The following is a 72,089-nucleotide window of genomic DNA, read 5'->3' on the forward strand; positions in this document are numbered from 1 at the left end:
TTTTAGTCAATTAACCTATATTAAAAAAGGAAATTTTCGGATTTTTAAGGATAATTAATTCCTTTATTTTTTAAAATCTGAATATTTTAAATTAATTCAAATTTAAAAATCCGATTTTATTCTGTCAGAATGTTAAACATTAATTAGTAAAGATATTTTCGATTTTATTCTTGCGGAATATATTTCCAATGCATATATTTTTGATAATTAACCTGATTTAATAATTCAACATATATTCTTCATATACATTAGAATGTGAATACAAAATCATTCATATTCTTACAAACTAATAGTCTTATACAATTTAATATAGTTATACATATTTTAACAGAATATCATAAAAAAATGAATAAAAATATTAAGAAATAACATTCTTAAATATACAATTATTAAGCAAATACACATGATCTTCATCAATGGTACAAATAATGCACTTCATTCAAACTATGATGAAAATGTGATATATCATCGTAAGAATGTAATTTTTCGCAAAATATACTTGTTGAACTTGATTCCAAATCTTTCTCTTGTATGATCAATATTGAATTCCTTCTTCAAGCCATTCTGAAAGAATAAGATGCATTGTTCGTTAGTATTACCAGTGAAGCTAATGTACTTGTTGTTAACAAACATTCTCAAATACATTCTAACAGAATGCATTTATACAAATAAATTCTGACAGAATACAGGCATTACTTATTTAATAGAAACTATATAATAGAGAATGATAGCATATTCTAACAGAATGTATTTAATTTTTCCTATCTTGCAATATTTTTTACTTTTCCTATCTTAACAAATAAGGATATTGAAATCGAATTCTGTCAGAATAATAGACATTCTAAGAGTTTTGACAGAATACATACCACATGACAGATGCTAACAGAATGTATTTCATTTTTCCTATCTTGCAATGTTTTTTTACTTTTCCTATCTTGACAAATAAGGAGAGATTGAAATCGAATTCTGTCAGAATAAGCGGAGCAGAAGATGAAGGCAGGTCGTTCTTCCTCCTTTTATTTTGGTGATTTTAAAATCAAATCCCCCATTTATCTCAATTACCATAAATTTAGAGTCATGATTTACTAATTTACCCTTTTTAATTTATTTAATGATTAAATAATTCCTAAATTCCTATTGGTGCATTCATGCACACAATAGTTGCTAAAAACATTTGAACCTAGCTCTCTCTCTCTCTCTCTCTCTCTCTATATATATATATATATATATATATATATATATATATATATATATATATATATTCACTTTGCAAATGCTCTTTCTCTTTGAAAAAACAAAATTATTTATGTGACCTTGCAAGTGAATCTTGCTCGAGAAATTGGCACCCAATGTGGGTCCTTTAATAGTGACATAATTGATTTCTATGTTATAATGGGCCGATTCTTCTAAATGGTAAAAACATGTCATTAGGTCGGTGGCTGACATAACATACATTAAGGCCTGATAATCATGTAGTGTTTTGGTTGCCGGTTCAAAATATATCAACCCAAATACATTAGGTCGGTGGCTGACATAACATACATTAAGGCCTGATAATCATGTAGTGTTTTGGTTGCCGGTTCAAAATATATCAACCCAAATACGAACCATTTAATTATACATATCATGGGTTGGCGGGTTTAAAACATAAACCCATATATGACCCGTAAACTCATTTATGTATACGGGTTTACAGACTGGTGGGTTCGTTTGTCAGATTTGGGTTCGTGTGTTAGATTCCAAATTAAACATGAATAAATTATTGATGCAAACATATCCGAATTTAGAAACTTAAGTCTTAAACATTCAAATGAAAATTAAAAACATTCATATAAACATGTTTAAACTAAAACATTAATACAAACATAGGTAAATTCAATCGCAGACGTCGACATCGTTCGATAATAATTCAATCGCTCATGCCCCCGTTCGTGTGAGATATGGAGATTATTTAGGCATACGCTAAACGCGTTGCAATGCAAATCAGCAGATTGTTACTCACAGGTCAAATGATCAATGATATTGTGTATCATATCCTAATATAAAATATAAATTGTATAATATATAATACTTAATATATTAAAAATATATATAATTTTTTTTATTAAAAATTCTAAACGGGTTGGGAGGTCAACCTGTATATTTTTTAAGAAACTCATATATGACCTGTTTAATAAACAGGTTGACAGGTTGAAAACTCAATCCAAACTTGTTTATTTCGTGGCGTGGGTCGCGTCGAGAATTGCCAGGGTAACATACGTTACCATAGTTTATTTTTTCTTTACCCCACAAAACAGGTGGGTGTCATATCACATCCACCACAATACACATTGTTATGCACAAAATACTACCTTTAAGGGGTATGCTTCTTTTCCCATGCGGTGAAAATGTCATGTGTGGTATGATTATCACAGTTTCCTTTGGGGGTTGGTGTCGAGTTTACCGTACATCGCAGTGACATGTCACATACTGCGATGTATAGTATATAGCGTACCATGGAGCCTTTATAATAAAGCTGAAACCGTACACCATATGTGGACATCACTAACATGATCTGTTTGACATGGTAATTCATCAAAAGAGTAACATGTTAATTATTAATGACATATCTTTATAATAATATGTAATATTTTTTTGTAAAAATTTTTGGGACATAGAATTATCAATACAATTTTGTTATCTTTTATTTCTACACTACAAAAGAAAGTTTGAGTACACATACTAAGGTAATGTTTGTTATAAGTGGAATTACAAAAAAAAAAAAATCAAGCTTGTTTAAAGCAAATGAAGTTGAAACCGTAGAGTATATACCATAGTTTATGTGGATATCATGTTATTATTCATATCTAGAATCTACATGTGAATCTATTATAATAAATGAAAGTTTTTTTTGTCACATGTCACATTCTCATTTAATTTGCTAAATGTCATTTTATGATTATTTTGAATTAATTTCTTTTTCACATATCATTTTATGGGGTTTTTTCTATTTTAATAAATTCCATATAATATTTTAATGTAATAATTACAATAAATATACTAATAAATGAATATCAGTTTCATTAATGGACTTATCTTCTTATTTTAAAATTTACAAATTAAAGTTCATTAGTTTATTTTGTTTATTTATTTAAATTTAAAAGACAAAAAATCAATTTTAATAATTTATTATTTTTCTTATTTTCTTATAATTCTAAAGTTCTTAAATATTTTGATATTTATATATTTTTTTTTAATTAACCTATGTAATACATGAATCTTACACCTAATATATGATATAACTGACATGATAATTCATTTGAACAATAACATGTTATTATTGAAAGAAAGTTTGAGGGGGTGTTTGACTTAGCTTTTCACAACCAAAAGTCCTTTTTTGAAAAGAAAAAAAAACAAAAGATGTTTGACAAACTAGTTTTAGAAGCTACTTTTGAAGTTTTTACATAAGGAAAATGAACTTTTTGGAAAAGTCAGGAAATCCTAATTTTTTGTAACTTTTTCAAAAAAGACTTTTGGGGTTTGAAAAGTTAAGCCAAACACCCCCTGAGTATATGCACTAAAATAGTGTTTGTTATCTAGTAATACACGAGGAAATAAAATGTAATATTATGTTGGGATAAAAAAATTCATGTTTGATCACAATAAGCGAAGGAAATTAATCATTCTTTCTTTCTCGAATATTTACATTTCATGATGGATGAGTTTTTTCTATTTATTTTAAATAAAATAATATATTATAATTATAAATTAATTTCATTATTATAAACTACAGTTATATTAATTTTTTTTTCTAAAACTAACTAATAATATTTTTAGTAGACCTGACAAACGTATTGTGTCGTGTCGGGACGGGTTGAGAGTGCTTGCCCTAACCCGATCCGTTTAATTATCGTGTCGTGTCAAAACATTAAACGGGTTGAGAGTGCTTGACCATAACCCGATCCATTTAAGTATCGTGTCGTGTCGTGTCAACCTGTCTATTTTCGTGTCAATTTCGTGTCGGGTTTCGGGTTAAGGTTTAAACTTTATAAATATGTTGTGTCATGCCGGGTTGAAACATTTTAAAGGTTGAAAATTAAGAGTCATGGAGGAAGAAAAATGAAAAAGTTAAATGCTGGAGTTGGGAGGCGGAATGGAAAAAAAAAAATTATAGTAGTAAGTTTAGAAAGCAAAATGGAAACAATTAGAGTTAGGAAGCAAATGAGATTTGTAGTGAAGAAGAGTAAAATTAAGTCACTTTGACATTTAAAACACAATTTATTCATATATTTTACATTAAGTGTTATATATCAAAAGATAAATTAAATATCATCCTACTTTTTGTTCCTACATATCATCCTACCCAATGAAATGGTGATATGTGTAACATTTAATGCTTATTATTTAAGTATCGTGTCGTGTCGTGTCAACCTGTCTATTTTCGTGTCAATTTCGTGTCGGGTTTCGGGTTAAGGTTTAAACCTTATAAATATGTTGTGTCATGCCGGGTTGAAACATTTTAAAGGTTGAAAATTAAGAGTCATGGAGGAAGAAAAATGAAAAAGTTAAATGCTGGAGTTGGGAGGCGGAATGGAAAAAAAAAATTATAGTAGTAAGTTTAGAAAGCAAAATGGAAACAATTAGAGTTAGGAAGCAAATGAGATTTGTAGTGAAGAAGAGTAAAATTAAGTCACTTTGACATTTAAAACACAATTTATTCATATATTTTACATTAAGTGTTATATATCAAAAGATAAATTAAATATCATCCTACTTTTTGTTCCTACATATCATCCTACCCAATGAAATGGTGATATGTGTAACATTTAATGCTTATTTAATGAGATTTAATGATATTTTAGGATACTAATATGACACATGTCATCATTTAAATGAGTAGGATGATTAGTAGTATTAAAAGGTAGGAGGATATTTAATTTCTCATATCAAAAACAAAAATATTTAAGGTCAAATTTGAAGAATAAAGACTTCAAAAGTCAAAATTTGACAATAAATATGGGAGGGAGGTAGTAGTAAGTTTAGAAAGCAACACGGAAAGAGTTAGAGTTATGAAGCAAATGAGATAGATAGTAAGAAAGAGTAAAATTAAGTCATTTCGAAATTTTGAAATTTACTTTTAGTTCTTGAATTTTGGCCACTACAAATGTATTATATATATAATTAATTAATTAATTAATCGGGTTATCTTCGAGTTGAAAGTATTGACTATAACCTTACCCGTTTAATTATCGTGTTGTGTCGTGTCAATCCGTGTATATAAACGGGTCGAAATCACTGACCCTAACCTGCTAACTTCGTGTCGGGTTCATACCGAATTGTAGTGTCGTGCCAGATTTTGCCGGATCTAATTTTTAGTATAGAACGGTATTTTAAGATTTTATGGGTTTCAGTTTTCTTTTTCATTTTGTTAACCATATATATACTTATTTCACCAAATCGACCAATATACCCCTTAAGGCCTTTAACCTAAACCTTATACAGCGACACAAAACCTACGCCTCCTGCTTCTCTCGATCGTTGCCTCCTCAAGCAAGCCCTACTCCTGTGAAGACACCGCCGTTAGCCAATCTCCTCCCCTGTGTAGCCACCTGCCGGAGACCGTCGCACCCAACAGCTAAGGTTCGTTTTTGTCCAATTTTTCCTTGCTGTCGAGCCCTCCCTGATGTCGATTTTTTTCCTAGCTTTCACTCTTCCTTCTTTTCACTGGTTTCTGCTAGATTTCTTTGTTGGTTCTATCAATTGATGCATCACAAACTCATAAAAGAGCTGTAAAATAGAAAGTTTTTCTGTTAGATTTTTTTGAATGTGAAATGTGAATAAAATACCGAGGAGTTACATACTCCAATTTTTCTGTTATGTAACAGTTTGCTTGCATATGTGTTTGTGCTTCAATTTTCAATTGAACCTAGATGTTATTCTTAAGATGCTTATATGATAACTGGAACAATTTGAAGGTGTATGTTGCTCTTAACTTATTCCATTCTTTCATGTTTTTACCTTGTCACAGGTATATCATGTTGCGTATAAAAACCCCTAAATCTTTGAGAGCCAAGAGGGAGCTGGAGAAACGGGCTCCAAGACTGGTAATTCTCCAAACTTTTGTTTCTTATCTTTTACTAAAAGAATCAAATAGTTTGTTAATGAAATTTAACACCTAACTATGTATTTATGCAGGTGGAATTTGGGAAAAAGACACTCTTACTACATGGAACAAAAACAAGCAATGTCCTAAATGCTGTATTGACAGAAATCTATCATCTTAAAAAGGACAATGCTGTGAAATACAGCAGAAGAAACGATAACATCAGACCTTTTGAGAGTGGGGGTGAAACTTCACTTGAGTTCTACTCACTCAAAACTGATTGCAGCCTGTTTGTGGTAAGTTTACAATTTAAAATAAAATCTTTTTTTTTTTTTTTCAAACACTTCTTTTATCTTTTATTTTTCCACTTTGCAGTATGGTTCACATTCAAAGAAGAGGCCTGACAATCTTGTGATAGGAAGAACATATGATCACCATATTTATGACCTTGTGGAACTTGGAGTTGAAAATTTCAAAAGCATGGCATCATTTTCATATGACAAAAGAATAGCCCCTTTAATCGGATCAAAACCCTTTTTTGCATTTATTGGAGAAGGATTTGAGAACAATGATGAGCTTAAGCATCTTAAGGAGGTTTTGCTTGACTTGTTCAGAGGACAGGTATGTCTTGTCTTTTTTACTTAATTGCCCTTTCTTTTCTTTATACTCCTATTATGAAACATGTATTTATTTTCATATATTATTGTAGGTTGTGAAGAATCTAAATCTTGCTGGATTAGATCGTGTGTATGTTTGTACAGCAGTTTCTCCTACTAAAGTGTTGTTTACACATTGTGCTTTGAGGCTAAAAAAGTCAGGGAATATTGTTCCTAAGATGGAGTTGGTTGAAGTGGGCCCCTCAATGGATTTGGTAGTTAGAAGACACAGGCGACCTGATGAAAGTTTAAGGAAAGAGGCCATGAAAATTGCTCCTGAGTTAACAAAGAAGAAGGTTGGTTAAATTGTAACCACTTGTGATGAAAACTGCAACAATGTGTGTTTGAAAGTTTATGGTTTGATTTTGTTTGTGTGATAATTTCAGGAGAAGAATGTGAGCAAAGATCCAATCGAGGGCAAAATTGGAAAGATTTATGTTCCAGATCAACAGGTTGGAAGTGCGTCTTTACCCTTTAAGCCAAAGGGGGTGAAAAGGGAGAGGAGGGAAGCTAAGGAGGCCAAAGTGGAAAAGAAGCAAAAAGAGTCTGAAGCAAAAGAAGGGAAAGAAAGCATTAAGCATTCAGAAAAGAAGCGAAAGAAACAGAAAGATGATGATTCAGTTTGATAATGGTTTTTAATTAAGGGTTATGCTTTATATCAACAGTTTTGTGTTTTTTTTTTTTTTGGATGGGATGGTTTTTCATTATATTTAGTCAAAGTTTTGTTGTTGATTATGCATTTATGCTATATCTTTTGGTTTTCACTAGATGAAATGATTTGTCAGTTTTGCTGTTTTGCTAATGGATGGTTAATTTCGTATAAGTTGAATGTTACAAAAATCAGATGAACAAAATGACATCAAAATCATAAACTAACAACACTTGAGTATGAATCATTTCACCAATTTGACAAACTCCGTGGAATCACATGAAACTTGAAGATTTAGGAGATCCTTCTACATTTGCACGCTTCTTTCCAAACTTAACAGAATATTGCAGAAATGTTTCGTCTAAATGTTCCCATATTGGTCCAAGGTGGTTGTGTCATTCTCCTCGTTGTCAATTGTGGTCTGTTTTTGTTTTCTTCTATCTTGCTAGTTTTTGTTAGATTGTTCTTCTGAAGTAGTTTGGGACTCCTTTCGTCTCCTATCCCTTTTATGTGCATTATTGTTGGCAACAATTTCAAATTGTGGTTTTCAGTATACGGTCTTTTTGATAACCTTGTTGTTGGTCGTTTCATTGCGTTTTGTATTGCTCATGAAGATTATTTGTTTTCTTTGTGAATGCATATCTCAATATTGTTAGATGGATGATGTCGATGTTGCTATGTGGTCTTCCGAATACGTGGTAGCACATAGGTGGTTTTCTTGTCTAATGCACAATCTGGAAGGCAAACTGCAAGAGCTAGACAAATAATATGTTAAAAAGCGATACCGAGGGATGGACCCCGATATTGCTCTCCGATGCCTAAGTCAGATGTCGATTAGGAACGTAGTAAAGTTGTTAGTGATGAGAAAGTTCTCCCCTTTTTCTAAGGTGATGCACAGTTTTTATAGGCGTTTGAGGGTGCATCTGTCCATGGTTCTACCGGGTTTCTTGCATGGTCCGGGTAAAGACAGCTATATGGCATGTACATTGTTATACTTGTTTATTATAAAGATTTGTATATTTACACTTTTCTTGGGATATGCTTAAATTTTTTTGTAGGTTTTTACCCGTTGTGTGTTGTAGATCATACATTTCATGTGGGAAGTAGCTCAGTCTCGATATAGTGTGATCATGCTATTGCGATATCATGTCATTCGAACATCCATGAATTAGTTAATATGATTTAGATATATTATTGGGTTGATGTGTTTCAGACCACCTACCAAACACAAACAATGCACCATCTTCCCCCTCTATCTGAATGAGAAATACCAGACCTTTTGATGATTGTTTTGTGCCTATGTAATTGCAATTAATTATGTGAATCCGGAATGATATTCCAAAAAACAAACAAACATTACATATTACATAGATTAACTAATAAGTGTTACATAAACTTAGTTGATAAACATAAAGCTTACAACATGTACACAACAATACCAAAAAAGAAAATCCAACTACAAATTAACACTATTTTCAAGTGCAAATTTTTGGTTTCAAGCTTCTTCTTCGATCGACTAAGTTACAAATTATCAATGAATTATTGCCTTTTGCTTTGTCAACCCAACAAATAAACCCAAACTATGGTCCCTAAAAATTTAATATCAAACACACGACGTATATTGTTTAAATTATTATTAATTCAAAGTAAAAATAATGAAATGAGAACCCATATACCTCTTTAGGACAAACGTAAAATAGCCATCCAGGGCTATTGCTAGTCATTGATGTCCTTATAATACTTTGAGCGCCACAATTGTATATTTGATTTATGAAAAATGAATTTTTAGTAATAGATTTAACAAGGTATCGAGTTTGGACACTTGAATTCAATTATATAATGGCATTTGTAGAGGGTACTATGGTCTCGTAGGTTGTATTATGTGTAGTCGTTCCGAACAGTAAACTTGTAATAGATTCCTAACACACGGAGTCAATTATACATATTTCGGAGCACATCCCGGACGTACATTTTGGACCCTCATTCCGGACATTACATTTCACCTTTAATATGCAGCTAATTATATTTATAATCGATTTTTGGAGTGATTAATGATAGATATTATTATTGCCCTAATATTTGTTAGATGTTACAAAGATAGAAAAAACATAATTTTTAACTACCATAACCTTATTAAACATAAAAATAACAAAATACATAATTTAAAAATACAAGACATCTTTTAAAATATCTCAAGCATGCCCGTATGGAAAATCAACCCTGTTATTTTTGTATCTGTATTCCACCCTTGCCAGCTGTAAAATTACTTGTTCATCTTCATCCATTTATTCGTTGTTAAGCTTGTGATAAAATTTTATAAAATTCTTCATCTTTGACAATATGTCTACAAACTTAGCATTCACTTCTTCTTCAGTTCGATATTGTGGAACATCTAACTCAAAGTGAAACAATTTTTTCAAACGTTCCCATCACGATCCGTACATTAGATGTAGTAGCATGAGGAAAACCATATTATCCTCAATTATTACCCATTACAGAACGAGCGTGATCTCTTCCTGTATAGTCCACGACTGGGGTTGATTTACTATCATTCCAGACTTCTAAAAGTTTTATAATTATGGAGTTCTAAAGGTTTTACAATTCTAGTCTCTTATTTATAATGGTTGATGTTGGATTCCGAACTGACATTCTGAAAGTCATATCAATCATTCATCTATAGTCAAATCAGTTATATATGTCATATATTCCTGACGAATATGAGTCACGGACGCTTATTCCGGACACGCATTTCAAACATCTCATTTCGGAGACATAGATTCCAGACACTTATTCCAGACATGGCATTTCGGACTATTAATATGTACCTACCTTGCATCGTAAACATATAAATAATTTGAGAATGAGTTCATTGAGTTTGATGTTTGGCATTGTTCAGATATTAACCCGTTTTCGGAAGGCCTAGATTTCTCACCACAGGATAAAATGTCTGATGACATTTTCCAAGCTATGAAGGCTGCTGAACAAGCAAGCGAAAGGGATTCTAAAACAAGCCAGACACTAGATCAATGTGCAAACGATCTAGTGGAACTCATAAACGAAAAAATGGGTTGCTGAAGTTATGAAAAAGGTTATAGAAACTAAGAAGTGGATTCAACATGCAAATGCAAAGATTGATAAGCTTCATGCAGAACGAGACCGTCTAACATATGTTGTTAGAATTAGATGAGATTTTATTGACGCATAACGCGGTAATGGGATTTCCAGTATCACCATTTGTTGTTTCGCACGTTGATAGTCATGAATGAACTTTAATGCAGTCGTATCAACAAGACATCGTTGTCCTTCTTCAAGACGAAGTATATCATATTCTATTGGCAACTCATCCTCATTGATCGAGTCACTGAATGTTGGAGACTGAATATATTTAAATATATTAACATACACATTAAAAACATGGACTTACATAAACATATCCAACAATAAAACCAACATGCTGAAACCTAACCATAAAAATATAATGGTATTGCAACTAGTTTATAATAATTGGTTTGTCTGAACTTGCTCCGGTTCCATCTTTTAGAATTTTATCTGCTTTCAATTTAAGCTTTAAAAACATTTCTGATTTCTTTCTTAATTTTATAGGTGTCTTTGCTAGTTTATTTATTTATTTTATAATTTCTAAATCGGCATCCTGGTTTGTTATCTGCAAAAACAAAATTTCAATAACATTTTAATGCATATTACCATAAAAACCAACCATTTTAACAAAATTATAATCATTTTTGCCTTTATTGAATGTAATTTTGAAAGCTCCTGTAAATGGAATAAATCTTTTTCGTCTGCAAAACCTATTTTTTTAACATCCATGAAAACTCGTCTTTGGACTAATAGAGGTTATTAAACAATGTCAGCCACAAAAAAAACAATAATCAATTATCATTACGACTTCTCATCCCAGAACATCATTCTAGGCCAAGTTCTTCGTATTCCAGAACATCATTTCAGATCAAGATCTTTGTATTCCGGACCTAAAGAACCTTTCCAGATTTTCTAGAAACATAGTTCCGGACTAAAAAGACGGTTCTAAACACACTATAAGATACTTACATGCACCACATGCATGTACAACAAAAAAACATACAAATATTGGATATTTCAGACTCCTTCTGCGTATTCCGGAGTGTTCATCGCATTTCAGAATAGGTATATTTGTTACAAAAAAAAAATTATTATCATTAAAATAACATTAAAAAGAGGTTAGTTTCCTTAATTATTAAAAAAAAAAAACTCAGGAATTATCTATAACAAATAATCACGTGGATCGCGGCACCTCGTAACAACATGATGCGATCACTATACTTCACCGTACAACTCTTCCTTCGTTACCCTCCTCCGTCTCTACCAACGCCAACGACTTCCCCCAAACGAACGCTCTACTTCCGGTCCCTCCGCAGATCGATTTCAGCCGTCACCGCCACCGCCACCGCCACCATGGACCAAAACTTAATAAAAAAGTCTTCATCGCCGGCGGAACACATCGCGGGACCATGGTACTCCGTCCCGGAACTCCGTCTTCGCGACCATCACTTCACTGTCCCACTCGATTATTCTCTATCTCAATCCCCTAAAATCTCGGTTTTTGCTCGGGAGGCCGTTTCCGGTAAATCATTAACTTCCACTTTCATTCCGGAATTATTTTGTACAAATTATGAGTCCTGGTTACCACTGAATCATTATACTCATCACTTCAATGCCAAGACTTTTTCGGTCAAAGGCAATTCATTGCAATGCAAAGTGATGTGGACTCTTCTGACTAATTTAATATCAACATTGCTGGATATCGAGTTTGTTATATCAAATTATTTAGATTCACTGTCATCTAGACTATTATGTTGAAAATTAACCCGTTTGATCGCAAGATGGATGGGCCGATTTTCTATTTTGAAATTAAGAAAGTACTTCTTCTTTCGTATTATCATACTTCTGTTCCCATGATTTGGATCAAGATCTGATGAAAACTACACAGATAAAGGGACTTATTAAGGTACAATCATTGAAGAAATTGAAGAGGCTTATTAAGATACAAAATAAAATTGAACTAATTTACGAGTGACAATAAACTCAAAAGTTTATACATAAAAAACTTGTTGAATATGGAGTTTGATTTTCATGTTGTGCAGTTGGAAAGGAAGATCAAGCTCTGCCATACCTGTTATACCTACAAGGTGGACCTGGTTTTGAGTCACCAAGGCCAACTGAGTCAAGTGGGTGGTTGAATAAAGCATGCGAAGAACATCGCGTTATTCTTTTGGATCAGGCATATTTCCATTTTTACCCTTTCCCTGTTCTTTTATTAACCATTACTATATTTTTGCATCTATCACTTTTTCATCTTTTGATTTTCTAAAATTGCAGAGAGGAACAGGGTTGTCAACTCCTCTAACAACATCATCAATGCTACAATTCAAATCTCCACAAGAATTGGTTGATTACTTGAAGTATTTTCGAGCAGATAATATTGTGAATGATGCTGAATTTATTAGAAAACATCTTGTTCCTGATGCTGCTCCTTGGAAGCTCTTGGGCCAGGTATGAAAAAGACGAAAATACCCTTTTTATTAACAGGTTATATTAGCAAATGACACCTCACCTCTTTTGTTTTGTTAATAGAGTTTTGGTGGTTTTTGTGGAGTGACATATCTAAGTTTTGCACCACAAGGGCTAAAACAAGTCTTTTTGACTGGTGGGATTCCACCAATTAAAGATGGATGCACAGCTGAAACTGTGTATAGAGCTTGTATTGACCCTATTGTCCTCCAAAATGAAAAATATTACAAAAGATACCCTCAGGATATTCAGATCATTCGTGATGTTGTAATCCATTTGGCAGAGTCCGAAGGAGGCGGGGTAAGGGTATTTTCGTAAATAAATAAAAAAAAAACTTCGAATCTTGATTATCTAAAAAATATAACTAATCTCTTTTCACCTTCACTGTGTGTTATTATAATAGGTTCCTCTTCCATCTGGTGGTGTATTAACCCCGCGGGGCCTACAACTCCTTGGCCTTACTGGCTTAGGTGCTAGCACAGGCTTCGAGCGTTTGCACTACTTGTATGTTTGACTATTAATCAAATATCTAAAAGACTAAAATACCCCTGTCATATTATTGTTTTTGTTTTATTTATAGGTTTGAAAGAGTGTGGGATCCGGTAATAGTTCCAGGGTCAAAGAAGCAAATAAGCTATTACTTCTTAAATTCTGTAAGAATTTTTTTTCCTCTTTTACATATTATATGTATAATGACAGAATTGCCCCTGCGAAAACCTTAACATCACTTTATACAATACAGTTTGAAAGGTGGCTATCTTTCGATACAAATCCACTATACGCCCTTTTGCATGAATCCATATATTGTCAGGTAATCTACTCTTTTCAATTTCATCATAAAATAAACTCAAAAAATAAATAAAATTTAATCTTATTTATTGTAACTAACTTAAAAGGGAGCTGCATCACAATGGGCTGCTCACAGAGTAAGACTTGAACATGAAAGTAAACTTGATGCAGTAAAAGCCGCTAAAGAAAACCGCCCTGTTTTGCTCACAGGAGAGGTAAATTTTCCGATTAAATTTTTATATTAAAAAAAATGAAAATGTTTTATTTATATTTAAAAAAAAATGCAGATGGTGTTCCATGGATGTTTGATGAAATTCATGCATTGAGGCCATTTAAGGAAGCAGCAAATTTGTTGGCTGAGAAAAAAGATTGGCCTCCTTTATATAACAAAACAGCATTGAATAATAACAAGGTGTGTTTTAATTGTATAATAATGTTTACTTAAAAAAATATAATGAACATATTTTTAATCGTTTAATTTAAAAAAAAAAAAAAAAAAAAAATAGGTGCCAGTTGCTGCTGCGGTTTATTATGAAGATATGTTTGTTAATTTTAATGTGGCAATGGAAACGAGTAAAGAGATAGGGGGAATAAGGTTATGGGTAACTAATGAATACATGCACTCTGGTCTTCGTGATGGAGCAACTCATGTTTTGGATCATTTGATGGGTTTGTTAAATGGCAAGAAGCCACTTTTTTGACATTGTGACTATATTTAAAAGTTAAATAGTTTGTTTTTTTTTTTATTTTATTTTTTATGTTTGAAGATTTATATTGTTATAGTTTTATGTTTGATAGTTCTGGTGGTGTTTTGTTAATGCTACGTGAGTTAGTTTTTGGATTTGGAGCATTTTATTTAGTTTTTGGGTTTATATTAACTTTTTGGATATACTAATTTAAATATTAAACAACTTTATGTTTACAATATTTTAAACTTTAATATATTTTTATTCTCATATCCAAAAATCTTCGTGATAGAGCAAATTTAATATTAGTTTCTAGATTCATTTTATATAAATTTTCAAGTGTTTACTAGTAAATCTGGATTGTGTTGGTTTATCGTATGAAATTTATGGAAAATAAATTTAAAAAATACATAAAAATGTTGTCAATTTAAATAAATTTAGAAATTACTTTCGACATGTCGAAAAAGTTACTAGTCTTTCTAAAATAAAAATCAATTACTTTTTGTCAAAGACATGGCGTCACCAAAAGTAATAATCAATTTTTTATTTTATGTCAATGACAAAATAGTGTCGTATGGCTTGCAACACTGTGTCTACGTGTGTTATTCTATTAGTTTTTTTTAATTATTTTTTTTATCATGTGTTATTTATTCTATTTGGTCCAACTTACTACATAAGTTTCAATTTAATTGATTTTGGGTTGTGTGATTCGATTAACAAAATAAACTAGTAAAGTTTCGATTCAAGATTTTTTTCATGGATAAAACGGATATGTGATAAACCAAAATACCCATAATTTGTACCATTATTTTAAGAGATGTTAAATATCCTCCTACAAAATCTTTATATTTTTCTTCATATTCACTAATGAGAAAAAAGAATTAATGGATTATACTTGATATTGATTAGTGTGACATCCCCATTTTTACGGCAAGAAAAGACCGGTTTTGTTTATGCTTTATAAAAATCAAAGTACATCTTTTAATAAAAATGTTGCGGAATTTGTTCCCAGTAAAACATGATAAATACGTTTTCAAATCATATCCGAAGAAAAGTATTTTTATTCATTTTAAAACATTTGGGATGTCATCGTCAATACAGAAACATAAGCATAAACAGAACTTACAATCATTATCACTAGTGATTTATATCTCCTTAATCTCTCAGTATAATATGATTTCATATCAACACCTGTGATATAAATAAATTGAGTGGGTCAGGTTGGGAAACCTGGTGAGTACATAGGGTTTTCAACCCACAATAAATAAGTTTATTAACTTTATCAAACCAAACAAACTCGATTACCCGTTCCCGTTATCCTCACTTTACGTCCCTACAACATCTAACACAAGGGACATAGTCTAAGGACTTTCATTGGGATGGACACTACTGCTAAGGGGATTCCTCAGCAATAAATGTCCTTAAGGCAACCATGTGGGGGATGGAGTACACCTGGTGAGCACACAGTTCAAATAAACACCTACATGTTGCGAACCTGCTAGCGTTCCACTGGACTGTCTAGAATAGTCCGTGGTTGTCATCTATACTCCGCTAGATGACTGGATCATCAATAACATCTATAACGAGGCATCTCATTATTTTATTTTGTCACACGACAACTATTACATCTACCCATGTTTTACCCAACACATTTTGTAGATATAAAATACACATACAGTTTATATCATTTTTAAAAAAATGTATAAAATCGTTCATCCAGCATAGATAGCAAATATACAAATAATATGCACACATAACACATAATTTATATAAAATATTTCATATCTATGTGTAAGCTGAAAATAACGATGCATTCACTTGAAAAGGTGGTGATTCCGAACTCAGACAGCGCTTCACTTCTTGAAAAAAAAAAATTTCCTTCGACGAAACCTAGTATTATTACCACTAGAGTTTAGTCTATTATTCGCCAAGACTAATTAATAGTCTAGTTATTATTACTATTATATAAGCGTTAAATAATACTTATATAACCCATAATAATAGCCCAATTACTTATTATATGTTTTTAATAACGTTACTATAATTAAATAAAAGTTATATTAAAAATAGCGTAGGCGTAGCTTGGAGCAGCGTTCCCGAGCCGAAAAGCTCGTCTTCTCGGAGCCTTCGAGCACTCCGGGGCTTCAGCCTCGTGCTAGGAAGGTTCCCTAGGCTTTTCGGGAGGTTTCGGGGCTAGAGAGAGGTTCTAGAGAAAGAGTAAAAAGAAGAAAGAATGAGAAATGTGTGAAGAAAATGAGGGTGAGAGAGGTTCTATTTATAGGGTGAAAATGGCTGAACTTGGTGCCACATGTCACCATCTAGTGGCAAGACTTGGGGAGAAACAATGACCAAGATTGTGCCACATCACTCATTTTCACACAACCCACTTCCGACTTCTAAAATCCGTAACTTTCACATACGGCCTCCGTTTTTTACGTTCTTTATATCCACGCGTAGGTAAAAATAATATCTACAACTTTCATTTTGACTCCGTCGGCTAATTCTCGACCAATCTTAAACTTAACAGTACGAGGAGATTATACTGTTAAATGTCCGCGTAAAATTCATAACTTCTACATACGAACTCTGTTTTCGTCCGTCTTTTTACCGTTGAGTTCCTATTAATGAGATCTTCAATTCTCATTTAGGTCGCGTAGGCCAAACACCGCTCGATCTAAAATTCGAGTTTCGAGCCGTGTACTACTAAGCCAAATCTTAGAAAATTCATAACTTCCTCATACGAAGTCAGATTTGGGCGTTCTTTTTATGGACGCTCCCAGGTTAACATATTCTACGACTTTTGTTTAGATTACTAAGGCCAAAAAATCCTCTATCGTAAATTTACTATTTATGTCTCCCGGTGTCGTGTTGGTTTTGTCGTAAAACTTCGACGAGCCATAACTTCTTCGTTATAACTCGGATTTTAGCGTTCTTTATATGTACGAAATCCATGAGAAATATTCTACATCTTGGTTAAGATTATTTATTATAAATAATATTTTTTCGAAAAGTCATTTTCAACCCCTATTATCTCTAAATTGATTATCCATGATCTACAGACGTTACAATTAGGTAGGAGGATGAAATAGAGGATAAAATATGAATCAATTTAATTTTCTTTATTTTAATATTAGAAACAGTGAATCACATCTCTCTAATGTTAGAAAATTCGCAATGTAAAACTCGACACCTACATTTAGAACTTACGTAATCTTTTAACATCAAATAACTTAGATAGTAAATTCTATACTCCATAGGTCCTTTGACACTAATGACTTGCAAAATAAATTCCATAAATATAAAAATATTAATTTAACTGCTTTAAACAATCTATTCTAGACCAAACTTATTTAATTATTTTGGTGGGACCTATATATACATTTATTATTTCTAGCATATTAAAAAAACTTAATCAAAAGCTATGGGAGATCATTTGTACACAATAATTTTTTTCCATACATAACAATTGATACTTTAAAATGTTATACTATACAACTCTATAATGCCTAAATTGTTGTGTATAACAAAAAACTATTATGTACGAATCATTTCCCTTTTATTTTGTTGAGGTGACATTAAAAAGTTTTGCTTTTATGGATGTTCTAAAGTCATTATTAATCATTTAAGAGATTCGAATTATCTATAAACCAAATAATCCGAACAAAATAACCCATATTTTATGTGGTTTGGATGGGTCTCTTGTTTTTGTTTTTTTGTTTTTTGTTTTTTGTTTTGTTTGTTTGTTTTTTTCCTAGACACTCTTATTTGTTATTACTATCTGGTGAATACACATCCGTTGTAGCCACAAGTACCATAATGACAACCCTCCTCGTCGCGGCCGTTTGTTTGTTCGAAGTGAAAATGATTGAAGTTTGTGGACCACTTCTGCAACCCTCTATAGCAGAAGATGGGGACCAAACAGCTGCAACATGTAATGAAAAGTCTGTTTGTTTTTTAACCTCTGCAGACTGCTGCAATAAGTTAAAGTAAGACGTGAAGATGTTTGAAGCAGATGGTCAAGTGTTGCGCCACGCAGCACACGCACAACAGTTTTTAATTCAGAAGTCTTCAGAAAAACAAATAGTTACGAATGATCAAGTGATGCGCGTGTGTTACGTGACGCAACAATAAGTGGTTAAACGTGGTTTTTTAGAAAAAAACAAACAGGACCTTAGAGAGTATTAATTTTCTTTTAGAGATAGACTTGTCCTTTCTAAAAGTTTATGTTTCTTTTAATGTGTGCATTCATGATATGAAATGAAGCGGTTACCATTTGGTAGTGAATATTTTCTTTCACCAAAAGGTTTTTAAGATCAAACATCAAAATCAAATACGTACGCATCATTAATTAGTTCCAGTCAAACCTTCTTGCTGCTAACCACATGTTATTAGTAGAAAACAACTTTCTAAATAACATCAATGCTCACCTTAACATAAATATGTTATTTTGTTTACAATGAAAATGAGCTTTATTTATAAACAACAACAGCGATGAGTTTCAAAACTCCGACCCATACACACACCTCCTCCGGCGAATCCTTGAGCCTTGCACGTGGTTTCACATACTTCATCTGTATGGCAACGTACGGATACACAAACAAGTCCACCGTTTTCCAGCAAGGACACTGCCCAAGTCATGATAAAAAAAAATGTATATATAATCAAAATCATGTTCTTATTTGGATAAAAAAAAAATTCCAAAATTATTTTTGAACTATTTCACAAAATGTGATTTTTAAACAATTTAAATATATCAAGCTTTGAATTTAGATGCTTTTTTTTTTTTTAAATTTGGTTTTGAACTTATGACTACAATGAAAATTATAAAAGAATATAGGTTTTACAATATGAATGCATATCTTAAAATAAATTTTATTTAGCGCCCTTGTGTTTTAGCTAGAAATGGATGGGAAATATATTTTACCGGATGCTTTGGTATGCATGATGTTGATTGCAACAAGAAGACCGAAAACAAACATGAATTTGGTGTTCATGTCTTTGTATTTTAAATCTTTTGTTGAAGAATTGTGTTTGAGCTACCTACAATAGGAGATCATTTATATACATGAGCATTTTTTTTCTTTTCTTTAAATAACCATTAAATACCGTTTACTTTACCATTCTATTTGGTAGTAGTTGTATTGCTATTTTTGGTTTTACCATTAATTTCATTTTACTCCCTTCATCTAGTTCAAAAAGGGTGGCGAAATAAAGAAGAAGACGATGTTCACCACACAACACCACAAGCCAAGTCAACTCAATGCAGAACTAAGTGAGACCAAACCTCATAGTCTAAGAGAGCTAATTAAGGTTTAAATCTTTCAACCACTTCTTAGATTAAGATCTACTTATATTATTATTTTCTACTTGTTTATTGTTTGAAAGATTTTGATTATAGTATATGATTAAATTGTAACATTTGCGGAAAACATAAATTAACATGTGTAAATAGAGCATTTACATATGTTTTATCAAGTGCCAACGTGTGATATTAATTTTCAAATCTACATTTTCTTTCTATAAAAGAAGGAAGGATTACAAGATGCTTAATGATTCTAGTGATGACTGATGAATGTTTTTTGCTTCATATACAAGCAAAGTTGGTTGTTATAATTATTATAGGATGAATGTATAATTAAGATGTAAGTTCAGATAGGAATTTCAAAATTTTAGTGGCCAAGGTAGAAAAAGAAAAGTTAAAAGGTAGAAATTGATATTTATATGATTATGCAGGGTGCATTTGGAACTTAGCCACTGCACAACAAGAGTATTTAAGTATTTGGCAACAAATAATTAAATGTACAACCGTATAGTGCCAACTTCATCATGCACTAAAAAATACGCGACATATAATATAGAGCTATTGATATTGATTTTTAGTTAAACGGTAAGAAGTGACTTTTTCAAATAAAAGATAATGGTTTCAAGTAGGGTCGGTCCAAACGTATATGGGGCCTGGGGCGAAAAGAAAAAAAAGGGCCCCTCAAAGATAAATATAATAAAGATTAAAAAAAAATATCATTTATTCTTCGGTATAGACGGGTTCAATTAGCAATAACAAGCAAACAAAATTGTTTATATTTTGAGTTAATTTGAGTTTGAACCAACTTTACGCCTAAAATGTAATCATATATAAACTAAATTTTAATATTAAAATAATATCTTTACTTTCATTTATAAAGTTATGTCTTTAACTTTTAACATATTATACTTTATTTAATAATTTTAAAATATTGTTGTATGTAAATAATTATCATTTAATGCTATAACTTTTGAACAATTTGTATAAAATACCTAAATTGTTAATTTAAATATAACATTGCATGATCAACTTAAATATAAATTTTAATTCAACTTAAACAACGCAAAAAATATTTTATAAATAGTTAAAAGTGACAAATTGTAGTGTCTTTCTAATAATGATTATAAGTTGGTTAATAAAGTTAAATAAATACCAAACCTAAATCATAATCATAAATAAAATAAATTTTAATATTAAAGTAATATCTTTACTTCTACTTATAAAGTTATATCTTTAATTTTTAACATATTATACTTAATTTATTAGATTTATTATGTTGTTATATGTAAACCATTATTAGTTTAAAACTACAACTTTTGAACAGTTTGGATAAAATACTTAAATTGTTAATTTAAATATAACATTACATAGTCAACTTAAATATAAATTTCAATTTCACTTAAAAAACTCAAATAATATTTTGTGAATAGTTAAAAGTGATAAAATATAGTGTTAAATACAAAAACTAAATTGTAATCTCAATTTAACTAAAATATTTCCTAAATATATTTTTATAATCATTTAAAATTTCAAATTAGTAGCTTAAAATAACTTACAATAACAATAGTTAAAACTAACTTTATATAAACGATTATATTGTTACCTTTGAAAACAAATTTTTTTTGATACTTTAAATAATTACAATGATAGAAATTAAAACATTAAACAAATACATTTTAAATAATTAATTAACAATAACAAATAACATTAAACCATATATTATTTTTATTTTCATTTATGAGTAACCCGCAGGTAGTGATCATTCAAACGATTGAAATTATGTAGTTTTAATAGATGTGTATATTATAATATACTTCAAAATAATCAATATATTATATCAATTTCGTATACGAATTATTATATCAAATTTAACAACATTATTGTTTTTTAAGAAAACATATGTTTATAAAAATTTCAACTATATAGGTGTTACTGCGCAATGCACGGACATTCGCCTAGTTAATTGTAATAACAAGTATTATTTTTGTACACTATAAGCATCATCTTGTGGCACTCGGACCCCATCAAATTTTAGTTGTATGCTACGAAAGGCTATACATACAACAAGAACCTTCTCTTTAACAACTACAAACTCATCTTCAGAATTTGATGGTCAATTTGAAAACACCAAAATACTTATTAGCTACAAAAAAATGGTCAAAATCGATATACCAAAGAATTATGGAAGACTTTTTTTTTTTTTTTTTTTTTTTCAGGGTGTTAGTTTGTTTGGAAGTGCAAATTTGAGTTGGAAGAAAGAAATCACAAAGAATCTCGTTGTCTACTATTAAGATAGATCTTAATAAAATTAAATGCTCACACATCTTCTTCTTGGAGAAAACTAAGGTACCAACATTCTTTGACCGATTTGTGAATTAGATTATTAATGTAAGTGAGGTACGAGTCACGTATGCGAACACCTCAATAATGATTGTCTAATGTAGAATGCCACATGAGCAAAACCTAAAGAAAACCAATCTTAAATACTGAATATGTACAAAAACAACAAAAACCTATTTATAATAAAAAAACATTAAAAACTAAATGTATATAAACTGAGAACTTAATTTGGAATAATCAGTCATAACTTGGAGTATTTGGTCATAAAAACTGAATATGTACAAAACAACAAATCCTAATAATGACTGCATATTATACATATCCTAATAAACGAAACCTAAAAATGTCACATGTCCTTTATTTAGCTTTGCCTCTTTGATACTTAATTTTTTCTATGATTTCTATCATTTTTCATTTTTTTTGTAACAAATCAACTTCATTTCAACTTTTAAAAATAAAAAATCATATCCTAATAATATTTTTGAAATATATGGTATCTATCTTTTGAAAATTATATTAAATCTCTCAGATTTTAATGAATCATAAGAAATTAAGAATACATTCTCTTAATTACCTTATTATTATTATTATTATTATTATTGTCTATAAAATAATTTTAATCATATGAGGGTCAGCAAAAATTGACCTAACTCGCTAACCCAACCCAAAATTAACGGTCTTGTTTGAAATTTTGAACTAATTTAAGTTAAATATGTCAACCCACTTAACCCATTTAGTAAAATAGGTTGGGTTGAGTAAAAATTATAAACCAGTTTTCAATCCGTCAACCAACTCTAAAACATAAACAAGTAAAAATACATATAAACACGTAAAAATTTGTTTATATATATATATATATATATATATATATATATATATATATATATATATATATATATATATATATATATATTGTAACACCCTGGTTTTCAGGTATTTTCAAATCCCTCATTTGGTTTTAATTTATGTCATTTTGGTCCTTGGATTCAAAGGAAGTAGCCTTGGAAAGCCTTAGAGGCAAGATTATAATTTTAGGGCAGGAGGTGTAGGTTGGGCGTACACATATGTACATTGGGCGTACTCATGTCCAAAGGAAAACCTTACTTTTAGGGTTTGTGGAGTATTTAAGCATCTTTATAGACCATTTACCCCCATATTTTCAGCCTCCAAGTCCTTGAGTCGTTTTTGGTAAACCCTAACCCCATAAGAGTGCATTTTGAGCTAAAAGTGTGTCCTTTGTGTGATTAAGGAAGAAGGAGTTGCATCACGGAGCTTAGAAGTTGAAGCAAGCTTGTGGATCTTGGATCATCATCTTATTGGGAAGCTCTATAAGGTAAAAAATCTTCACCTTGATGCTTTGTTTGCTTGTATCTCATTTTGCTAGCTTTTTGTGCTTCTTCTTGTCTCAAAATCCCCATTTCTATGCATGTTTGGTTTTAAACGATTTGGATTGGCCTTTAAGACCCTAGGAAGGGTGCCAAGCTATAAAAATGATGTTGCTTTAGCTAGTTTGGCTCCATGTTTCTTATAGAAGGTCCTAATGGATTAAGACCTTGCATTAAGGACTTTATGGACGTGCAAAGTCATAAAGTTGGAGACTTTATGACTTTAGAGTACATTTGGACCGTGGATCTGAAATATGGGCATAAGTGTTTAAGCCATTAAGCAGTTAATGAAGATTTAGGGGCTGCAAAGTTACACCCAGTGTAGGTGGGTGTATGCCCTGCGTACTCGGTCAGCCACCCCGTAAGCTGGTCAATGCGAGGTTCCTTGTACACTCAGCGTACCTCCGGAGTACGTCCTACGTACTCGCATGGGTCAGCCCATGTTGAGTTAACTCGGTCGGGTTGACACGGTTGGGTTGACTCAGTGGGTTTATGGACTTTGACCAGCTGACTTTTGAGTTTGACCAAGTTTGACTTTTGAGGGTATTTTGGGTATTATTAGGATTTTGATGGAATGAGTCACTTGGTGGATGTAGGCATTGAGTTCAGAGTTGATATTCGGAGTCGGGCCTTATTAGTTTTATTAAACTTGTGAGGTGAGTTTTCCTCACTGTACTTTCGGGTCGAAGGCACCAAGGTCGACGCATTGATTTGATAACCTGATATTGTTGATATGTTGAGTATGGAATAGATATGCATGCTAGTTTTTATATGCTAGTATGTTAAACCTATAGGATTACCTATGATACTATTTGTTTAACTATTTATGATATTATCTGTTATATGTCGACATATTGTGTGAGATGGATTGAGGTTGTACTGCTCCATGTTGTAGCCAACAAACCATGTAGCATACCAGATATGAGTTGAGGGTCGGGAAGGGCATGTCACACTCATACTGAGGGCTCATGAGCATTACAGATACGAGTTGAGGGTCGGGAAGGGAATGCCAGACTCGTATTGAGGGCGTAATGGTATTTAGTCCGAGGACTGATCAGGATGGGGAGCAAGCCAGACATAAGATGTGGGCTAAGGGCAAGCCAGACTTATGTTGTGGGCTCAGGGGTAATCCAGTCTATTCGTTGTGGACACATTGCATGTTGTTATTATATTTGTGCTATTTGTTTGTGTATTGGTATTTTAGGGGAACTCACTAAACTTTGGACTTACAGTTTTGGATTATGTTTCAGATACATCAGATGATCGTGGGAAGGTAAAGGCTTGATCGTGCACCTCCTCATGTTGTGTTTTGTGATTTTGGAAAAACTCCGATGTTAAAAATGTTTTGAAAACTACAATGTAAACAATTATGCTTTTTGTTTGGTTTGAAAAAGTTTAAATTTTTATGAAATTTTATGGATGTTATATATATTTAATATATTTTTTTTTCGAAATATTAAAATTATTTACTTTTTAAATATAATTGTTGTAATAATAATAATAATAATAATAATAATAATAAATGTATTGAAGGCATGCATATAAGACATTATATACCATCTCGGGGGAATAAATGCTTGAAAAGTCTTCTAGCTTAGACCATGCGGTATGGGCCAAACGAGAAGCAACGGTGATGACGTGGCACGCCTCAACGGCGTCGTGACGGGGGGAACACCGCCCCCCCTATTCGTTTTTGCTCGTCGAGGTTGAATCTCGTGGCCATCGCGACTGGATGTAATGAAAGCAATTTAAACGTTTTCAAACGTTTAAATAATAATAAATGTATTGAAGGCATGCATATAAGACATTATATACCATTTCGGGGGAATAAATGCTTGAAAAGTCTTCTAGCTTAGACCATGCAGTATTGGCCAAACGAGAAGCAACAGTGATGACGTGGCACGCCTCAATGACGTCGTGACGGGGGGAACACCGCCCACTCCCTATTCGTTTTTACTCGTCAAGGTTGAATCTTGTGGCCATCGCGACTGGATGTAATGAATGAAATTTAAACGTTTTCAAACGGTTAAAAAAACTAACTATTAAAAAAACCATTTACCCTATAAATACTACCATTTTATAAAAAATTTCACACACTTTCTCTTCTCCTCTCTACATAGTTTCAATTATCCAAAAAAAATATGGACCCTTTCGACTCGTCCGATGATTCAGATGACGATATTTTCTTTAGGATGATGTATCATTATTACAATACTGACCTGCTACAACCAGACTCAGCCTTGCTACTAACAAGACATGCGATGTTAAACAGAAATCGCGAGGAAGGACACGAACATCTATATCGCGATTACTTTACGGATAATTGTGTATACGAGGTGAAGGACTTCAAAAGAAGATTTTGTTTGAGTAGATATGTGTTCTTACGAATCGCCAACGCCTTGGAAAGCCGGTGTCGCTTCTTTACTATACTTTTATACAAAAGAAATAAAAATGTACTACATGTTTCTTTAATTTTACAACATATGCAATATATTTTTAAACTGTAGTTAATTTATGTTTAGGTACGAATTTTTTCAATTAAGATATGATGCTAGAGGTAGACGAGGGTTTACAACGTTGTAGAAATGTGCTGCGGCCATTCGTTTGATGGCTATAGAGGAGTCACCCGACACCATGGACGACTATATGAGAATGTTCGAAAGAACCGCAAGAGAGAGTTTGTATACATTGTCAAGGGGTGTTGTTGAAACATTTGGAGACGTGTATTTGCGGAAACCTTCGTTGCATGATTTGCAAGAATTGTATGAGGCGCATGAAGAACGCCATGGGTTTCCCGGAATGATCGGAAGCATTGATTGCACATAATGGAAATGGAAAAATTGTCCAATAGCATGGAAAGGGCAATACACAAGTGGTCATCACAGATCACCTTCGTTGGTTTTAGAGCCTGTTGCTTCTCAAGATTTATGGATTTGGCATGCATTTTTTGGGGTTGCAGGTTCTAACAACAACGTCAACGTTCTTGATCAGTCGCCAATATTTGACGATCTTTTGAATGGAAAAGCCCCAGATGCTCCTTTCACAGTGAATGGAAACAAATACAAATATGGGTATTACCTTACAGATGGAATATATCCTTAGTATTCCACATTCGTGAAGGCATTCCGCCACCCGGTTGAAGAACGAGACAATTTTTTTAAGAGAAGACAAGAAGGAGCACGTAAGGATGTGGAACGTGCTTTTGGAGTGCTGAAGGTGAAGTGGCATATAGTCGAACATGCAGCACGACTATTGGATTTAGAAACTCTACGATATATCATGTATGCATGTATCATAATGCATAACATGGTAGTAGAAGATAAAGAGCGAAATATTGCACATTATATCCCAACGGAGCCCAGACACGTTCAGTTTGAACCAGGAACATCAAATTATTTGCATCGCGTTGTTGACATTCATGATACAAATAAACACAAACAACTTCGAGAGAACTTGACAGATTATATCTTCTATGGTAACAATAACGATAACGAATAACGTTGTATTTTTTTTTTGAATTTGGATGTTATTTTTTTTTGGATGTTATGTGTAATTTAATCTCTATGTTAATTTTAATCTTTACAAATTATTATATGGTATTTATATTTTTTAAACATTATGTTTTATTTATTATGTTATATTTAAAAAATATTTGTCTAAATTAAAAAAAGAATTCGAAAAAAATAAAAAATAAATTGTAAAATGGAAAAAAAAAGTTGGTGTCTTAACAAGATACAATATGGTGAATATTTCCCCACTTGATGTTATAACATCATTGATGATGTGGTATGTGATATGACACCTAAATCGTGTTAAATCTAGTTGCCCACATCTAGTGCTCTTAGTGAAAAAGTGTTTGGTATGTGTTGGAGGTTGTGAGGTCTCAAAAAATTCGATTTTTTATTCTCAAGAGCAGCTTGTTATCAACACATGTCCAGTTGGCATGCCGTGTGGCATATATGACCTTCTGAAAAAGTCAAAAAGGACTAAAGTGAATAAATTATTTAGTTTTCTGAGTTTCTCTATTCAAAAATAAAAATTAAGGCTTTAATAAATTTTTTTCCAAAATATTAAGATTTTACTTTAAATTTCCTCCTGATACATATAATATAATTATGTTACTTTGTCGTCCCCTTATTTGTAACAGAAATGCCGTGGATAGAAAACCCACAGTTTTCCCATTCTTATTTTGTTCTTTTTATGATTTCTATAATCTCAAACAATTATTAAGTTAAAATTATGACAAAAAAATAAAAATAAAAATGGCATTAATTTAAAAAGGAAAAAGAGAAAAAGAAAGGAAAACGTCTACACTACAAAAAGTGGCAACACGTGTCATCCGGGTCACGCGGCCCACCCGTGGATATACATGCATATATTACAACCATATTCGTCGTCTCGTCGAAACCAAACGCAATTTTACTTTGTTGTTTTTGAACGTGATAAACATCGTCGGAGAGATGGCTGGATTAATGGATAAAGCGAAGGAATTCGTGGCGGAGAAGGTGGCAAACATGGATAAGCCGGAGGCGACGGTGAAGAACGTCGATCTGAAAGAAGTCAGCTGTCAATGCATAACCTACAAGGCCGACGTCAATGTCTCCAATCCTTACAGCACTTCTATTCCGATCTGCCAGATCTCTTATACCTTCAAAAGCGCCGACAGGTTCCTTACATGATCAATTGATGTATTTCAATTACATAAAATCAAAAAACATTTCAGTTTTCAAATTAATAGGAATATGCATGAAATAACATTGAATTAATCAGGGTGATCGCTGAAGGTTCGATCCCAGACCCTGGGTCGCTAAAAGCCAAAGCGGATACGATGCTAGACGTTGGGGTGAAGGTGCCACATAGCGTGTTAATGAGCTTGATGAGGGACATTGGTGCAGATTGGGACATAGATTATGAACTCAATATTATTCTCACAGTTGATCTTCCGGTCGTCGGTAACCTCAACATTCCGGTGAACAGTAAGGGTGAGATCAAGCTTCCTACGCTGTCCAGTTTAATGGGTGCAGGTGCTACTTCTTAAAATCAACAATGGTAAAATCCATATGATATGATACTTGTATATATGCAAAGGATGATATGTTAAAATAATAATCCTGTTATGATCAAACTGGTTATTGGTTTTGTTTGTAAAGAGGGGTGTTTTAAGGATATATTAAATATATTTTAGAATATTATGATTTTGTTTCTTTAATTTCTTATCCGCTTGCTTTTCTATATAAATGTTGTAAACTCAGCTTGCTATTAGTTGTATTTAGAACCAATGCCGATACGTTGTGAAGAGACATAGTTAAAATTTACGTATTGCTTATTTTTTTAAGATATATAAAGTATGCACGATTACATGCCGTGATCATATCTGCATATTTCCGTAGAAGAAAAGAGATACCAAAACGTTTGTAGGAAAAAGAATGTTTGTTTTTTAATAACTGTACCTAGATAAAATAAATTTAATGTAAATAAAATGGTTTTTTAAATTTATATTTTTTTCTATATAGAAATATAAATAATTCTAGTTTTATAAGTGAAATATAATATACACCAAATAACATTTTCTTAAAAAACTATCCATTCCATATAATTTGAAACCATGTATTGGGTTGCTCGTATTAAGAAAACAAATTATCGTTCAAACATTCTTTCTTTAAGACCATTCAGTATACTCTCTACGACAACGGTCGTGGAGAGCTTCCAAGTCAGCCACCTCAGGCCACCATGAACCACCGGTATACTCACCACTACCGGAAAGAAGAGAGAGAAGAGAGAGAAGAGGAAGTTGGGAGAGAAGAAGACGACCATTGGTTGTTTACACTCGTGATGCCCACCACGAAACACCACGAAAACCTCAACCACAAACGGTCGGGCTGGTGTGCACGGCCGTTGTTCGTTGCCACCTCAACTACGGATCCGTATGTGGAGAGTATACCGGTAGGCCTAATAAATTATGAAGCGTGAAACATGTAATTGTAATTTTCCTTTGGGTAACTAATGGAATTAGTGTCATTATCATCAATATAGAGATAGCATTGAATTAAAAATAACAACATTTTACACTCCAATAAAGTCCTAAAATTTTGGTCCGGTTTACGTTTTAGTCCAAAACTAATTTTTGTTTACGAAAAAGTCCTAAAAACCGGCAAAAATATGCATTTTGACCATTTTTGACCGGTTGGAACCGACAACAAATTAATTTGTGACTATTTCATAAACTGACACAAAATATTGGGACTATTTCACAAAATGATCCAAAATATTGGGACTTTTCTGCAAACAAAAACCTTATTATTATTATTATTATTATTATTATTATTATTATTATTATTATTATTATTATTATTATAAACAAGTATACTAATTTTTAAATTCATTATTATTAATATTTTTAATAATACATATAAATACACTTAAATAAAAAAAAATATTAAAGAAATTATTTAAAGGTGATGGTGATGGTGGTGGTTATGGTAATGTTTTAATCATTGAAATCATGAATATGCTTGTATGTCCTCACTTTGTATATGATCATTTCACATTTCTTAGAGAAAATTACACGGATGGTCCCTATGGTTTGTGGTCACTTGCACGCTTGGTCCCTAGAAAGTTTTTTTAACTCGGACCATCCCCAAAACTATAATTTGTTACCCGCCCAATCCCTCTCATAACATTTCCGTTTGTTTAGATGTTAGTAACCCACATAATGGGGGTATTTTTGTCATTTCACCATTTCAAGCCTCTAAAACCCACCTCGTTCATTGTTTTTCTCGATTTCTTCTTCTCACTTCTTCCCTTCCACATCAATGGCTGATGGTTTGACTCCGTCACCATCCTCCCCGGAAACAAGCCTATTATGCTATACATCGGAATCGACTCAGAAAACCGCTAAGTCCAGAATTTGGCCGTCCTAAAGGACTTATCCGATCTATATCTCAAAAAATGGAGTAAACATGATTGGAGTAAACATGTCGGCAATCCATATCTCAACCGGGTGACTTCAGAGACCCGACGATCTTGTTAATTGGAGTAAACATGATTCCCCACTTCATCAATTTCTAAGAACAGGAATATGGGAATGCCCTGATTTCTTTCCGGTGTGGGTTGATAGCACGAATGGGGTCGATACATCTGTCATAAACCCTAGCACGAAGGGGAAACGGAGATTACTAACACTCGGCAGTTTAAGGCTTGATTACGGGAGGTACTACGCTTCCAAATCGTTCTTCGATCTTGTGAAAAAGTGAAGGATAATTATGGGTTGGGTGCACGACACTGATTCTGAAGCTGATGTCATCGCTAAAGGATGGGTCGGAGTTCAAGTAATCAAAGATTCAATAATTTCACTTATCTCCTTAATTATATATAAGATCATTAACTCACCTATACATGCAGTCATTTCTGAGGAGTATTTGGCTAGACAAAAACCAGAAGCAGCTCCTACAATGGCCTATCGAGGAAATCGAGATGTTACATGAAAACGAAGTTATTGAAGGTGGTTCATTACATGAAACTCAGGGTATCACTGCTTCTCAGGTAAGCTGTAACTTGTAAGCCATCAAATCTTGATAAATCTAGTTTAATAATCCTTTTCGGCTAATAATTGGTTAATTATTTGAAAGGCTGATGTGAAGATGGTGACGAGATTGGGGATAGGGCGGTAGGAAGGGGGTTTTGGTGGTGATGATATGGCCAGTTACGGAGAGTCTCTGGCAGTCGGTAACAGTAGGTGGAAGGGAGGTGCTGAGAGGAGGATACGACGCCGATCAATTTTAGGTTATGGAGTGTGGGTCTGTGGTATATTTTGGGGTGGAATATTTTTCATTTTCAAGAATAATTATAAACATATAAAAGTAAGGGTAAATATGTCTTTTCATCATGGTTTAACAGCAAAATAGACGGCTAGTTAGTTTAGGGACTGGGCGGGTAACAAATCTAAGTTTTAGGGACGGTCCGAGTTAAAAATACTTTCTAGGGACCAAGCGTGCAAGTAACCCCTAACCACAGGGACCATCCGTGTAATTTTCTCCATTTCTTATTATTGTTTTCAATTCAAAATATTAACACTTAACAATTTAAAAGAAGTTGCATATTTGTAAAATTGTGGATACATAGTTTAAGATAAAAGGATTTCTCACTTTGTATATATAAAATTTCTTAAGGTAGAATGATTTCTTTTCAAATCCAACAGATCTACAATAAATATTTACATTGGTGGCCCATATCAAAATTAGAAAATATTAACTACAATATCTTGTTTAATAGAAAGTAATATGACTTGTTTTGCTTTATCACACTATATTTGCTATGTTTCCAAAAAAACCACAAGGATAAAGTAATGAAAAAGAGTTGGTAATTCAAATACTTACACACAAGATATACACGCATATCACACGCTCACTATTTGTAAACAATTTGGAAAATCAGTAGCTTCTTTTAAGTTGTTAAATTTTAATATTCTGAATTAAAAACGATAATAACAAATGTGAAATGACCATATACAAAGTTAGAATATACCAACAGACATTCATGATTTCAATTTTTAAAACATTATCATCTGCTCAACCAATGTCTTTAATATTTTTATAATTTAAATTTATTTATATGTATTATTAACAATATTAATAATAACAAATTTAAAAATAATATACTTATTTATATAATAATAATAATAATAATAATAATAATAATAATAATAATAATAATAATAATAATAATACTACTACTACTAATAATAATAATAATAATAAGGTTTTTGTTTGCAGAAAAGCCCTAATATACTATTTTTTTTTGCAGAAAAGTCTCAATATTTTAGGTCAATTTATGAAATACTCATAAATTAATTTGTTACCGGTTACAACCAGTCAAAAAGGATCAAAATGCAAACTTTTATCGGTTTTTAGGACTTTTTCGTACACAAAAACTAGTTTATGACTAAAACATAAACCGGGTCAAAATTTTAGGACTTTATTGGAGATTTCCCATACAAATAACAAAAAAAAGCACTAAATTAATTTGTGTCTATTATAATCCTCACGATTTGTGTCTATTATAATTTTCACATAATTTTTTACACATATAAAACCTCCTGTATTAAACACAAGAAACATATAAAAAATAATATATAAATCTTATTTAAAAAAAGTAAAAATAATTTAGTGATTTTAGAAAAGAGAGTTTTAATTTGCACAAAATTAATATAAAAAATAAAAGATCATATATTATATTATGTATAAAATTATTTAATAATTATTACTGTCTAGAAGATGTCAGAAAGAAATGACTTTCCGTTGGCAGATTTTGGTTCATTTATTTATGGAGAATAGGTCGTGCAGACATTTTAACATTTGTGGTCTTCCAAAAAAAATTTGTGAGAATGCGCACACATAAACATCTTCTCACCTGTAGACATAAATGTTCAAAAAAAAGTTTTTCCAGGGTCATTAACTTTATGAAAAACAAAATCGCTATTAAAAATGGAAAAAATAAAGTTTGAAAAAAAAAATAATACAAACAAATATGAAAAACAAAATCGCTATTAAAAATGGGGAAAATGACTTATCAGGGTCATTAACTTTTCGTTTTATTCACATTTAGACAACTTTCTTTTTTTTGTACACAATAAACCATTTAACTTGTTATATGTGTTAACATATTACCATTGTCACAATGGTAATATGTGAACACATATAACAAGTTAAATGTTTAAATGTGTCGAAAAATAAAGAAATTACCTAAATGTGAACAAAACGACAAAAATGATTACCCTAGTAAATTATTTTCCCTTAAAATAATTGTGGGATAGTTATTCCTTTCTCTCTCTCTCTCTCTCATTATTATATATATATATATATATATATATATATATATATATATATATATATATATATATATATATATATATATATATATATATATATATATATATATATATATATATTATGCAAATTGTTTCTTATGAATAGTGAACTTCCATAATTTTTGTCTATTTTAATCCCTGGACTTTATGTTGTTTTTTTGGCAGAATTGGTCCCTGTACTTCGGCAACTTTGGTCCTCATTTTTTTATCCATTTTGACACTTTTGGTCCTTGTAATCGATATTTTTATATTTTTTAGAAACCTTTTAATATTTAAAGTTTGGCCACAAAACTTTAACGGTTTGACAACTTTGATCCCTTTTCTATTTAGGAACCTTTTAATATTTAAAGTCTGACCACAAAAATTTAACGGTTTGACAACTTTGGTCCTCATTTTTTAGCCATTTTGACACTTTTGGTCATTGTAATCGATATTTTTACATTTTTTAGGAACCTTTTAATATTTAAAGTTAGGCCGCAAAACTTTAACGGTTTGACAACTTTGATCCCTTTTCTATTTAGGAACCTTTTAATATTTAAAGTTTGGCCACAAAACTTTAACGGTTTGACAGCTTTGGTCCTCATTTTTTAGTCATTTTCACACTTTTGGTCCTTATAATCGATATTTTTACATTTTTTAGAAACCTTTTAATATTTAAAGTTTGGCCACAAACTTTAACGGTTTGACAACTTTGATCCCTTTTCTATTTATGAACCTTTTAATATTTAAATTTTGGCCACAAAACTTTAACGGTTCGACAACTTTGATCCATTTTCTAAAAACTTGCTAATTCCTACTGTTTTAATTCTTTATCCATTTTCACACTTCTGGTCCTTGCAGTCAAAACTTTTATATTTTTTCATAAAAACATGAACAAAACGGTCCGGGGAAAAGCTCGGGCTTGTCATCCTTGCATTTTCTACGTCTGTCATATTTATCGATTCGGAAACAACATTTAAAGCTTCTGGCCCCGCGTAGCGGGTGTAACCTTTCTAGTTATTATTATTATTATTATTATTATTATATATTTGTTTGTACACGTATCATTCTCTTAAAGCTCCGTATTTAATGTTTGTCATGTGTTAATATATCAATGTTCTTCTAAGAGTTTGTCATGTGTTAATATATTTAATGCAATACTTTAATATGAAATCCTTTAATTTAATAAGACATTAAACTACCATTATTCCTTTCATTCATACCATAATTACCTTAAATACTATTTTACTTAGGATTTATACAACCCATGCATAGTAGACATATAATTAGTTGACATATAATATCAAATTAAAAAATTAAACATATTTACGACATTAATATAAGCTTATCTTCATTTTTTAAATCACCGTTCATATTTTCTTCGTAACTATATCATGTAAACAAGGAGATTTTGATTTTCATTCAATTTTTTTTATTTCGTTAAATATGGAGTTTTTTATTTCTACGATAATATAGACCATCACACATTGATTTTTCTTTGTCATTCTTCATCTTAAGTTGTATTCTTTTCAATCGACGATAACTCTGCAAGTGATTCATAAATACAGGTACATGCCTTAGCATATTCTTTTATTCTTATAAATCAACGATTTACAAATTTGCATAACTAAGAAATCATAAATATCTTAAATATATAATTTATTTAAAATATTGATTAATAAATATGATTTTACTATAAAAATTTAATTAATTTTGTAACCATGATTCACACAGATTAAAACTTTGTGTGTGTGTGTGTGTCTATATATATATATATATATATATATATATATATATATATATATATATATATATATATGGAAAAGATCAAATGATAACACCTAAAAGGTTTAGAACGCGAGAACAGTTCTGAACCAATCAATATATAAGGGCATATAAGTAATTGTATATTTTAATTAAATTAAAATTCAATCAAATTCCCTTAAATTTAGGAGCAGTTACCAAAAAGAAAGAAATATTCGATTTTTTATTTTTCTTATTAATGAAATATAAAAAACATTTTTACCAAAATTTATTTAAAAAATGAAAAAAAAATCAAATTTTTTTCTCCTATTTCACGTTATTTTTCTTCAAAAAAAATAAATAGAAATCCAATCCCAAATCAATACATTTATATTCACAAATGATTTTTTTTTCAAAAAACTTGAAACTACTTCAATCACAAATGAATACATATCAATTTACAAGTAATCAAATTCCTTTTTTTAATCAACTGAAAATAAAAAGAATACCTCTAATCATAAATAAGTACACTCATTAACACATGATTACATTACTATTCACAAATGAATACATTGTTATTAACAAATTAGTACCATGCTATTCACAAATGAATAAATGAATACCTCTAATCATAAATAAATACATTCATTCACACAACTGTTATTAATAAATGAATACAATGTTATTCATAAATAAATACACATTCTAAATGTATTCATAAAGAGAGATCAGGAGACTTAAAGATAAGAAAGATGTAGTAGACTGCAGAAGCTATGGTTCGCACTTTCGCACCCATCATCTCTGTCCAAGAATCCACACCAGCTTCACCGATCGAATTCGATCCTCCAAGCCCTAATCTAGGACTTGGGGAACGACTACGAGTGAGATAATAGACTTCGATGAGTATGATTACTTGGAGAAGACAGTCGACGAATCCGACACCAAGAATGGTTCGTCTTCGAAGACCAAAGACAGTCTGTCTCTCTCGCCATCTCCCTTTCCATCCCTACACAACTTCTGTGACATTCTGACCGAGAAGATCTTTCCTCACGGCTACAGCTACAGCCATGGTCACGTTCTCTGTGTATGTCCCTCCTGCTCCCGTCGTTCTCTTCATCCCCTTTGTATTTCTTGCTCCTTCTTCGTTCTTCTTCAATGCGGTCATCTTTAACATCTTCGCCATCATCTTTAACATCTTCTCTTCCCTTCCGCTTCCGTTTCATCGGATTCAAGGATGCAGGTCTAGAGTCTCCAATGAATACCGATGAAATAAAATCGAGTTGTAGGAGAATGATTGGAGATCGAGTTACAGGAGGCTGATTTGCCGTTGAAGCCTTGGAGGGTGTGACAACCGTCAATTTTCGGTCAAGTCAAAGTCAACTAAAGTCAACAAGTCAAACCGGTCAACTCAACTAACCCTTGTGTACGAGGGCTTACGTTATGTATTTACTAAACAACTCGCTATTCTAACGAGAGATCATAAATCGAAAAGTGCGTAAATCTAGATCTCCTTAACTTAAAACTGTGGTATGTGGCGAGCCAAACCGATAAAACAATGTTGCATACTCATCGGGAGTATGCAAGATCCTTAAACAAGGCTTAACGGGGTTTACGGACCTTGCATTGCAAAGCCAGACACTCAAAAAGGTCACAAATGAAACCTCTCTCAATCGTTTTCACTCTATCACTCTCTATGTGAAATCTCTCCCAAATCTCTCTAAGTATGTGAAATCTCTCCCAAATATCTCTTTGTATGAGAAATCTCTCCAAGAATGTCAAATCTCTCCCAAATCTCTCCAAGAATGTGAAATCTCTCCCAAATCTCTCTTTGTATGTGAAATCTCTCCAAGAATGTCAAATCTCTCCCAAATCTCTCCATGAATGTGAAATCTCTCCCAAATATCTCTTTGTATGTGAAATCTCTCAAAGAATGTCAAATCTCTCCTAAATCTCTCAAAGTATGTGAAATCTCTCCCAAATCTCTCTCAAAAGTTTCCGTAACTTTTTGAAGTCATTCGGGTCATTCCGACCCTTGACCGGGTCAAAAACGACTTGAAACGGGGTAAAAACAAGTAAAATAGGCTTGAGGACCCGAAACCCCTCTTAGGGCCGAAAGTCCTCTTAGGGACCGAACCCTCCTGAGCCGAACCCGAACCTGTTGAGAACCGAACCCGAAGGGTCCTCTCGGGCCCGAACCTCGCATGCCCACCCGAACCCGAAGGTACTGTACACTTCAGTCTATTTCGCTTCTTACTGGTTCACTTCCTAATGCCTCGCCTTCGCTTCGGACCCAACATCAGAAGGGACCAAACCTTCGACCCCCTTCCGAGAAGCTTCGTTGTTAGCTATTTTCTTTCCGGTTTTCGACTACGACTTCATTTTAGCTCCGTTTTTAATTATTTTAACGCGGGATTTTCACCCAAAATCATATTTTAACATAATGAACCCTAAATATTCATAATTTAATCATATTTTCATTAAAATCTTTATTTAAATAATAAAATCTAGTGGGTAAAGTACAAAGAGGTGGAGTGTTGACTTAGCTTTACCTTATGACACAAGCAACCACTCCCATACCCACTCTATGACCAGCCACACCTCCCCACCTTACCTAGGTCACTTCAATGTCCTTTCCACTCAATTATCACCCTTTCCCACGTTTTAGAGCTGGAACAAACCATTCTCTCTCCTCACTTCTCTCATTTTCTCTCCTTTCACCAAAAAGATCAAATTCTTTTCTCTCTCACTTCCTCTCTCTAGAATTCGAGATTCAAGGGCTGATCTTGGGTTTTTCCTCCACATGTGGTAAGCAAAATCCATTCTCCTTATGATTATTTCACTTCTTTCTACTCAAATCATGGATATCTTACACAAACTCCGTCATAATTGTGTTAGATTTTCGAATCTTCAAGTGATTCTTCAAGTGTTCTTGGGTTGAACACTTCTCTACTTCAACACTTCTCTACTGAAATCACTCAAGGTGAGTTCATACCCCTACATTTTCATGTTTTCTCAAGTTTTTTTTTTTTTTTTTTTTTTTTTTGGGGGGGGGGGGGGGGGGAATACAAGTTAAAACACCAAGAACATAACTAAACTTTTCTAATAGCTTTCATCAGAAAAGTTGGACTCCATTCACGGACTGTTTTGGACAACTTAAACATTTTTGTTTGAAAAACTGTTTTAGGTGTGAGTAGTTCCAGTTATTTTTTTTAAAATGACTACTTTCACATCTCTATACGATTTTTGTACAATTTATAATGATTTTTACAAAACTGTCTATCATTTCAAACACCAATCCGGACCAGTTTGTGATTATGGACTATTTCACCCAAGTTGGAGGTTATTAAAAATCATGATAAAAATTATGAGTAAACTAGACACATTTTGGGAACTCTCAGAATTTACGGATTTAGTTTTCGACTTCGTATGATTTTTCTATGACTTTTCTAAAACAACGCAGGAAAGTTAAATTAGTTAACAGCATATAAATTTCATTACACTTTGTATTATGTTCAGCAAAGTGTATAACAATAAGTTCTAAATATTGAATGTGTTTCCTTGATAGTTTATCATCATAAACTGAAACTTAGTCATTCATGATAAGATTATTCATTCATTTAGAACACGTATATTAAGCTATAATAAGCATAGTTTATGGATTCATAACACAAATGCGTTTTCATAAAAGAGTTTTTATACATTACAAACGTTTTGGGGTAAACTATAATAGGTATGGTTTATGTTTTCATTAACACAATAAACACGTTTCGGAAGGTTTTATTCCCACAGAAAAAGGTTTTACACTCATGCACACCACACGTAAACTTGTTAACCTAAATTGTGAGACAATCTCTTCCGTACGTCCGAGTGCGGAATCTAAATTCCTGGTAGTTATAATCAGAGTCTCCTGGAGGGAGAACGTGATAGTTGTGTATAGATCTATATTGGGTTAGACACCCCACACCAGAGCTGCTTGCAACAGCTAGACCGGCAGGTCTGAGGTGACAAGTGTCATTTCAGTTTCGCGACGCCTGAGAAACGTCGTGGCAGGTTTATTCAGTTATTAGTATGATTATAGCGGCTCACATAGGGATTTAACAACCTAAAGTTTACAGGGATTTTCATAAATCAAAAGGGGTTTTATGTCGATTTAAAATCACTTTTTATATCAATAATTACAGATATTATGGTATATTTTCAGTCTTGGTATTTAAGACTACATATCATTCATTTCGGGATTTTTCTCAAATCAAAAAGGGTTTTACGCCAATTTAAAACCACATTTATATCCTTAAGTATGACAAATATTTGTTCATTTTCGGACCTGGCATTTAGGACCACATAGCTTTTATAAGGAAAATATTGGATTTTTCTTGGTAACATACATCTCTTTACAAAGATCAATTTTCAAACTCTTACTGTCAAAAGCTTATGAACTCACCAACCTTTGTGTTGACACTTTTCAAAACTACTTGTATTCTCAGGAATTCAGTGAAAACAGGAAATCAACAACGTTTTGAGGATGGGACGATAAATCGTCAAACAGTTCATTTTGTATCATAATGTAATTGATTCGAATCATGTAAACATACACTTTGGTGTAACTTTTTTAATTATATTTATGATGGTTGTATTTACTTTGAGCACTATTATACTCGTTGTTGTGATACTCTACATGAAGTCCTCCACCCCCGGACGTTTCCGCTATCCTTGGTTTGGGGGTGTGACAGAGGGTTTTGGTGATGGCGAGGTCTGATGACGATCAAGTTGAAGGAGGTTGCTTTTGTTTCATCGTTTAATGCTCTATGAAATTAGGTCAAGATATAGAGAGGCAGAGAGTAATTATAGGAGTTTACAAAATTAGGGTAATGCTTATTTACTTTAATAGCCTTTATAATTTTATTTAATTTAAAAATTAAATTTAAATGCATTAATAATTAGAAAATAACAATTAATTATAGCCATACATCTTAAAATTAGATGGTCCAGATCCGTTCTCGCGTTCTCAACCTTTTAGGTGTTCTCATTTGATCCTACTCCTATATATATATATATATATATATATATATATATATATATATATATATATATATATATATTAAATTTAGGTGGCCTTAGCTACATTAATGTTTTTGATTTGGCAAAAATTGTCTTGTAGTTTTATAAAGTTGAGAAATATGGTATGTATTTTTTTTAAATTTTTTTTCCTTTCAAGCTGAGTGGTCAATGCCTGGTTGCTTGACTCATAGAATTTTTTTGCTACGTGTCATTCTAATGGTTTCTTTTCCACAACCTTCTCTCCCATAATATTCTCCCTTCTACATTTTTCTCTCTAATCCCTTTTTTCTCCTTCAGCCACAAAGCAACTGAAGTCTTTGAGCTTATAAACAGAAAGATGCATCGACCTTCTTATTCGATTGATTGAATCCATCTCCATTAAACAACATGGTGGTGTTTCCCTCAAATCTACTTGCCATTTGTGCCGATGAAATGTGCCTCTTCACCTATGCTTATTAACAGCTCTAGTCTCCACCTCTTGTTTTGTTTTTTAAGGTAATTTTTTTATATTGATTTGAATATATATACAAACTTTCTTCTTCTTCTTCTCTTTCTCTTCAATTTTTTTGCTACATCTCTCGACAAAACTTTGGGCGAGTGACTTTGACCTCAAATCGAAGTTATAAGATTAGGGCTATCATCAGGGCAGCTAACATCTTTAATTTCCGCATCTCATAACAACTCTTTGCCATCGACTTCTATACCAAAACTCAAATCCAACTTCGGTTTCTTCTTATATACATATACCGACTATTTTATTTGGCGAACCCTAAGTTCTAGTATATCAACCTCTAAGTATTTGAAGTTTCCCTTTTCTTTTGAGGTAATTTGAAGATAGTCATTCTTACATACTTATCTTGAACTCTTTTGTGCTTTTAATTAAGTATAATATTGTATTTACTTTTTTAATCTTTCAGAAAACATGGGTTGTTTTATAGGTATGCATTCTTTATCACTATTAAGGCGAGTTTACTTAAGGGGGTAATTTTAGACCTTTGATTCAGAAAGGTTGGCCAGATATATGTTAGATAGGAGTTGTAGATAAGATATTTGATGAAAAGTCTGAGAGAGAAACTAGCTAATTGGCTCGTTGATAACAGGTTACATCCATAATGGATACCTAGAACAAGCATTAGAATATTTTAAACGAATGATGGTAATGATCCCTTTTTCCCGATGGTTCTTCTGTCATGTGCTTAATAATTATGTAATTTATTTTACAACTAGCATGGCCTAGACTGCTCCAGCGCGCCAGCCTGGCCTGGCACGCTACTGTCAGCCCTGCCTGGCGTTCCCTTGCCAGCCTTGCTGGGGACTCTCCCGCCTGCCCGACCTGACTCTCCCTTTCCAGCCATGCTGGGGACTCTCCCGTCGGCCCGACCTGGCGTTCCCTCAACAACCTTTCCTGGTGCGCGCCCGCTAGCCCCGACCGGTGCCTCCGGGCGGCCTTGCCCAGCTTCTTGCTAGTTGGGCCTGAATTGGGCTGGCCTAAGGCCTGACCTAATTCCCCTTGACCTAATTGTCCCCTATATAATGAATAGTACCTCCTTCATGGAGAGGAACCTTTCCCCGAGGGATGTTCCCCCATGGCTCAGTCGCCACTATACTCCGGCCGGGTGGCTTAGCCGCCACCTGCCGCTGTTAGCCACCATACACCACCACCAGCACCAAGATGGTTCTCTCCAGCTATGGAGGACCATCTCAGATCTTCTAGCTGATCTAACTTAATCGTTGGAGTCCGCTCCCGGGGCACAGTCCCTGGGATGGCTCTAACGCGTCTCTCTGATTGTGATGTCCAGATCTCCGCCGCAGTAGAAGACCAAAAGACTCACCGGAGGTCGATGTCGCATCAGATACCTAGAACAAGCATTAGAATCGTTTAAACGAATGATGGTAATGATCCCTTTTTCCTGATGGTTCTTCTGTCATGTGCTTAATAATTATGTAATTTATTTTACAAATTAACATTCTGAGAGCACCCACAGATTCGAACTAGTCAATTAAGATATAACAAGCGTTAAAATGATTTTTTATAGAAGATTACCTAGGATAAATAATCTTAACCAAAGTAATAGTTAAGGTCAACAATTGTTACCTATTGGACATAATAAATAAGGATTATATGAATATTATGTGTTTCATGATTATTATAGTATAATAAAATAGGAAAAATCAGCCGAATCGTCTGTAAATTGTAAAAATAAGTACACAAAAACACAAACACACACACACACAAAATAAGTACATGTGTTCCCGATCCCAAAAATATAAATTTCGTAGAAATCCGACTCCGTATGAATTAGATTTGATTTTTATAAGATATAAAAGTCAGTCACGCACAACGAATGTATGACGTAAAAAGCTACGAACAGAATGGTTGACTTTTAGCTAAAGCCACTAAAAAAATCGTAGTACTCTTTAAAATAAGAATTTTGAGAAAAAGAATGTCAAAAACGGAGTCCGTACGAGAGAGTTATAATTTTAGCAAAAAACATTTAATTTATAAAATATGGACAAAAAATAAAGTCAAAATTAACCGACGGAGTCTAAACGAATGTTGTAGATCTCGTCCAAAGCTACGCGTGGATATAAAGAACGTCAAAAACGAAGTTTTTATGAAAAAGTTATAATTTATAATAGCATATATACGTATTAAAATAAAGTGTGTGTGTCTGTGTCTGTGTGTGTGTGTGTATATATATATATATATATATATATATATATATATATATAAGTTTAGGTTGTATGGAAAACAAAAAACCCTAAAAAAAACCATAAAAATCATAAAAATGCATATAAAAATATTTAGAGATGACAAATCTTTTTTTTTTTTTTTACTTTATATTCTTTAAAACCGCACATTTTTGTATAAATTTGCTGAATATTTTTTTGAAAAAAAAAATCAAAAAAACAATAAATAAATAAATAATAATAAATCAATTTTAATTTTTTTCAACGAATTTATAAAAAAAACTGTCATTTTTAAGAATATAAAGTCAAAAAAAAAAAAAAAGATTGAAGATCTCTAAGTATTTTATGCGGTCGTTAGTCTAGTACAAATATCGTTAAATCTATTTAAAATAGTATTCTAAAGGGGTGTTTAGTCGTTTAAATAATTAAAATGTCATTAAGTAACTGTAGATGGTAGTTTTTGAAAATCCAGTTACTATAAATAAGAGTCTCTAGGCTCTCATATTTCTTGCACCATTCTCTTGATTCAAAAGTCTTTCTCTTCTTATCCCCCGAGCATTTCGGTCCCTCGTGACCCGACTTCTCTTGTGGTAGTTTTAGTATAGTAAGGTGAGCACTGAAGCGCTACAAGAATCTCTTTTAGAAAGATTCAACGATGAAGTTCTGCCCCTGCAGAGTCCGACTCCTAGCTAAAACCCCCTTGTAAGTAAGTTATGCTTACCCAACTTTAAGTATAACTTACGTTTAAGTTCATTGTCATTATTACGAACTTATAAACAATATATGTGCTAAGTATTATAAATTATACAAAGTGCTGTTATAATACCTTTTAACTGCTCACAGTACAAAGAATCTGGTTTGAAGGGCTGCATAAGGTTGTTGGATTTCAGAACAGCTTAAATGCTAAAATGGTCCTACTCTCCGGTGTTTCATGTTTGGCTCGTGTCTGTACATAGTAGTTGAAAAGTATTGTTTAATACTTATAATCCAATATCGCTCGTAAATCTAGACTAATAATTAGTAGCAATAAATATTAGACTAAAATTTAGTGATAATGATACTAGGTTTTGTTGAAGGAAAATAAAATTGTTAGAAGCGAAGCGCTGCCCAAGTTTGGAGTCATCACTTTTACAAGTGAGTGCATAGTCCCTTTCATGAACATGATTTTAATACAAGTATTGATTAAAGTATTAAATATATGTTTGTGTGTGAAATATTTGTTATTGCTTGAAATACGTGTTAAAAGCATATATGATAATATATGATAATTTAGGGTACAGAATAAACCTAAATTAATTGAGATGAATATCAGATAGTGTCTCCTTATGAGTACAGGTGAGATATACATGAAGGGTCGAACTTTAAAATTGTCATTGATCCGAGAGCATAGATTAGACATAGTCATTCGTCCCTAGTCCGAGAGTATGGAGTAGGCATAGTCATTTGTCATTAATCCGAGAGCATGGATTAGACAAACCTGATCCGGGAGTATGGATTAGATAAAGAAGTTAATCTTAGATCCCGAGAGTATGGATCGTGTCGTTGTGAGGATCGATGACGTGGGGTAAAATTGCTTAGATGAGGTGAAATTGTATATATTTTTAGTTCTAACGTGTGTGTGTGTGTGTGTGTGTATATATATATATATATATATATATATATATATATATATATATATATATATATAGAGAGAGAGAGAGAGAGAGAGAGAGCTAGGTTCAAATGTTTTTAGCAACTATTGTGTGCATGAATGCACCAATAGGAATTTAGGAATTATTTAATCATTAAATAAATTAAAAAGGGTAAATTAGTAAATCATGACTCTAAATTTATGGTAATTGAGATAAATGGGGGATTTGATTTTAAAATCACCAAAATAAAAGGAGGAAGAACGACCTGCCTTCATCTTCTGCTCCGCTTCTTCACAACCCAACCCTAAATCATGAAAGTCATCAGACACCACGACCACCACAACCACAATAAACCCTAAAATCACCATCTGATTATGAAGATTCTAAATTCAAACGATTCTGAAGATTGGCTGCTAATCAGAATGAAGGAGATGATGAAGCATAAGATGATGAATAGGTTTCACAAGCGCAATTCCTCTTCAGCATCGTATGTTGATTTTAAATCAGGCGAAAAACTCGATTTGAAGTTCTCTACCCTTCAAGCTCTTTAGGTCTATCTCTTTCATTTTTCATACACACAATTGTTATCTGTTCCTCTTTGTCACTTTAGATGGATTGTCAAACGATTCTTCATTTGGTGTTGTTTAATTTAGATTCTGTTCTTTTCTTTATTTGTGATTGAAAGCCAAGTCACACTGACAGTACATAGAAATCTTCACTTGGTGGATGTTTGTTTTTTTATACTTGGAGCTTTGATTCTCTATTATCTATATATGTTGCACGAAAGGTGTTTGTGGAAATGCCTAAAAGAGAATGTATTCTGACAAAACTCTTAGAATGTCTATTATTTTGACAGAATTCGATTTCAATCTCTCCTTATTTGTCAAGATAGGAAAAGTAAAAAAAAAACATTGCAAGATAGGAAAAATGAAATACATTCTGTTAGCATCTGTCATGTGGTATGTATTCTGTCAAAACTCTTAGAATGTCTATTATTCTGACAGAATTCGATTTCAATATCCTTATTTGATAAGATAGGAAAAGTAAAAAATATTGCAAGATAGGAAAAATGAAATACATTCTGTTAAATATGCTATCATTCTCTATTATATAGTTTCTATTAAAGAAGTAATGCATGTATTCTGTCAGAATTTATTTGTATAAATGCGTTGTGTTAGAATGTCTTTGAGAATGTTTGTTAACAACAAGTACATTAGCTTCACTGGTAATACTAACGAACAATGCATCTTATTCTTTCAGAATGGCTTGAAGAAGGATTCAATATTGATCATACAAGAGAAAGATTTGGAATCGAGTTCAACAACAAGTATATTTTGCGAAGAATTACATTCTTACGATGATATATCACATTTTCATCATAGTTTGAATCAAGTGCATTATTTGTACCATTGATGAAGATCATGTGTATTTGCTTAATAATTGTATATTTAAGAATGTTATTTCTTAATATTTTTATTCATTTTTTATGATATTCTGTTAAAATATGTATAACTATATTAAATTGTATAAGACTATTAGTTTGTAAGAATACGTATGATTTTGTATTCACATTCTAATGTATATGAAGAATATATGTTTAATTATTAAATCAGGTTAATTATCAAAAATATATGCATTGGAAAGATATTCCGCAAGAATAAAATCGAAAATATCTTTACTAATTAATGTTTAACATTCTAACAGAATAAAATCGGATTTTTAAATTTGAATTAATTTAAAATATTCAGATTTTAAAAAAATAAAGGAATTAATTATCCCTAAAAATCCGAAAATTTCCTTTTTTAATATAGGTTAATTGACTAAAATGCCCTTATGTTGGAATTTGTGTGATTATATGGTACATGTTACCCTATTGTGATATCATAGACCCTCAAATCATGATCTTTGATTGTATTCCATCCGGTGGTCCAGATTTATGCATTCTGGCACACAATAGTTAGTAAAAACAAAATAACCTAAGCCTATATATATACTAGCCGTTTACCCGCGCTAAGTGCCGGGCGGCAAAAAGTTTCTTTCGAAAAATAGTTTTAATGTGATGATTTGTTGTGGAAAAACTGCTAACAATTTCTCTCTCTAATAGAAAATGTAATATTTTTATAAACAAAATATGATAAATTATGAAATAAATAATGATACTTTTGATGAGTTCCAAGATCCAACTTTTTAGTCAAAGTAAATGTAATATAAGTTGAAAACATAGTAAATCAGAAAATTTTACAGTATTCTGCAACCAATACAATTTTTTTTTTATTTTTTTTTTAAATTTAAATAGAAATAATAATGCTATTACCCTATAATAGAAAAAAGATAGTAGTACCCTGCTTCTTCCAGCAGCAAATGTGGCTCCAGTTTCCTCATTTTTTGGTCTCTTGGCTATTGGCAAAGCAGGAGGTACCCATCTAGACAATCAAAAAGTATACAATTTAGTCTCATTTCAATTTAGTTATATTATATATGTAGATTAGGCTTTAGGGTGAATAATAATATTTTCATTTTTTACCTTTTCAACCAACGAATCTTTATACTCCACAATAAAGGGATTTCGCATTTTCGATATAAGCTCCATCTACAAATAGAGATTGTAGATTAGTTTGGACATTTTGAAAGTAAAAGACTTTTCCAGATAGCTCATTTTTTAAGCTTGCAAGATCATCATCAACTGATGAGCTCTCTAGCATTGCAAACTGCAAAAGGGTAAATCCGTAAATTCAGAAAGAACGACTTAATCCAATAAGCTATATTATAGAGAAAAAGAAAACATACCTTCCTTCAAGATCATCAGTAGTTAGCTGATTAAGAGCTTCTGCCTGAGACTCCATGGTCATAACTAACATCAAAGAAAAAAAAATTAAAAGGGCATTCATGTCTTTTGTTTTGTTTTAAGATAGAAAGAAATGGAACCTTTTTCTTCCATCTTCTCAAATGCTGAAAGAGCACTGCTTGTATTTACATTCCCCAACATTTCACTTACTTTTGTTGCAGTTCTATACAAAAAAAATACATTAACTGCAACAAGTTATAGCAAAATCTCAATGTTATTTAAAAAAAAACAAACAAACTAACTTTGCAGATTGTGCACGTGCTTTGAGAGTATCTTTCTTTGACTTAGCCTCTTGTATCTTGCTTTCTAGAATCTGTTAAGAGAAATGTATTATTACACATTTGGAAATAAGCAAAAATTTCAGATGTTGGAAACAATATTTAAAAAGAGGTGAAAAATATACCCGAGTGTTATTCACAAGATTATCCATAACACCTTTCTGTTGATCAAGTTGAGTCCTCAAAGAAGCTGCATTCTCCTGTAAAACAATACAATACAATCATATATTTTTATATAAAAGTATCAAAAATCATTATGAGTGATTTATAGATCTAAAAAAAAAATGAAGTCTTACAGCATAAGATTTACGCCTCTTTAAAGCTTCACGTGCAAGATCTTCATCTCCCTTACTAAGAGCAAGTTGTGGCTCATCTTTTGGTCTCTTGGCTATTGGCAAAGCAGGAGGTACCCATTTAGACAATCAAAAACAATTCGAATTCAGATTTAAGAAGATTAAACTAACCCACTGATCTTTTTCTTCATTTACAGGCTTAATCAAGTTTTTCCAATCAGGGAAGACTTTTTTCTTTCAGTTGGTTATTCAGAGATTGATACTTCTTCCATATCCTTGAGCTGAATTGATGAAAGAGGAAGAACCATGAATATGCAAAAAGAATAATAATATGAAAATCCACATATGGAAAACAACAATTGTAATTTATGCATACCGAGATGCTTGGCGAAGTGTAACTGAATCACAGAAACCCTGTAGGACTGTGGCTAGAGCTAGTTCATTTTCATCATCACCTCTAGTCCTAGCATTGGTCTTCTGAGTTTTAGTGAATACAAGCTTTTCAAATGATTTGAAGCTGGTCCCAAATTAACTCCAGTCTCCTGAAACAACATAAAAATGCAACTGCATATTAGCTGCCAACTCTAGTATAATTATATAATTTTATCAATTGTTACTTTACCACCTTCACGTGCATTATATACAAGATTTCCAGATTCGGTGAGTTTTGAAGCAAACAAAGAGCAACATGAAGCTGTTCTAAAGTGAAATCCCATCCTTATCCAAAACCCTAACAATAGACAATCTAGAGTTGAGAAGATAATAAAAAATTTGTGTTAAAATTAGATTCAAAATCGATTTTATTTTATAGAAGAAACAGCTTAACAAATCAATTTAAAATAACAAATCAATTTAGAGAAGAAAGAAAAGGTGTTCAACGATGGATAAGAGAAGCTTACATGTTGAGGAAGGCAATGAATTGGTGGATCTAACAGAGGAATTCCATGGAGTAGTGGAGGAAATGACTGAAGTAGCTAACCTAGATAACCTTTATGATTTGTGGGTGTCGAATGGTATTAGGGCACAAGGGGTAAGGACGTCAAAAAGAATCATTCATATTTCAGTTACCTGCAAAAGAGACAAATATAGATGGAGGAGTCAAAATTAGAATGAAAAAAGAAACCTGAAACATCCAGATGAGGTGCGGAGAATGAGTAAAGAAACCTGAACATTTGTGATGTGTGGGTCTCTTTTGCTATGTTCTTCGTCGGGATGGCAGAGATGCAGACAACAAAGGACGATCAATTTCAGGTTGAGCTTCAAACCAAACCCTTAAACTGCCAAATCCGATCGATTACCACAAATGAAAATGTAACTTGTAGGCGTTAGAGATACACACAAGCAGGTGATGGTTAGGGTCGAAGTAGAAACGGCAGGAGTGACGACTTGGCCAACAAGACGGGTTGAGATAGCGATTTCCAGAACTGCTCAGCATCTGGTCAAGAAACAAAAAGACTCCTCAACACCGTTTAGGGTTTTTATGTGTGTGTGTGTGAGAGAGAGAGAGAGGCGATGGAGAAGTGACGAAAGAGATTGGGAGAAACGACGGCAACCGTGGACCGTCGGTGGGAGACTGGAGATCACCGCATCTTTGGTGGAGACGATGACAATAGTTTTGATGGCGGCTGTGTTTAGGAAATTAGGGTAAGGTCTAGTGTAGTGTATGCGGTGTATGTAATACGTATACGATAATAGATCCGTGTAGTGTAATAGGTATAAGATTGGTTATATGTTTATGCTTAAAATCATTGTATATGAGGTAATATATGTTGTACCTCTTAATTTTCAAGAAGTGGGCAATATCTTTAATAATATAGTAAAGATATATATATATATATATATATATATATATATATATATATATATATATATATATATATATATATATATATATATATAATAGATGCATTTATGCTTAGACCAAAATTACTTGAAATCTGCTCTTTTTACTAATGTCACTCAAATATCTTAATAATAATGTAACGTCCTAAATTTCAAACCAACTACTAAGTAAAAATTTCAATTTTAATTAACTAAAATCATTCATTCCATTTCATCAAAGTTCATCATAGTATCAAAAGTACTTTCAACCCAAGTGAATGTCATTAGCCAAATCATAGTCTTACAATCGCCTATGCAACGACCTATTTCAGCCAACGAGTCTGTTTCAACCCAAGTGAATGCTACGTGTCAAATTGTATTTTGCAACACCCCTGCAAATGCCATGGGCCAAACCATGGTCTTTCATACATGCATACCAACAAAAGTCACAAAGAAAAAAAAACATAAATGACACCTATTGTCCTATATAGTATAGTGAGAAGAATCCATTAACTACTCAATAGAAGCTCAACAGCTACCTCAACAACAAAACAGCTAACCCAAGCTACCTAATGTCAAACCGAGACATTCCTTAGTCAAATACTCAGTTATACTAAAGTTTGACCACAATTTAAACCAATCAAAAGTCATCAGTCAAAGTCAACGGTTGACCTACCACACCTTGGCTAACCTCCTGACCGCACCGTGGCAACAAGGCAAAAAAATAAACGCGTCTGAAACCCATCACCACGTTGTGGTGAACGTCCAAAAAGAGCTTAAAGGATTAAGTACTTACCCTTTAATCTTTAAAGATCAAAAGCTCATATTTGATTCGTCTAAAGGTCATAATGGGTAAAGTTTCAAACTTTATCCATTAGGACATTACAATAAGCCAAGATCTAAAACCCTAAGTCCAAAAATGTCCCAAAACTCACTTCTCTTCAAGTATGGAGTAAAGAGAGCTCACGCATGCTCTCTAAACTCAACCATAAGGTCAGATCTAAAGTCCATTATGAATCTAAGATCATGGAGCTCTCCAAAATCCCTTGATAAAACCATTAAAGGGACCAAAACACCAAAACATGGACTAAAACACCATTAACTCATAGATCCATAGATGAAATGTAATCAATCAAGGATCTTTGCAAATTACAAAGGTCCATAAAGTAGATGAAGGTTGAGATCTCCTGATGCAAAGCTCGAAAACCAAGTCTTTCAAGAACACGTCACCCAAAAGCCATAAAAACTCAAGAACATAGATGAAAGGAAAGATGATTAGCTCAAACTATGAAGAGGGATGCTAGGGTTGCTCATAAGGATCTATGGATGTGATTGAGGTTGAGAAAATTCCATAAAACATGAAACCATTCCTTTAAATATGATGAAACCCCTAAATTCTTGGGCTTGAGCTGCACATCCACCACTCTATGGTCATATGCTTACCACACCGTGGTTACGGGCTTTTGCCTATTCCTTTCTAACTTTAAACAACCATAATTTCCTTGTTTCAAATCCGTTTTTGGTGATCTTTATATGCATGTGAAGGTATTAACAAGCCTCACAATCATATCCAATTGATTTTGACTTAAAACATACTAAGCTAAACGAGACGTGTATTTTATGCACCTATTTTGCATGTCTATTTCTATGCATTTTACTTCACAATTCTTGCATTTAGTTAATTATGTGGGCAACTTTCATGTTTTATTTGAAATGCTTGGTATTTCACTATTTTTGATTAATTTTTTAGACATTATGGAGCTTGGAGCATTGGAACTATGGATTAGCGCTTGGAGCTTAGAGCATGAAGGAAAGGTGGATCGGTCATGTCATGGAAGAAAGAATGAAAACAAAACCCCCTTTGTGACCAAAGTACGTTGCACAAAGAGGTATAAACTTTTACCCGTGTCTCTGTGGCTCGACCCTACTTCCTTTGTATTACTTTTTAGTGCATTAAAGCAGTGTATTTAGAGTATATTGTACCCATATTATTGATTGGGTTTGACACACTTAACAAATTGGTTCCGTTGTCTGGGACATGGTGTTACTAATTATGTATGACAAGATCTTTTCACACAGGTACCCTATTACTAGGTGATACTGAGATAGAGAAGACTGCAAAGAGGTTACGGAAGCAAGCAACGCTTTGTAAGAGGCAACTAGGTTTCGGGACTTCTTCATCATCCACCCCTCTGGTCATCAACATTTGGGAGGACATACCCCTATCAAGTGTGTCCAAAACCAAAGCAGAAATCCTATCACTCTCACCACAACCATCATCATCCAAAAACACCACTCCACCTTCCTTACCTACTTATAGCATCCCTGACTTCACATCCACAGAAACCTCAATTCCCTACTTCTACCATGGGAGACCAAGGAGGAAACGGAGGTAATAACAAAACAACAACCATGATCCACAAAACCCATCCGAGCAAACCCTTTGCCAATGGGGCAAGAGGTTACTCAACAACCTCTTTGCATCACCTACTCATCAGCCACAAACCTTGAACTAAAATTCAGCCTCATCCACTTACTCCCAACATTTAGAAGCCTAGAAAATGAAGATCCCCATAAGTTCCTCACCGAATTCCATGTTGTGTGTGTTGGAATGAAACCACACAATGTCACGCAGGATCAAATCAATCTTAGGGCATTCCCCTTTGTTGTGCAAGATGGAGCTAAAGACTGGCTTTATTATCTCCCACCGGGGACATTCAACACATAGGTATACGTTGCATGCCTCTTCTTAGACAAATACTTCCTAGAAATGAAATCCTTAGCCCTAAGAAGATACATAATTTAGATCAAACAACACAAGAGAGAAGGCTTGTATACATATTGGGAGAGATTCAAAAAGCTTTGTACTCGTTACCCAAAGCATGGTATTATTGAGTATCAAATCCTTCAATACTTCATTGAAGGCATGAATCCATGGGAAAGAATACTTCTTAATGCTTCAAGTAGAGGATCTTTGACCGATAAGACCCTCACCGAGATTCACGATCTTATCAAGAACATGGCAGAAGATTCAAAACATACAATCCAAGATCAAGATTGGTACATGGATGCACTCCGAGGTGTCAAATAGGTTCACACTCCTCAAACTGAAGCCCGATTATCCGAGCTTATGAAGATGGTAATGATGCTTGCTAAAGAAAAAGGTGTGCAACCCACATCATGCCCTTGCAGAATATGCACCCAAGTTGGGCAACCAACCGACATGTGCCCTCAATTACAAGAAGAAGCAAATGTTATGGGTGGCTATTCTGGGAACAATCAAAGAGCTTATGATCAGCCCCGAGGCAATCAAGGATGATAATTGTCTTCGTAATAATTTCCTGTATTGCCTGTATACACTTGTTGTATCTATGACTCTTGTTGTTATGATTATGTGTTAGTTGTAGGGGTGAAATAGACTCGATACTGGTTGAAAGAGACCGAAGGGGTTGAAATATACCCAATACCGATTGAAAGAGACCTAAGGGGTTGAAATAGACCCAATACCGGTTGAAAGAGACTGAAGGGGTTGAATAGACCCAATTATGCTTGATTGTTATGTATATATGATATGAGGTATTTTGGGGAACTTATTAAGCTTTGTGCTTACGGTTTTCAATTTGTGTTTCAGGTACTTCCAGCTCGAAAGGGAAGGGCCCGACTTGATCGCACCGTATCCGCCCGTGTTTTTCCGTATTATGTGATTTTGGGATTTGTACACTGATATTATTTTCATTATAATACACTTTTGGTTGTTTTGACATGACTATTGGATGTTTGAAATGAAAATTTTTATTTGGAAATTTTGGGATGTTACAGTTTAGGAAAATGTATTTGTGGAATCATAGTCTTGAATACATAAATGAGAAAATGCAATACCAAATATCCAATTGGATCGAATTTTGTATGTCATTTGACCTCGAGTCTTATGATACATGTAAATCTTGTTTATCAAGATAGATGATGAATACGTCACTAGGTGATGAGAATATATGTTGGAATTAGTTTGCACTAATGGACCATTTAGATTAACCATGATACAATGGTAAGACCAACTTCTATGAACATGAATCTGGAACCTTTCAGCTGTTCAAATCTCTCATAAAGCAAAGATAAGAATAAACTGGGTAATGAGGATGAGATAGGATAGTGAGCATCTGAGTTCAAACTTTATCGATCATCTAAGTAATTGTGAAATAGTTTCACGACCCATCTCCACTCAGAACACTGCCGCTACGAGTGTTAGATGGATAGAGCAACAAATCATTCATTGATTTTGTACTAAATGAGTCACATTATGCTTGCTAACAATTCGTGGATTATACCATGAATAATGTTACGAGAAGCCCTTTGGTCTTGTACTAACTAAGTGGGTTCATGAAACAATCTATGATATGTGAAGTGGGATTCACTCCTCTCTACCACATATGGAAGTCTACGATTATGAGGCTTACACTCGTCTTGAAGCGCTTTACAATTTAGAACTTAGAATATAGATGTGTTATCTCGTTGGAGAACCCATCAAGCATTTTGGATATTTGTTTAACAAACCTTCTAAGAACAAAGTGTATGTTACTTGAAGGGTAGTCTTCCAAGAAAAGGGAGTTGATATTCAAAAGGGCTTGTGAAATCCATACTGATCTTGATAAGATTCAAGAGTCAACTAACAAAGAACGGACCTAGCATTCAATTCGGGATTGAAATAGCTATTGAGGAAACTGACATATTTCTGCTTTTCTCTTATAGGTCCGATAGAGGACATCATACACCTAGTTATATAAGTGTTTATATAAGTGAGTTATATGAGTCAATGGTAGATAACAATCAGAGTTACCAGCTATTAGAAGCTATTGTAGGCCCTAAAGGATACAAAATTAAAGGAAGACATGGAAAGCGAGATTCAGTCCACATATGTTGAAACTTGGAAGATCAAGCACTTGGCCTTAACCATTAGGAATAAGTGGATCTTCAAGAAGAGACACTCATTGTCACACCCCGAAACCGATGGCGGAAACGTTCCGGGGCGGAGGACGTCATGTATAACATCACAACCAATGAATAACAGCAATCATAGCAACACAACCATTACAGTGAATACTTTAGTGAAAACGTTTACATTTGTTTGAAATTTAGTTTGAATTACATCCAATAGTTTTGCATAGTAAAAACTTAAAAACTCTTAATGCTTCAGTTCCTTGAAAATCCAGCAAGTACCTGTCTACTGATTTCCTGAGAATACAAGCAGTTTGAAAAATATCAACATGAAGCTGGTGAGTTCATAAGCAGTAATTTGTAATGAAAACTTGTTGATGAACGAGCCAAAATGTTTGTGTAATCTCCAGAAAATCCGATATTTACTTTAGTGAAAAACGTAGCGTTATTGATTTCATATACAACCATGAATGTTCGTTTCTGAAAAACCGTAGTGATATGCGAAAATACTACCTCATGTGACTAGCTAAACCTAATCATGAAGCATAAGTATTTAATATGTAAAACCGTAGCATAAATGATTCGGTTTTGAAGACCCTGGCTTGGCCAGTATGCATAGTGTGTTTAGTTCTATTTGGTATAAATAAAACTACTGAAGAAAGTCGGGTTGGTAAACTAAAGGTGATTTATACATAATGTGAGTCGTATAACCATGCTTGATATGACTAGTGACCTTTCCAACGTTCTTCAGGCGTTGAGTGAAATGACATTTGTACATCTCAGGCGTGCCTGCTTAATTGTAGCTAGCAGTCCAGATATAGGATTGTCAGTCCCGAATAGATCTATTCACAAATCTCACGCTCTCCCTCCAGGAGACTCTGGTTATACAGTGGTAGGATTTATCCCTGTACACCTAAGGGTACAGTAGTGAAGTAGCGCCTCACAGTATTGTACAATCTAGTTTACATGTAATGTAGTAGCGTTCTACCGTAATGAAAAATTCGTATGTATAACGTATATAGTGATAATTACAGTTATGAAAATCATGATGAAGCAGTGATGTAAACTGTAAACGTTTTCTGTTCCAGTGCATATCTTTAGTAGTGAAAGTTTCTATGCTTGATAAGTTTTAGAGAAATCCCAAACTATACCGATTATAGTTTGCAAGTATAACGCAGCGAAAAGCGTGTCCGGAAAAACTATGCAATTTTAGTGAAAACGTCCCTTATGTTCAGCATAGTACAAAAGGGATTTAAAGTATGAGATTTGCATAAGTTTTATGTATATTCAAGAAAATGTTTATGTTTAGCTTGTATTCCCCCCTGAAAAATGCGGAAAAATGTAAGGGTATGAACTCACAGTTGTTGCGTGGAGTTGTTGACTGAAAAGAAGATTCCTGAGTTGTTGCACGCGACACTTAATGAAATCCTATTATCAAATAAATACGTATGTGTATCTAAATTAGCGATTTCGATAAATAAGGTGTCAAAAAAACACTTGAATTCGGTTGAGGAATGTTACCGAGACTTGCTTGAATCTAATAAATGAGTTTTCAGCCAAAAGTACCACCAAAAAGGGGTGTTAACGGTTTCTGAAGGCTTGATGAGTTTACGACCGTAAACTCAAGAACAGAGTTTACGGTCTTTGAAGGTTGGACCGTAAACTCAAGAATAGGGTTTACGGTTCTTGAAGGTTGGACCGTAAACTCGGAAAAATGGTGTTTGGATGCTGATTTCGACGAGCTGAGTGTTTCCAGACGTTCCAAAGGGCTCCAAACGGTGTTTTTCGACGTTTCCCGGAGTTTAAATGCGTTTTTGAGCGTTTACGGTTTGAGTTTCTTAGAGAGAGGAGGAGAGAATGTGTCCAGAAACGTCCTAATGAAGTCGGAGGCATCGTTTTTATAGGGGTGAGGTGGGGTCCACTCGTCACTGATCGTAAACGTGTTTACGGTCGCAATCTCATTTTAGACCAAAAATGTAGTTTTCTCGATATTTTTGGGTTTCCGCGCGATTTTTGGTTCCGAATCGCAAATAATTAAATTAAATATAACTAGATTATTTTATTATACCAAATTTTTGACGGAAAAGTTAACGGATCTGAAATTTCATTAACGGAAAACACGTAACAGAAAACGGAAAAAGTTTCGGGTTGTCACATCATCCTCCCATTAGAGGGAATTTTGTCCCGAAATTCGAACCTAGAATACAAATCATGGATTAGGAAAGAGATGCGAACACTTCTGTTTCATCTGGTCTTTGCGCTCCCAAGTGAATTCAGGTCCCCGCTTGGTATTCCAGCGAACCTTCACTATCGGGATGCGACTTTGTTTCGTTCGTTTGATCTCTCTATCCATGATTTCGACTGGTTCTTCCACAAAGTTGAGGTTCTCGTTGATTTCAATCTCATCGAGAGGAATCAAAAGTGTCTCATCGGACAGACACTTCTTTAGGTTCGATACGTGGAAAACAAGATGAATGTTGCTAAGTTCTCGCGGTAGCAGGAGTTTGTATGCTACGGGACCGATCCAAGCAAGGATCTCGAATGCTCCAATGTACTTTGGGTTTAGCTTTCCTCGCTTTCCGAAGCGTATCATGCCTTTCTAGGGTGAGACCTTCAGAAGGATGCGGTCGCCAATCTGGAACTTCAAGGGTTTACGTCTCTTATCGGCGTAACTCTTTTGTCTATCTCGTGAGGCTTTCAGTCGTTCTCGGATTTGTACAATCTTCTCAGTTGTCTCTCGGATGATTTCAGGGCCAGTGAGAGTACTTTCGGGGACTTGACCCATGGCTAGCTGCGTGTCGCCCACCTCAGCCTAGCAAAGAGGGGATCTGCACTTGCGGCCATAGAGGGCTTCAAACGGCGCAGCCTTGATGCTGGTATGGTAGCTGTTGTTGTAGGAAAATTCAACCAAAGGAAGATGAGTGTCTCATGACGCGCCGAAGTCAATGACGCAGGTTCTCAACATGTCTTCCAATGTATGAATTGTCCTCTCACTCTGTCCATCAGTCTGCGGATGATAAGCCGTGCTCATATCCAATTTAGTTCCAAGAGCCTTCTGTAAAGACTGCCAGAGCCTCGATGTAAACCTGCTATCTCGATCGGATATAATGGATGCAGGTACACCATGAAGGCGAAATATCTCTTACATGTAGATCCGTGTGAGTCTCTCCATCTTGAAGCTTTCTTTGATTGACCGGAAGTGGGTGGACTTCGTCAACCGATCAACAATTACCTAGATGGCATCGTGCCCACTCGGAGACCTGGGTAACTTTGTGATAAAATCCATGGTTATCCCTTCCCACTTCCACTCAGGTATTTCTGGCTGTTGAAGTAAGCTTGAGGGTTTCTGATATTCAACCTTCACCTTGGCGCAAGTCGGGCACTTGCCCACGAAGGTAGCAATCTCTGCTTTCATGTTTGGCCACCAATAGAGTTCTTTGAGATCCAGATACATCTTATCTGAACCTGGGTGAACGGAGTATTTAGTCTTGTGCGCCTCATTCATGACAACTTCTCTGTAACTACCGAACTTTGGGGTCCAGATTCGATTCATGAAATAGTACACTCCGTCTCCTTTGATCTCCAAGTTCTTTTCCATTCCCCGCAAGGCTTCCCTTGTCACGTTCTCGGGTTTTAAAGCTTCCAGCCGAGCCTCCTTAATTTTTGCAGATAGATGGGAATGGATGGTCATTGTTAGGGCCTTCACCTTACGCCCTAAATACTCCTTTCGACTGAGGGCATCTGCTACCACGTTGGCCTTGTTGGGATGGTAGCGAATTTCGCACTCGTAGTCACTGAGTAGCTCGACCCATCGTCGTTGTCTCCTGTTCAACTCCTTCTGATTAAAGATGTGGTGCAAGCTCTTATGGTCGGTGAAGATAGTGCACTTGGTTCCGTAAAGATAATGTCTCCAGATCTTTAACGCAAAAACCACTGCTCCCAACTCAAAATCATGAGTTGTGTAATTGACTTCATGTGTTTTCAATTGTCTTGAGGCATAGGCGATAACCTTTCCTCTTTGCATGAGAATACATCCTAGGCCCTGATTGGATGCATCACAGTAGACAACGAAGTCTTCTGTCCCCTCGGGCAGGGACAAGATAGGTGCGCTGCATAGGGCCTGGTTCAGTGTTTGAAACACAGTGTCTTGCTTGGATCCCCAACTAAAGGTTACCCCTTTTTGCATCAGGGTAGTTAAAGCCTTAGCGATTCTGGAGAAGTTCTAAATGAATCTGCGATAGTAGCCCGCGAGACCCAAGAATTGTCGGATTTCTGTGGGTGTCTTCGGTGTAGACCAATTCTCAATCGCTTTGATCTTGGATGGGTCAACGTGTATTCTTTCCTTGCTAACCACGTGCCCAAGGAAATTCACCTTCCTGATCCAGAATTCGCATTTCGAAAATTTCGCGTACAACTTTTATGTCCTTAACGTTTCCAACACCTGCCTTAAGTGCTGTTTATGATCGTCCTCACTCTGTGAATAGACAAGTATGTCGTCGATGAACACAATCACGAACTTTTCTAAGAAAGGGCGGCACACCCGATTCATCAGGTCCATGAATGCTGCCGGTGCGTTAGTTAGACCAAAGGGCATTACTACAAACTCGTAGTGTCCATTGTGAGTTCGGATCACTGTTTTGGGCACATCATTCTCATGAACTCGCAACTGATGGTACCCTGATCTTAGATCGATCTTTGAGAAATAACTGGCTCCCTGAAGTTGGTCAAAGAGATCGTCGATTCTGGGTAAGGGATATCGGTTCTTGATGGTCAACTTATTCAGCTCCCGGTAGTCAAAGCGCTTTCGAAAGGATCCATCTTTCTTTTTCACGAATAAGATCGGAGCTTACCAGGGTGAGGAACTCGACCTTATGAATCCTTTTCTGATCAACTCATTTAGCTGACTGGATAATTCTTGCATTTCCGCTGCCGCTAAATGGTATGGTGATTTAGCTACAAGAGTAGCTCCGGGGATCAAGTCGATACAGAACTCCACTTGACGCTCGGGAGGGATTCCTGGGAGATCTTCAGGGAAGACATCAGGAAAGTTATAGACTTCGGGGATGCTCTCGAGGTCTCTAACTTTTCGCGTTTCGTCGACAACATGAGCTAGGAATGCATGACACTCCCTCCGCAGATACTTCTGAGCTTTGATGCACGAAATGATACGGAGGTTCGAACTGAGCTTATCACCATAAATCACCAGGGTTTCTCCAGAAGGAAAATTGATACGGATAGCCTTTTCGAAACAAAGAATATCAGCATGATTGGAGCTTAACCAGTCCATGCCGATAATGACGTCGAAGCTCTTGATGGACACAAGCATCAGGTCAATGGGAAAAGAATAATTGTCTAGAGTAAGAGTGCAACCTATGAATATGTCGTTAGTGCTCTCCTTCTTTCCGTTAGCCATCTCGACGATAAATATTTCGGTTAGAGGTTGGGATTTACAATTGATTAGATGTTTGAATGAATGACTAACAAAACTCCTTTCCACACCAGAATCGAAGAGAATGCATGCATAAGATTTGTCAAGGAGGAACATACCCGTAACAACGGTAGGATCAGCAACTGCTTCTTCCTGACCCACCACCAGAACTCTCCCTGTGTTGCCACAAGTTGTTGCCTTGGGACAGTTTCTCGTAAAGTGCCCAGCTTCTCCACATCCATAACAAGTTTGACCAGCGCCCGCTCCCGGAGCCTGGTTGGTTGGTTGGGCCGGTGTCTTGCAGTATCGAACTGTGTGTCCCTATTTCCCACTGTTATTGCAGATCAACTCATGACTGGGCCTGTGATGATGAAAGTTACACTTGTTGCACATGGGTAGCTTTCCAGCATAACCACCCGTAGGAGATTGGGTGGTTAGAGCAGCAGCAGGAGCAGTGACAGCATGAACTGCCATTATTTGTGTTTCTTGGATGGCTCCTGCGGAGACTGACCCTTTCGTTTGTTGCCAACCTTCTTCTTCTTCCCACCGCTTTCCTTGGGTGGTTCAGTGACAACTACCACTTCATCTAGATTGATTCCATGATCAATCAGAGTCTGTGCCAGATCCTTGGCGCTTTCAAATGTAGTCAGCCTAGCAGCCAAGACATTTCCTTTGGTGGGTTGCGTCAGTCCCCAAATGTACCTCTCGATTTTCTTACTTTCCGGGGTGACCATTCCCGGACAGAGAAGAGCCAGATCACAAAATCTTGCGGTGTAGGCAGCGATGTTGCAACCCTTCATCTTCAAGTTCCAGAGTTCGCGTTCCAACTTTTGCACTTCGCCCCTCGGACAGTACTCCGTGAGCATGAGCTCCTTCAGTCTTTCCCAACCCATGACATTAGCCACTGGCAGGGTTAGGGTTTTGACTCGACCATTCCACCAGGTCAAGGCTCTATCGGTGAAGGTGCAGGCGGCGAACTTCACCTTGTTGGCTTCAGAACAGACGCAAATTTCGAAGATGGATTCGATCTTCTCGAACCACCGCGTCAGGGCGATGACACCTCCATTTCCATCGAAGGACTTGGGTTTCACAGTCATGAAGTCCTTTTAGGAACACTCTTTTTGATGTCCCTGACTTCCATCTTGTCTCTGTGGGTCGGTTCCACCTCCAGCCCCACCAGCGTTCACTTGTGCCATTACTGCTGTCACAGCGGCGGTAACTGCTGCCTGGAACATGACAGGGTCGAACTGAGGAGGTGGTGGTGGTGGCGGAGTGTCGTTGTTCCTTCTGATGGGTCTTGGTCGGGGATGCATCTTGTTCTAGAAACAATCAGGAAAAATAGGATGGTAAGTCCTCGAGATATATAAGAGAACAAAATATATCTCATCCTGATAATGAAAGTATTCTAGCGAGCGATAATCATAGAAAGCTTACTAACACAGGTAAGTTATCGCTTAGGGAAGGAAATGTAGCAATACTTAGAGTGAACCTGTATACTGAGTTTGGCTCTAGCGAAAATATCCCTATAGTATTTTATGTGAGATGATTTTGGTAAGTTTTAGGCTTGCTGTAGCACCACAGTCACCCCCAAACACATGTTGGTCATGTCTCGACTGAATATAGTTGATCAGACTATATTCACCCTAGACATGAGTACATAACTACCCAGGTTTAACCGCAGCATTCCAGCATCCAAAAATACTTTTGTTCAGTTCTACTAGCGACACGAATCCTATTATGTATGCATGCTCGTATACTTTTATTAAAATACTTTATATTTTGAAGGTATACCTTTAGTGTAGAGCGTTTAGGCCCCTTAGTGTTTATAGTTGTATACCATGTAAGGTTCGGTGTACTAGTTCGCTATAAACATGGGCTCTGATACCAATCTGTCACACCCCGAAACCGATGGCGAAAACGTTTCGGGGCGGAGGACGTCATGTATAGCATCACAACCAATGAATAACAGCAATCATAGCAACACAACCATTATAGTGAATACTTTAGTAAAAACGTTTACATTTGTTTGAAATTTAGTTTGAATTACATCCAATAGTTTTGCAAAGTAAAAACTTAAAAACTCTTAATGCTTCAGTTCCTCGAAATTCCAGCAAGTACGTGTCTACTGATTTCCTGAGAATACAAGAAGTTTGAAAAATATCAGCATAAAGCTGGTGAGTTCATAAGCAGTAATTTGTAATGAAAACTTGTTGATGAACGAGCCGAAATGTTTGTGTAATCTCCAGAAAATCCGATATTTTCTTTAGTGAAAACGTAGTGTTATCGATTTCATATACAACCATGAATGTTCGTTTCTGAAAAACCGTAGTGATATGCGAAAATACTACCTCATGTGACTAGCTAAACCTAATCATGAAACATAAGTATTTAATATGTAAAACCGTAGCATAAATGATAGTGTGTTTAGTTCTATTTGGTATAAATAAAACTGCTGAAGAAAGCCGGGTTGGTAAACTAAAGGTGATTTATACATAATGTGAGTCGTATAACCATGCTTGATATGACTAGTGACCTTTCCAGCGTTCTTCAGGTGTTGAGTGAAATGACATTTGTACATCTCAGGCGTGCCCGCCTAACTGTAGCTAGCAGTCCAGATGTGGGATTTTCAGTCCCGAATAGATCTATTCACAAATCTCACGCTCTCCCTCCAGGAGACTCTGGTTATACAGTGGTAGGATTTATCCCTGTGCACCTAAGGGTACAGTAGTGAAGTAGCACCTCACAGTATCGTACAATCTAGTTTACATGTAATGTAGTAACGTTCTACCGTAATGAAAAATCCGTATGTTTAACGTATATAGTGATAATTACAATTATGAAAATCATGATGAAGCAGTGATGTAAACTGTAAACGTTTTCTGTTCCAGTGCATATCTTTAGTAGTGAAAGTTTCTATGTTTGATAAGTTTTAGAGAAATCCCAAACTATACCGATTATAGTTTGCAACTATAACGTAGCGAATAGCGTGTCCGGAAAAACTATGCAATTTTAGTGAAAACATCCCTTATGTTCAGCATAGTACAAAAGGGATTTAATGTATTCCCCCCCTGAAAACATTAAAAATGCGGAACTCACAGTTGTTGCGTGGAGTTGTTGACTGAAAAGAAGATTCATGAGTTGTTGAACGCGACACTTAACAAAATCCTGTTATCAAATAAATACGTATGCGTATCTAAATTAGCGCTTTCGATAAACAAAGTGTCAGAAAAACACTTGAATTCGGTTGAGGGATGTTACCGAGACTTACTTGAATCGAAGAAATGAGTTTTCAGCCAAAAGTACCACCAAAAGGGTGTTTACGGTTTCTAAAGGCTTGATGAGTTTACGGTCGTAAACTCAAGAATAGAGTTTACGGTCTTTGAAGGTTGGACTGTAAACTCAAGAACAGGGGTTACGGTTCTTGAAGGTTGGACCGTAAACTCGGAAAAATGGTGTTTGGATGTTGATTTCGACGAGCTGAGTGTTTCCAGATGTTCCAAAGGACTCCAAACGGTGTTTTTCGACGTTTCCGGGAGTTTAAATGTGCTTTTGAGCGTTTACATTTTGAGTTTCTTAGAGAGAGGAGGAGAGAATGTGTCCAGAAACGTCCTAATGAAGTCGGAGGCATCGTTTTTATAGGGGTGAGGTAGGGTCCATTCGTCACTGACCATAAACGTGTTTACGATCATAAACCTGTTTACGGTCATAAACGAGTTTACAGTCGTAAACTACTTTACGGTCGTAATCCCATTTTAGACAAAAAAAAAATGTAGTTTTCTCGAGATTTTCGGGTTTCCGCGCGGTTTTTGGTTCCGACTCGAAAATAATTAAATTAAATATAACTAGATTATTTTATTAAACCAAAATTTTGACGGAAAAGTTAACGGATCTGAAATTTCATTAACGAAAAACACGTAACAGAAACGGAAAAAGTTTCGGGTTGTCACACTCATGGATAGGAACAAACACATAATCAAACCAAGATAGGTTGTCAAGGATGTGTAAGCTTAATAAGTTCGATCATGGACCAAATATGCATCTCACAAGCGGGATCTTTGTTTTAATGAGAAAGTTCAAGGAGTTTGAATTCCAATATATAAAGACGAGTCATATATATATATATATATATATATATATATATATATATATATATATATATATATATATATATATATATATATATATATTTCAAAGCTAATGGGAGTAATTGGAATCTTTGTTTCAATGAGAAAGTTCAAGGAGTTTGAATTTCGAAAAACATAGATAAATCATATATGTCAGTGCTAGTGGGAGCACTATAGTCACCTTTTTATTGTACATAGATAATGTACGATTCATAGGAAAGTATGTTCTAACTTTGCAAGTGTAAAAGCTTGGCTTGGTATTGGAATTGTTTCACTATGATATACATGGGAGATACAAAACACGTATATATTATACAGATCTACAGATATAAATCAAAGTGATTCATTGGATTAAGCCAAAGTACATGGAATCTTGAGGAAACTCAACATGCAGGATTCAGAAAGGTTCGTGCTTACTAAATATGACATGACATTGAGCGATGTGAATGTCCTAGTTCTACTATTGAGGTAAAGGAAATAAGTCATGTCTCACATGATTTTTCTATGGGATCGATCATATATGCCATGACATGTACCAAATTTGATGACTCACATGCCTTGAGCATGACAAGTTGGATTAGATAAATTTGGAAATAATCAAAAAATAAAGATCAAGAACATTTTTAAGTGAACTAGGAGGTCAAAGGAAATGATCTTGACAGTATGGAAAAGTTCATTGTAAAAGTTACATTGATTCTAAGTTCCACACTAATAAAGACAATTTCGTTCATAGTCAGAATTCATGCTTTTATTGAATGGTGATGTATTAGCTTGGAAAAGTACCAAGTAATACACCATAGTGGATTTAACAAACTTAGAGTATATTGTAGTTGGTTAAATGGCAAAGAAAACAATATGGATAAAAGAGATTTATTAGTGACATCTTTGATGGTCCTTTTAGAGGCTCTTGTGATTATGAGGGTGAACTTACCTCGAGTCTGGATCCCAAGTCATATAAGCTCACACGATACATACTCAGTAAGTACCATTACATTTGATAGTTGTTCGAATGTAAAGACATTGTAGTCAATAAGTCATATCGGAAGATAATTTTATCGATCCATTCCCTAAGCCAATGTCACTGAACAAGTTTTAGAGTCAGGCAAAGTCTAAAGGCATTATATTTACAAATGAATTGACTTGAACAGTTTTAGTTTAATTTTTTTAAAACTTGAGAACTTAAGCAATATAAGTTTTAATCGTTTTGGCAGTTATTAGGTGGGGATCTTAATATATGATGGAGATCAGTCATTTCAATTAGATTATCATTGTGTTCTCTTTTTTCATGTTTGGAACCCACTTCCAAAGTATTAGTTTACTAAAACGTCCATAGTCAGTCATACTCATGAAAGTAAGTAGTGATTCAAGACTGTCATGAGTGTTAATGGATTTTCCATAGTTATTGGACATAACATAGCGATTACGCTAACAGTCGTGAGTACTTAATATAGATTTAAGTATTGGACCAACCCGTGCTTAGAGATTACTTCATGGATATAGTCATGAGTAAATATAAGACGATAATATCTTCTATTCTTCAAACCTAGATACATGTGGGATTTCACTCTATGATTCTATTATGCATTGGTTTAGTCCAACGCTATCCGTAACTGGTAGTTATAAAGGGTATGCCCATGTGTGACATGATGAAGTAGACAAAAACTATGTATTCAAATTTTATTTGTTCCTTCTACCTTAACAGGAGAAACGATATCTATGGCCCCCTCGATGATTTGGTGCTGACATCTAAAGTGTTAAGCGAGCCCTGACTAAAATTGATGTGTTTAATTTAGTAGTCAGATGCATTCGTCAAAAATCTATATCAGGAAACATAATCTTGAATTATGAGATTAATCATTATCCATGTCTCGAATTTATACAGATATCTAGAATGAAGGGATAGTTGATCATTTATCTAAGTGTTGAATCTTGATTAGATCAAGACATCGGTAGTTGCATTGGATGGCTAACTCTTTGTTGATTATTGGAGAAGTATTGGACCTCGTATAATTGGTGACTTGTCCAAGTAGGAGACTGTTGGAAAGAGTGTCCAAGGTCATTAACTATTGGTAATATTTATAATAATAACAAAGTCCTTTTGGGTTGCACTCAAGACCCAAATTGAGTAGAATAAATAAAGGAGAAATTGGTTTATTAATTATTATGGTTATTGATTAATTAGAAACCAATGGGAAATATATTTTAGGAATTAATTAACAGTTTAATTAATTAAGGGGTTGAATATTCAATTAATCAATAGTTGGTTGATCAAGAATATTCCAAAACACTCATGAAATTAGGATTGGGTGAAAATCACTCCATCCAACATGGGAAAAAGAGTGGATTTCGTTCTAGGCATTCCATCCCATATGGTATGGAGTATAAAACCTAGGAAGACATCCAAGGCAATAAATAGGGCTTTAAGGATTTCATTCTTCTTTGAACATTGTCTTGAAGTTTTGATAACCCTTCTTCCTCCTCCCATAGGGACGATTTCTAACTCTCTTAGGGTTTGTGAAATTGACCCATCTCCTAGTTATTTTTATTCCACTCTTTGGTGTCATTGGATGTGATGCCATTAGGGGGATTTTAGTTTGGGTCCTCTCATCTAAGCAACTTCGTGGATGACAAGATCTCAAGCATGAAGATAAAAGGCTACATAAGAGGTATGTTTTTCTTCTTTATGTTTTTATGTTCTCATAGGGTATCGGTAATTAATATGAAGCCATAGATCCTACGGTGCATGTACACTTAGGTAGATCATAGTTTGATTTTTCCTCTACCTAGATTGTGTGTATAGATGCATAGAAAACCAAAAATGAGCAACAAAATATCCTAGTTACATACATATATCTTATGTAACGGGCCCCACCAAAACCATACATAACGGCCCCGTCCAACCATACATTACGGGCCCCGCCCATCCATACATAACGAGCCCTGCTCAACTATACATAAAGTTATATGTAGTCAGGGATCGGATAGACAGTCGAACAAATGGTCCACCCAAGAGCGAACAATCAGACAAGAACATCACAATCAGACATTAGACCAAGAGTTCTCAAGCTATGCAAATAGAACCCAAGCTATCACTACTACATAATCATATAAGATAAAACGCATGCATAATATTATAATACATTCCCTTGGCAACTAGCCTACCCCTATATACCCTGCCAAACATGCCTCCAAACAGAATCATTTAATCAACAATTGAAACCCTACCATTCTAGCATACTTTAGCACCAAGTGCTCTAAACTGCAAGGCATAATAAGAACTCACCCTAGGCCACTCGCATACTTGTACTCTAATAGTACCTCTATTCTACCATGTAAAGGATATATGATAGGATACATGGAAAAGTGAAAAATCACTTGAACTGAAGAACTAAAGAAGCAAAGCAACACTCTTACACCTTGCATTGCTCAATCCCGTGAACTGACTAATAAGCAAAACAAATGAATCCTCAATCAACAACCCAAATCCTCTAAGTTTGACCCCAAGTCAAACTGGTCAAAACTCAACGGTCAACTTAGCCAAAGTCAAGGTCATGTTTTGACACTCCATGCATAACGTCATGAGAAGGCAAGGACAAAAAGTCATGATTTTGGGCACCACCACATCATAGCAAACCCTAGGCCACGTCGTGGCTTTTGGCAGAATGCCAAAATCTCCATTAAGTGCTTAATTCCTTCATTTCAGGGCCCATATCTTCATATATACTCTTTCACAATGTCTTAATGGATAAAGTTTCCAACTTTATCCATTAGGCCCTCACTACAAGACAAGATCCTAAACCCTAAGTCCATAATAACATAAAACCTTCCTAAAACATGCATGGCTTCAAGAACAAGATCAAGATGCAAGATTTCCAAGTCCAACAAAATTATAAGGTAATAAAATAAGCTCAAGAGGTGCCTGGACTTTACTCAACTCCAAGGCACAAGCTCACAGGAACCCAAAGGGACATATATGATCAAGTTACAAGATCTAGCAAACTAAAGGTCAAGATGGAATATTTTACTCATAATGGTCCATAAATGAAGTTCCTTTAGCTCTTCACCAAAACAATTGTCTTCAAGCTCTACATCAAAATATGAGAAATGATCCTTCAAATGGCCAAGAACACGAAGAACACTCCAATGGGATAGGGTTTTCAAGGCTGAAAATGATGCCCTAACTTCAGGTTAAGGTGCTTAAATATGGAGACAACTCTAAAAATCGTAGGCTTGGGCTGCAACATTTGCCACGTCGTGACACCCTTCTTGTCACGACGTGGTGACCATCCAGAATACGCGTTCTTCTTTTGGAATGCCACATTATGACACCCTTCATGTCACGACGTGGCATATGGTTTTCCTAAAAAAACTATGCATTTGACTCCTTTATACCATCCACCGATCCATTATGTAAAACAGGTGTTACATTAATATTGAATCATTAAGATAATTTACAACTCTTAAAATGTTAAAAAGTAAACATGTTATAACTCAATGCAATTATAGTAAATTATGTCATTAAAGTAATTGTTTAGGAACTTGTTTGTATATAACATAAAATCAAAATCAAAATTGAATTTTACCATGTCATAGGTACTAAGTAGTAACTTGGAGTAATTATGTCATCAAACTAATTTAGGAATTTTAAATTAGAAGGAAAGTTTATATTAATGAAGCTGATATTTGTTTATTATGACATTTATTAAAATTATTAAATATCAATATTATATGGAATTTAATAAAATAGAAAAAAACCATAAAATATCATGTGAAAAAAAAATTAAAATAAACACAAAATGAATGAGAATATGACATGTGACAAAGAAAATCTTTATTTATTGGAGTAGAAGATCATTTTGTCAAATGTTACTTTTTCATTAAATTTTACACATGTTATTTTCTAGATATTTAAAATTTTTTTTCACTTGTTATTTTGGTGTATTTTTTGCTTTTTATTCAAGTCACATATTAAATGACATCTCATATTAATTAATTCTATTAATATATTAATTAATGTAAATTAATGTAGCTAGTTGTTGAAATTATTGAAAAATCTTGATATATATTTTGATATTTGAAGGCTTTTAGCTATGTTTATGGCTCCTAAATGGGTGTTGGTGAATTCTGAAAAATTCACGGGTCTTGGTGGTAATATCGTTGTCGGACTTATTAATGTTTAAATATTTTCTTGGGGCTAGGTTGTTGTATTCTTAGACGTTTGTATGGTTATTTGAATTCATCATAAGTTGCTTCAACAAGTGGTGTGAGTTCCTTGAGTTTTAATTGCACAAATTTTGTCCCTTTTGTTGGCATTGTGTTGGGTATGATGTTCACTATAATCAATTAGTGACTTTTGAATATGAATTACTTTGTCAACCGGATAAATTGAATTACTTATTTATTAATTATTTTTTTTGTATTTATTTCAAAATTTTACTTTAAAAAATGATCAATGTTTACACCTTTATATTTAACTTTTTTAATCAATCCGTATAGCACACTAGTTTCACACCTAGTTGCTTAATGATTGTTAATGACTTAATGCTTATTAATTTGATAATTACGGACAAGGTTCTAAAAAGCTCGTCATGACTCTAAGGTTTGTATCTGCTGTCAAGCTTTAAAAAACGCCGTTTTAACTCCTATATGTATATAAAATAGATTAATAGTTGAAAATACATCTAAAAATATTAATTATATACAAAATTTCCGTCTTAAGTCACATTTTACAAATGACTTAACTTTTTGTAACGACCCAAAAATCCGTACCAAAAATTTTTCTTTAAATCATTACCAAAGCCATATTCATAAAAACATATCATAAGTCATAACATAAATTCAGAGAATCATTTCCAAAACATATTTTCATTATCTGAGTAAAATATCCCAGGTTGACTAATCAATGGTGTGTGCCATGCGATCACCCCGAGCTCTTCCCTCCACTATCAGAAGTACCTGAAACCAAAATTGAAAACCGTAAGCACGAAGCTTAGTGAGTTCCCCCAACCTACCACATACCCTGCATAAACACATACTGCACATACTGGGCCACGCCCGCAACTCACGGGCCTTGCCCGCTACAACGGCCTCACCGCTCCAGGCCCTGCCTGGCTTCGAGCCCCACTCGGATACAAATCTGTTTCTTTTAGGCCCCGCCCACTAACCACATAATACAAAATAGCATATAACACATAACTGAACATACCCTACTGTATTCCTGTCCTAAAGCCTCGCCCCTATCCTGTTACTAGCAAGCCATGGAACCCCGTCCAAGCTCCTACTGTAAGTGAGATACGGGTCCCCGCCCACACTCACTCCATACCTATCTCGGGTCTCGCCCCTGCTCAGCTACTAATGAGATATGGAACACTGTCCATACTCTGCTATTGGTGAGATACGTGACCTCGCCCACACTCACCTCCCTACCAGGCACATACATGCATCACACAGACAATGAGTATACTCTATCATGCAAACCATTCCTTGGGCACCCGCCCGACATTGGACCTTGGTCCTGAATATCAAACAAGCAAACAATGCCTAGGGCTAACCCCCGGGTCTTCCTACTCATAACTACATGGTCCGACCTTGTGGCCGAAGACCCATTCACACAAAGGGGAAACTCACCTACACTGCTGAACTAGCTGATAACCCTCTGGCTGCTATCCAACAACTCTCTGAACCGCTGCTCCACTAGCTCCCCGAACTACTAATATCAATATAACACTTAGTCCCAAACTGAACTCTAGAAGTCAAACTAAGTCAACTCTGGTCAAAGTCAAAGTCATGGTCAAAGTCAACCTTCCAGTTGACTCGACTTGCCGAGTTCTTCCACCAACTCGCCGAGTCCATGCTCCTCAAATCCCAAACAATCCCGACTCCACTCGTCGAGTCTAGTGAGATCTCGACGAGTTCTCATTCATCAACACCTCGGGACTATCTTCAACCGACTCGCCGAGTTGTTCTACAACTCGTCGAGTCCATCTTTATCAGCAAAGGAGATTGCCTTGGACTCACCGAGTTCATCCTTGAACTCGTCGAGTACCATGATCTTCATGTCCATCCCAGACACAGACTGGCTGAGTCCTTCTCTAACCCCACCCATTGATCTAACTCATAACGAAAGGGTTTGGGTTTTGCGACCCGACTCGTCGAGTCCATGAACTGACTCGCCGAGTCCTCCTTGTGACAACTTTATTTTGTCTCTTTCAGTCTATTCCAACACTTCCAACTCATAGATCTAGACTCTTTATGCTAGCATTGCACGTAAAGTTGCTAACTTTACTTGCATGCAAGGGGTTATGAGGCTAAAACACCAAATCCAAGCTACAATGGAGGTCTAAGCCATGAAAGGAAACCATAGCTGAGAAAAGCTTCTTCCTCAGAGCTCCTAAGGCTCAAAGATGCTCCGATCTAGTCTCTATTCGTCCTCAAAGGCTCAATACTCGGGTTGGCCTTGGAAATGGTCCCAAAAGTCTCATAAAAGGGACATGAAGAGATCTAAGAATCCATAGATCAAGGTAAGAGCTTGATTACCAGAAAGTGATGAGGAAGAGGGACTCCTTCTGGATCTACAATCACTCCTTAGCTCTTACAACTCCTTCTTCTTCTTCTAGCATTTAAATCACTCAAGAACACACAATAATAACTCACACTTTCATGGAGGACATTAGGGTTTCGCTCTAGACAGTGGGGGCTGTAAATGAAGCCCTAGAAATGAGAATGAGATGCTTAAATAGGGTGCCAAGTCCCGAAATTAGGGTTTTCCCAACCCAGACCAGACTCGCCGAGTCAGTCTCCCCGACTCGCTGAGTCGGTCACTTAATCCGCGAAATGGGTCACGCTCCGACTCGTCGAGTTCCTCCTTGGACTCGACGAGTTAGCGCCCTTGACTTAGGGCTTTTCTTTCCTTTCTTGGTCTTCCTGATTCTGGGTGTTACACTC

At 34.4% G+C, this 72,089-nt stretch overlaps 6 protein-coding genes across 7 annotated transcripts; 5 read left to right on the plus strand and 1 right to left on the minus strand.

The window, feature by feature from the left end:
* The first annotated feature begins 5,433 nt into the window (after positions 1-5,433).
* On the plus strand, positions 5,434-7,561 carry LOC111878529 (ribosome production factor 2 homolog). The gene is made up of 6 exons (XM_023875044.3): positions 5,434-5,619; positions 6,008-6,083; positions 6,175-6,378; positions 6,458-6,703; positions 6,792-7,034; positions 7,125-7,561. The coding sequence occupies exons 2-6, from the start codon at positions 6,015-6,017 to the stop codon at positions 7,362-7,364; spliced, it is 1,002 nt and encodes a 333-aa protein (XP_023730812.1). The 5' UTR covers positions 5,434-5,619; positions 6,008-6,014; the 3' UTR covers positions 7,365-7,561.
* Positions 7,562-11,667: 4,106 nt separating this feature from the next.
* On the plus strand, positions 11,668-14,587 carry LOC111878548 (uncharacterized). Of its 2 annotated transcripts, none has more exons than XM_023875068.3 (10): positions 11,668-12,008; positions 12,529-12,665; positions 12,764-12,937; positions 13,019-13,255; positions 13,359-13,459; positions 13,536-13,608; positions 13,698-13,766; positions 13,852-13,966; positions 14,038-14,156; positions 14,251-14,587. In XM_023875068.3, the coding sequence occupies exons 1-10, from the start codon at positions 11,690-11,692 to the stop codon at positions 14,443-14,445; spliced, it is 1,539 nt and encodes a 512-aa protein (XP_023730836.1). In that variant the 5' UTR covers positions 11,668-11,689; the 3' UTR covers positions 14,446-14,587. The 2 variants fall into 2 exon arrangements, 1 of the variants encoding a protein (XP_023730836.1); XR_006190316.2 differs by having other exon boundaries at positions 11,669-12,008; positions 13,852-13,959; positions 14,032-14,156.
* An 11,695-nt stretch (positions 14,588-26,282) lies between these two features.
* Positions 26,283-26,955, plus strand: LOC111878477 (uncharacterized). Its single transcript, XM_052770868.1, has 3 exons — positions 26,283-26,355; positions 26,417-26,502; positions 26,560-26,955. Exons 1-3 carry the CDS (start codon positions 26,283-26,285, stop codon positions 26,953-26,955), a joined length of 555 nt encoding a protein of 184 aa, XP_052626828.1.
* Positions 26,956-27,917: 962 nt separating this feature from the next.
* LOC111878561 (late embryogenesis abundant protein Lea14-A) lies at positions 27,918-28,582 on the plus strand. Its single transcript, XM_023875080.3, has 2 exons — positions 27,918-28,123; positions 28,228-28,582. Exons 1-2 carry the CDS (start codon positions 27,918-27,920, stop codon positions 28,493-28,495), a joined length of 474 nt encoding a protein of 157 aa, XP_023730848.1. The 3' UTR covers positions 28,496-28,582.
* Positions 28,583-30,169: 1,587 nt separating this feature from the next.
* On the plus strand, positions 30,170-30,710 carry LOC111878545 (fructan 6-exohydrolase). Its single transcript, XM_052770869.1, is given in 3 exon segments — positions 30,170-30,350; positions 30,412-30,425; positions 30,468-30,710. Coding segments are annotated over 3 exon segments (438 nt in total).
* Positions 30,711-46,764: 16,054 nt separating this feature from the next.
* LOC111878476 (membrane-associated 30 kDa protein, chloroplastic-like) lies at positions 46,765-48,556 on the minus strand. Its single transcript, XM_042901600.2, has 8 exons — positions 48,463-48,556; positions 47,844-47,935; positions 47,673-47,747; positions 47,512-47,582; positions 47,350-47,432; positions 47,208-47,275; positions 46,949-47,132; positions 46,765-46,847 (listed from the first exon to the last, which is right to left on the minus strand). The coding sequence occupies exons 1-7, from the start codon at positions 48,554-48,556 to the stop codon at positions 46,968-46,970; spliced, it is 648 nt and encodes a 215-aa protein (XP_042757534.1). The 3' UTR covers positions 46,765-46,847; positions 46,949-46,967.
* Between the last annotated feature and the right edge of the window lie 23,533 nt (positions 48,557-72,089).

This window comes from Lactuca sativa, chromosome 4, assembly GCF_002870075.4.
Source record: "Lactuca sativa cultivar Salinas chromosome 4, Lsat_Salinas_v11, whole genome shotgun sequence".
Taxonomy (NCBI): Eukaryota; Viridiplantae; Streptophyta; class Magnoliopsida; order Asterales; family Asteraceae; genus Lactuca; species Lactuca sativa.

Excerpts from the sequence above, each read along its gene's own strand:
- LOC111878529 (XM_023875044.3), top strand. The coding sequence starts at position 6,015 with ATGTTGCGTATAAAAACCCCTAAATCTTTGAGAGCCAAGAGGGAGCTG. Across the intron at positions 6,084-6,174 it reads AGAAACGGGCTCCAAGACTG|GTGGAATTTGGGAAAAAGAC; the intron begins GTAATTCTCCAA and ends GTATTTATGCAG. Across the intron at positions 7,035-7,124 it reads CTGAGTTAACAAAGAAGAAG|GAGAAGAATGTGAGCAAAGA; the intron begins GTTGGTTAAATT and ends TGATAATTTCAG.
- LOC111878548 (XM_023875068.3), top strand. The coding sequence starts at position 11,690 with ATGATGCGATCACTATACTTCACCGTACAACTCTTCCTTCGTTACCCT. Across the intron at positions 13,460-13,535 it reads TTCGAGCGTTTGCACTACTT|GTTTGAAAGAGTGTGGGATC; the intron begins GTATGTTTGACT and ends TTTTATTTATAG. Across the intron at positions 13,609-13,697 it reads GCTATTACTTCTTAAATTCT|TTTGAAAGGTGGCTATCTTT; the intron begins GTAAGAATTTTT and ends TATACAATACAG.
- LOC111878477 (XM_052770868.1), top strand. The coding sequence starts at position 26,283 with ATGGAAATGGAAAAATTGTCCAATAGCATGGAAAGGGCAATACACAAG. Across the intron at positions 26,356-26,416 it reads ATCACAGATCACCTTCGTTG|GTTCTAACAACAACGTCAAC; the intron begins GTTTTAGAGCCT and ends TTGGGGTTGCAG. Across the intron at positions 26,503-26,559 it reads CCCCAGATGCTCCTTTCACA|TATTCCACATTCGTGAAGGC; the intron begins GTGAATGGAAAC and ends ATATATCCTTAG.
- LOC111878561 (XM_023875080.3), top strand. The coding sequence starts at position 27,918 with ATGGCTGGATTAATGGATAAAGCGAAGGAATTCGTGGCGGAGAAGGTG. Across the intron at positions 28,124-28,227 it reads ACCTTCAAAAGCGCCGACAG|GGTGATCGCTGAAGGTTCGA; the intron begins GTTCCTTACATG and ends TGAATTAATCAG.
- LOC111878476 (XM_042901600.2), bottom strand. The coding sequence starts at position 48,556 with ATGGGATTTCACTTTAGAACAGCTTCATGTTGCTCTTTGTTTGCTTCA. Across the intron at positions 47,748-47,843 it reads AGAGGCGTAAATCTTATGCT|GAGAATGCAGCTTCTTTGAG; the intron begins GTAAGACTTCAT and ends ATTGTTTTACAG. Across the intron at positions 47,133-47,207 it reads ATGATCTTGAAGGAAGGTAT|TTTGCAATGCTAGAGAGCTC; the intron begins GTTTTCTTTTTC and ends ACCCTTTTGCAG.